The following is a 72,089-nucleotide window of genomic DNA, read 5'->3' as shown; positions in this document are numbered from 1 at the left end:
CATAGCCGTGCGCCCAGGGTGCATGCCCATGCTGGGCCGTGCCGTGCGCTTCAGGAACGAATAGCGGAACGCTCCCTGACATAATGTCTGTAGCCTACATTTCCACGCACCACCTGCCAAATGTTTACTTCAGCTGTTATCAGCCAACTACAGACAGATCATTTGGGTTGAGTCTGTGAAACATTTGGCGCGCCTCTGTACATTTCCAAATGCCTGCGCTGCTGCGCAGTTGAGTAGGCCTAACTTGAGGCTCACAATCTCATATTTTTTGTACATACGGAAGCCAAAATGATAATGAATAACATCTGAGGCTTAATAATGTGTAGACTTTTATTTCATAAAAAGAGCAGTGACATCATAACTGGGAGATATGTCTGTAAATTCAAGTAAAATGCAGACTTTGCTTATCCAGTGCGAATGTGCCATAACGAAATGCAGACGTCAGAGGATAATTTCTAAATCACCGAGGTCCCCAGGTAATACTAGTCCCGTGCGAATAGGGCTTAAGTTAGCCTCATGCTCCCGCGCAAGCTTTAGTTTGCTTACTAGCTAGCTAAATGCTGCGTCGAAGCTAGCTAGCTAACATTTTATGCATGGCCACTTAATATTGCGGCAACGCAGTAGCTAAACATAATATTAATGAAATGTTGATTTCATGTCTTAGGTTGCCCTGCTGCCATACGCCCTTGTGTTGTGGTCCGAGTATTGAGCCAGTTTTGGCTAACCAAGACATTCCAGTGTCCTTTGTCGTCCGTCTAGTATTATATTATATATTAAAGTAGTATAGCTGCTACCTTTCCAGCGCCACCACACAATACATAACATTTGGAATTTATATTGTGAAAAAATATTGTAAAAAGACTTTCATAATGGTAAAAACATTTTCAGGTGATTGCATTACAAAATGTGCTTTTATTAGTCCAGGTATCGAAAAAGGTATCGTTTTGGTATCGGTATCGAACGCAAGGTATCGAAAAAGGTATCGTATCGAAAAATTTTGAACGATACACAGCCCTAATCACAGAGCAAAGTAGAAATGTTGTCAGGACATGAACAAGCACCACTGTGATAGATAGTACTCTTATACATTCTTATTTCTGAGGATGGCAGTCATTCTCCTTTGGAGGAAGACTGCGGTAAAGGGAATATGTGACATGAGGCTGTGTGATAAGATTTGGGTGTGGGATTAGCTCAGCCAAGTTCTTTTAAATGCCTGTCATCAGTAGGCTGATTCAAAATAGCTGTGCCTTAAGGCTATGCTGCGGGGATTACAGTCCAATCTCTGTGTCAGCCCACCAGAAACAAGCAAACAGTTACGTTTAATATCCTATTGAGCTTGTTAGAGCATTGTTGAGAGCTACCGTTGCAAAGGAGGATTAGAGAGTGGAAGCTTAACCTCAGAAACATTAACTTCAGTTGCCATTTCTGTAACTACTCAAAAAGTATCTACTGCATACTGTACAAACACCTGTCTTGAGTTTTCATTTTGGTAACTGACAGAGTTTATGTCCAATGTCTTCAAACAGGGGACTTTTGTCTCCTTCTGAGAACACAAGGAGAGACATGGAAAATGAAGTGCTACTCTTAGACAGTTATTGAACCCTTAAAATGAGATGAGGTCCTTGTAGCTGCCTGTAAATGAATAAAGGATTTAGTTGGTAGGCAAATAGCCCTGGAACAACAAAGCATTGTGGATATTGTTTTTTAGAAGAAACCAATTATTTGTGAATACTGAATGAGTTTTTGAGATAGTGCTACAAACAATAACCCTTGGAAAGATGGAAATGTATCCACAGGAGAAGTTCTAGAGAATGTAAAGTAATTTTGTTAGCTCTGAACTAGGATCTCACCTTAAGTGTCTCATCAGATAGCTTCAGGAGTGATGCAAATCAGCTGGGTCAGAAGAGGGGTCCAAATGTTTGTGCCCAAGGTTTTGAGACTGTTACTAAACCATACTTGTGTGACCTTTTTTTTTTTTATAAGGGAAGGTTTAAATACCGTATAAAAGATTGTATCTTTGAGGAAATGCTTGGCCTTGTTTTCCTGAAAGTATTCCCAGAGGAATGGCACTGCTGGATATGTGTATCCATCTCATTTAAATGTGGATGTTTAGGTAGAAATTGTTCTACCGTACAGTATCTGTGCCTTTTTGTGTTCACATAGAGAAAACATGAAGACCAATGGCCTGGCTATATGCTGCATGAAAAGTGTTCCTTGCTGGAAATGTTGCAAAAAGACACATCTACACACACACACACACACACACACACGTCGGCCTATACAGTCAACTCTTCTGTCAACTCTACTGCCCCTCTGCGCCCCATCTGTGGGAACCTGATGACAAACCTCAAATTGAATCATCCACAGGCAAACATGGCAATGATGTACGAGCCTCCATCTCGGACACTTATGTTGCCATCTCACATTGTGATGAATTACCCCGGTGTGATATCCGCAGTCCAGTCATCCGGCTGGGGCAATAAAGATGGGTATACAAAAATACAGGCACTGTGACGCTCCGCAGAGAGAGAGAGAGGAAGATAGAAATAGTCTATTGTTGCAGTGGAAGGAACCTGGCCTCAGGCAGTGATGTATGAGAGTACATCTCCAGTAGCCTACTCTTCTCAAGGTTTGGGTATTAGTCCTCCTCAGCTGTATGCTGCACTTGTTTGGTCTGCCAGCAAACATTCTTTGTTCTTTGGAAGTGGTGAACACAAAAGACCAGACCATGCCATAGATTGATGTCATTTGATGTTTCATTTTACCTTGTACATTTCCCACTGTCATCACAAGGATTGAGTCCAAAAGTTTTGTCAGAAAGTACTTGAATATAAGCCTATTCTCAATTTTTGGAAACGGGCATGACATAATACTGTATGTCTGCATTTCTCTGCATTGTTGTTTAATGGGTGTCATGTTTGTCAGCATTGTGTGTAATAGAACAACAAAATGCAATGGAGGATGGCAAAAACTGCTCGGCTTATAATTATTGGGTTCAATGTTAGAAACGTGTTAAGTGGAATCCCTTTTATTAATGCATTTTCTTGTACTGCACTAGCCATAACCTCAACATTACTATCCTCATGTATGTCTTAAAGCTTATGCAAATTGTGCAAATAGGTAAATGTTTTATTTTGGTAATGCACCGGTAATCTATGTAGTTAATACCTTTTTTTCTTTTGCATAGGTAAACAATCTTACTAAGAGAAAACTGTGCAGTCTCTTAACACATTGGAATGAGAATGTGTTCTTGGTGTATGGATGTAAATCTAGGCATCAGGACTACTGTACATTAAGGCTTGGATTCAATTCAATGAGCATAACCGAATTATCAGCCATGAGCCACAATAAATGGGTGGGAGCCAGGAGGAATATGGTAGACTGTGTGTGAAGTGTCTTCAATGGTGACATCACAGCCTTCATTATAATAGCATCATTCTTTGATGTCAACTCTCTTCCTCCCTAAAAGAAGAAGAAAATGCAGTAATTTCACGCTGTCTCTTCATGCCTAGTTTGCAGCCCAAGTGATTAAAAACCACTTCTATGTGCTAATAAACCAGACTGCTCTTTGTTGATCAATATTTGGACATTCCACTCCTCATGTAATTGTGAGGGCTGTTTGTGTCAGTTACTGTATATTATATCATTAGACTATTTCAGTGGCGATGAAATCTGTGGTGATGACTATACAAAGATTGTGCTGCTCAGTGAGTTGCAAAGGCTAATCCATTAGAACAGAGATCTGACTGTATATAACATGTATTATCCCTGAAATACACTGATCAGAGACTATTTTACAGTGATAGATAAATAATAATGCTATTTGTCATCCAGATAAATCTACAGCAGCTATGTTTGGTCCATTTCTCTCACTTAATCATCATGATACACTCTCCTGTGGCTCCCATCAAGTATATGTCTAAACATTTTCAAGCTTAAAAATGGGGAAATAGTATGTTTTTGGACAAACCAAAAATGACAAATTGTTTACGTTACACAATGTATCATTCTAAGCACTTCATTCTAATACATTTTGATCAAATTCAGTAGGCAGGTACTCTAACCATGAATTAATGTAGGGAGGTACTCTAGAATGATTCACAACAGAAAACACTTGTGTCTTGTTCCCTTGGACTTGGATGCTGTTCAGAGCCCATAGGGCTGTTACTTGTCTAAACATTGCATTTGTGCAACATAATAACACTCTAAAACTGAGTCATGTCAGACAGACTTACTTTTCCCCAAAACACTCCAGGAATATACCTGAGCCAGGAAAGCATCTGATTGAAGAGCTAAGCCCTCCATCAGGCTCAGTCAGGGAGGTCACTGAGGGGGGCATCTCTAAGCTAACCATAGACATTCGGGACTCAACAGCAGCTGGGTACTTCTCTTGATTAATTGCAGATTCACCTATTCTTAATGAAGCATGTTTTACACAAAACTATGGCACATGGAAGCGAGGGGTGAGTAGTGCTTTTAAAGAATTGATAATGGAGGGTGTCTGTCGGTCATACACTAATTTCATGGTCCACATCTGTCCTCGAACTGCCAGCACATTCCCCTCAGTAAAGTTTTTTTTTACTTTGACTGTTATTTTGGAGTGTGACATCTCACCCCACTGTCAATGTACCACACGGCATGGTCTGTTTTGATGAAATGGAAAAAGCTGTAATTACACACTTCCGAGATTGACCTAAAATACCATTGAGCCGTCAAAGTGTAGGTTTTTATGCCACAATTTCCATGCAATGAACAGAGCACTCTTTCACAAACCACAACTAGACATGTCTTCCACACCCCTGCCAGGCCTGTCTCCTGCATTGTCAGAGAAGCTAGAGTGAGAGAAAACTGCAGTTCGATACTTTCTGATTTGATTTATCTGTGTATGACATGTTTCAAAGGGAGACACTGAGACAGAGAAGAATGCTGGCAGCCTGGAGCAGGAAATGTGCATCCTTCTTTTTTAATGGGGGAGTCGAGATCGACAGTCCACAGTGTCACTGCTCGTCAGAATGGGGAGTGAAAGAACAGAGTGGAAGTAGAGTTGTTCTGAAAGTTGTACATGCTACTATCTGCTAGCTGTCGACAGGATACCTGGAGAGAGCATGGAATGAAGAAGGTATGACCATAGCAGCTGGAGAGAGGGGGGGGTAGGAGTTGGACCTGCTTGAGGCAAAGCATGGATGTCACTGGGAGATGCAATTGTCCATGTAATGATGTGGGCTATGGCCATTAATCAGTAATTGCAGCTACGATAAGATGATGCAACGTTATCTGCTTTCTTCTCATGCCTGTCCTGGCAGAGGGCAAGGATGCACAGCAAGAAAAATAGAGGCCCTGACATGGTGGACACTGGGTCAACAGGGAGATTTGACATGAAACATTACTCTCATGCCCTTCAGCAAAGTTACTTCAACTAAGTCTCATATCATCGCTAACTAAACGGTTTTGTTGAAGTGAGGTGTCGAATTATCAGTCCTTTAAAGTAAATGTACAGCATTTCTGCTCAAGCGTGAATAGTGATCAATTATATGTACTGTAATATTGCTTAGGATTGATTATGTTGCATCATTCAACAGGAAATGTATGTTGCTCCAACAAGTCAGTACCTTCCAAAGTAAACATTGTTTATGCAGTATACCTGTCTCTGGCCATATTGTCTCAGATTGTACTTTTAATGTGACCATAAATAATGAGGGAAACTACAGTATATCAAATATATGTCTCCCCTGTACTGTAATAAGGTAATAAGATTGTTAGCTCTAGCATTATGTCCATATCGTTATGGGTCCTTGCTGCCAATTATTATTTTCTAGATGAATGTGTTTCTAAACAGGTCAGTGCGTTGTGTACAGTATATTATTGTAGTTGGAATGCATTGTGTTGCTAGACAATAAAGGCATATGGTGGTTGGTTGGGGATGAAGGAGGACATCACAACACTGGTCTTAACAGATTCAAAACCAGCTAAGGGTAGTGCTGTGTTTACAGATAACTTAAAAAAGAATAATTTGTGGACTTTCTCACCCACACTCATGCATCTTAAAGGATGTGATTAGTGTAAGCATGACCTTGGGGAACTGTCCACCATATTTGATGCACCAGTCCATTCTTTTTTAATCTGCAAGGGGGAATGGACAAGTGCACACTTCCTGCTGAAGGGTAACGAATCAGAGTGCAGTGAGAGGGAAATATCATGGAGCAAGACCATTGGTCAGGGCTGACATTCCCTTAGTCACACTAGATTCATCTGGACTGTGAGTCACTTCGTCTTAGAAAGAGACATATGGAGTAATCTCTCTAAAGTTACTAACGACGACTGATTAATGTTGGTCTAGAAATGAATAGTTAGTTTTCAGCATAGGTAATCCAGCTTTAAACACTGAAACCACCACTTTCATATGGAAGTATGGAAAGGATACCAGTTTTGTGTTATGACAAGTTATATCAGTTGCATAGAGTTATGTGGCATGTGTTCAGTACAACTTGTTACAGTTATTTGCGCGCACACACTGTAGTCAATATCATGAAAACAAAGTCTAAGGGATTGACTGCACCCTTACAAGAGGGTGTTTATGGCAATGTAATACATATACTGGACATCAATCCTATGCACACTCCTTTCTACCTGATCAATACCCATGTCTGCATACAGGGGTAAAAGTCATTCAATTCACAGTGTTGTTGCTTGACATTTAATGCCATCAAGGATATGGGAAGACTTCCTCTGCATATCCCTAGGTCTCTGTCAGGAGTGTTGGTTAATCAGCTCCTTGGTTATGGGGATTTACAAATTAATTAGAAAATTAATTAGCAGAGGGCGAAAAAATGGTTTGCTTTGTGTTCCTGTCAGAGACCAAGACGCTTAGTTGTTCTTTAATGGATTTGTGGGTAGCCACAAAAAGAAAGGCACCTTCATGTTGCTTAACATTACATTCAGCAGTTTGGTTTAGTACACCTCATCAAGATGGACAATTAGGAATACAGATTGAAGGTTTATTCAGCTAAAAAAGATGTCAATGCTATTGCCATTTACAGTATCATTTCAATTCAGTTCCATTTACTAAGCAGTAGTGTAACGACATAGCTTTGCTATGCTTTCATCTCTCAAATTATACCTCTCAGCATAAGCATATGCACATACATATATTGATTGTTATAGGTATGATAATGATGATAATCCATGTAATTTGAAATGCAGTGTTTTCTTTGGCTGCTATGCATTTTTAGCATATGATCACCAATAATGAATGCCAAGTGTTCATCTGTAGGAAGTTCCATAATTCTAAGTATTTTCGCTCATTATATTACCCCCCACTAGTTATAGCATATTGATCTACCTTTTCATCCATGTATTTGCTGCATCAAAGGGAGCTTTGGCGAAGAAAAACCACTACAGATTGCTGCATCCGTAGTGTGATGCATGTTAATGATCAACCAGACAACTGTGTCCTGTGGAGTTCCAACACTGTATTATTCCCAAGCATTAGGACTAGAAGATTCACCATTTGAAAAAGACTTTTCCACTGTTAACGTTTTGTCAATAGGGTTTTTTCCTATACAAATAAACTGAACCGTTAACTACAGTACATGCTTATAAATGCATTACCAAGTGTGCTAAGGTCCAACGACTTGGACTTAGGCAGTGCACATCTTTATATGAAAGTGTTCAATAAAATTAAAAGAAAATGGAATGTGAGTGGTGTCAGGCCTCTTTGAAATGAAATGTTAAATGAAATTAGAATGTTGGTTTTCTATGCAAGTTTTTTCTTTAAAACAGTATTTCCCCAATTTTTTTTCATCTTTCCCACCCTTATTTGTCACTGAATTCACTGAACATCACTCAATTATTACTGTAGAATATAGTGTTGTAAGTGGACCGTAGTACTGTAAACAAAGCATGTTCTACAGTATGTACTGCACATATGATGAGATTGGGAACCGCATTCCTACTTTATCTACTGTATCTGTATCTTTTGCAGGAATGAAAGATGACCACACGGTGGTGGGAGGGGACGTCCACTGACAGCCCAGCAGGAGACTGCAATTGTTGACATGGTCTTGGAGAATGCCATAACCCTGAGACAAATACAGCAGAGGATTATTGAAGACCAAGATGTCTTCAACAACATCAATGCAGTCAGCCTGGCCACAGTGGACCGTGCCCTGCGACGCAATTCTGTGCGAATGATGCAGGTGTTCCATTCGACAGAAATTCAGATCTGGTCAAAGCACTGCGCCACGATTATGTGCAAGTAAGTCCTATATTCAGCACCTGTAATATGATGCAGTTACATTATTTCTTCACATTGTATCACAATGGCATACTGTATTGTCTGCTCCAGGTCCATGTCTGACACTGTCATGCTGTCTATTTCAGAGAGTTCTGGAGCTAGATGCGGCCGCTGAGCTGCATATACATCGATGAGGCTGGCTTCAACTTCAACATAACAATGTGTGCTGCCATGAACCACCTCCATCACCATGCCACGGCATCCTCCATCACCATGCCACCATTGGGCCCTACAATACCGCTCTTCTTCTGACATTCCTGGACACTCTTCACGATCACCTCATTCCACCAGACCAGTTCTTTGGGCCACAGCAGCTCAACTACGGTGTCCTCTGGGACAACGTGAGTTTCCACCGGTCTGCTGTGGTCCGAGACTTCACCGACCACCCAAACTTTTCAGTTGTGTTTCTCCCTCCATACTCCCCTTTCCTCAACCCCATTGAGTTCTTCTCTGTGTGGAGATGGAAGATGTATGATATAAATCCATAACAACGTGTCCCACTGTCCCATGGAGGAGGCCTGTGAGGACATCACGGCGGAGGTCTGACAAGGGTTAATGCGGAATTCCAGGCGCTACCTCCCCCGTTGCCTAGCCAGGGAGAACATTGCCTGCATTGTTGATGAGGTCCTTTGGCCAGACAGGCACCAAAGGCAGGATGTGGCCTAACTCTGTTTTCTTTGTTGTTGTGTCTTTACTTTTCAGTGTGGAATAAAATATGTTTTTCTGTTACCTCATGTGTTTTATATTTGAGTATACCATACGTAAAGCATTATACTGTAATATGTATGCATTATACTGTAATATTACAAAAGAGGCAAGTGTTACTGCATGAACATGCAAAGGTATAATTCTGAGTGTTTTCCATTTTGTACACCAGTGTTAAATTGGTGCTAGAAGTGTCTACTCATATGATGGCTGTGATGATGGCTGATGGCTGAACACAAAGTTACATTTTTGAGAAGAGTTTAAACTTGTGTTGAGGGCAAAGTGCTATTTTGCAGGAGAAGTGTAGAGTTTAGCATTTTGTGTGAGTGTCTTTGTGGTTTGTGTGTAGAGTTTGGAGAAAAGTAGGTCTTCATTCGAAAAACGTGTTTAAGCAATTGAGAAAAACTGTAAAAGGCTGTTTCATTGTAATTTGTCGAGAAATTGCACACCCTTCCTACCAATCAGAATCGAGTATTCACCCAGGCCATGGTATAACAGAATATAATCTAGATAGTGAATAGGGCTTCTGTTTTGTTTACAAATCCTCAATTTACCCTTGACCATCTCGCGCACCATCACCTATTTATAATGTGAATAGATGTCCACAGAGAAAGCGCCCTATCAATCCAGGTAAATTTGCCCCTATTAGGATGTCAACAGAAAGTGGGCTGTACGTTGCTGGAGGTCTGACAATAGTATGCAAGGATATGCAAGCTTACCTTTTTGTGTAATCAAGCTACTTTTATAAATCACATATTATTTGACTGTGCTCAACCCAGAAAGTCGTGATTATAAGGATTCCATCAAGGTTCATGATAAAATCTTGCAAAGCTAGAAGTATAAATATAATTGTTGTCCTTTTGTCACGCGGGCGGGATGCGCATCCTGAGGGGGTTAAAGTCGCACTGAAATGAAAAAAGCATTCTGTCCCATTTTGGTTCACATAATTGGTCATAGTGTTCACCTATTCAATGATGTATGCCAGAACATTTACAAAATTCTACTTTTGTTGTAATCTTATATCAAAGTATATAATTTCTTACTTCCTGGAAAACGGTAGGTCACGTGCAATGACGACAACAGGTAGCCAACCTTAGATTTTAGGCCAATAATCTCAAGACATCCACGCGTAAATCAACACTATCCTACTATCGAATCTGTTCTAAAGTTCTTAAAACCCGTCCACTTGTCAAAGTTCCAATCAAATTCCTCTAAACGCATGTCCCACCCTTATAGCTTGTTTTTGTTGGAAATACGTCAAACTACGGAAGTTAGATGATCTCAAACGTCCGTTTCTGTGAGACTTTAAACCTGGAACCAGTCTGGACCATACGGGTGTGAAATCCGCTGAATGTGTTTATCAAGTGCAGGACGATACTGCAGTCAGAAACCAACTTTTCCAAAATTAGCACTAGAAATCATGCAGTGGAGAGAGTGAAATCATGTAATGTATAGAGGTAGTTGTTGCTGCCCTCTAGTCGTCAGTCAGAATTATTAATTACTCCTATACATTCACAACTAGACTGCACTCAGGCGAGGTGCCAACTTACATGGCATCTCTCCATAGCATGGTACCTGGTCAACTTGATTTGACTTTGCTTTACTTTTTTCACTGCGCTTTGTAATGCATAATAGTATTCCCCTAAATGTAGTTGGCCATTCATGCTGTCATGCCAAATCACTTCTTTGTTATTTTAAAACTGGTCAGTTTAAGAATAGATTTTAACATTATTTTATTAGTTTATAAAGTTCTCCATAGTCATGCACCTGAATACATGTCAGGCATGCTTTTACGGTATACACCAAGTAGGTCCTTGAGATCCTCTGGCACTGAACTTTTAACAGTTCCTGGAGCCAGGACCAAGAGACATGGGGAGGCAGCCTTTGGTTTTTACGCCCCCAGCTTCTGGAATACATTTCCAAGAAAACCTAAGAATGGCTGAGTCTGTGGGAACTTTTAAGCAAGATCTTAAGACATACCTTTTTAATCTCACTTTTATCATGTAGTTTTACCTGTTTTAATTAAAATATATATATATATATATATATATATATATATAATCACTTTACATTTTTTACTGTTTCCTCTCTTACCATGCAGTATATAAAATGTCTGTTTTATTTCATTTTTATATATTATTATAACTGTTTTTATTTATTGTGTACAGCACTGTGTGCTACATTTACTTGTATGAACAGCGCTATGTAAATAAAGTTCACTTTGACTTTGACGTGTTGAGTGCTGCTTAGAGCGGTCACTGGAATCTCCAAAACAGAATAAATACCACACATATCAACAAAAAAACCTTTTCCTAGATCAATCTTGTATCAAATAGGATATCCGCTGGAAAAAATAATTGTTCTCATGGATAGAAATACGAGGATGACGAGTTATATTTTGGATGAATTTGCATGCAATGTAGAGAGATAGTCGTTGCTGCCCTGTAGTGGTGGGTTGGAAGTATAACTCTTATACTTTCGCAACAAAAGAGATAAATAATTTGTGGATCCGCCCTGTGATTCATATCCGCTCCAAAATCGAATCAAGTCCAGGGTACCTTTGGCGGAACATATGTACGTCATAGGGTTATTTGTTTTCGAGCTATGGTGTGAACAAAATGCCCATCCAGCCACCCGCATACCCTTAGACCTACAGACCCCCACATACACACACACGCAGGCATACACACAAACACACAGAGCAGTGAACGCCCTACTTGCGTGCCTCGGCAGTACAAATAACTGAAGAGAAAAATAATTACTGGAACCACCCAGTAATTTGGATCCACTTCAAAATCAAATCAAGTCCAGGGTACCTTGGGCGGAATATATATACAAGTATGAACCTCATAGGGTTATTTTTTTTCAAGCTATGGTGCACACAGGATGCCCATCCATTCAGCCACCCACCAACATACATCCCCCCCACACACACACACAGCAGTGAACACCCTACTTGTGCAAGTAATTGTAATCAATAATACAACCCAAAGCATTACTCCATTTTAGTAATGTAATCTGATTGTTTTCAATTACTTGTGTCAATTTTCATTTAAAGGCATACATTTAAATAGTAATTGAATAAAATACAATGAAACAACTTTAAAGTTTAGCAAAACAGTTGGTAAGGCAACAGGAATAACCATGGATCATGTGAAATTGTAGCATGGTAATACAAATCCTTGCCCCGTGCACTGAAATACTGTAACCCTCAGAATAATAAGCACACACTAGATTTTTTTTTATTTTGCTGTGAAATTCTCATCACCCACTATTCAAAGTGTGTAGGGGGCACTGTCTTTTATTGTTGTTATGTTATTCACGGTCAATTCAATAGATTATTAAGATTAAGAACCATCATAATATCAAGATGATGATAATTTATGCAATTTCCCTACAGCATCAATAAAGTACCTACCTACCATACCAAGTGGTGGAAATGGCCAGGTTGTACTGGGGGAACAATACTTGGGAGCGGTAGGTGTGCCCCGCACGGCAAACGCAGACCTGCGTCCCTGTATCTCGTTTTGGACCTGGGAAAGGGGGGGGTGTACTGAAATGCTAGGGGGCTAAAAACCACATTTAAGTCATCAAACTCATTTCTGTTGACTTTTGAGAACAAAGCAAAATATAATATGAGATTAGAAAAAGTGGACAAAACCTAGATTATGAAATGTGAGGGGGACATGTCTTGACTAGATTTTCAAAATCTGAGAGGGAACCCAGTTCCCTCCTGACTTTTACTCCTGGACCTGGTTTCCCTGGGCCCCCCCCCCCCACACACACACACACATAATTTCCACCACCATACCTTATCTCCCCCCACTGCACCAATACCAGCATGTACTGACAGAGGAAGAGAGAGAGAGACAGAGAAAGGGACAGGAAGAGAGAGGGATATACAGAGAGAGAGAGGGTGTGTATATGTGTGTCTGTGTGTTTGTTTATGTGTGTGTGTGTGAGAGAGAGAGAGACAGACAGAGAGACAGGAAGAGAGAGGACGATACAGAGAGAGAGGGTGTGTATGTATATGTGTGTGCATGTGTGTGTGTGTGAGAGAGAGAGAGAGAGAGAGAGAGAGAGCAAATCCCAGGGAAAGCCTCCCGGGAACTGAAAGGTGTTGGCCGAGATCGGTGACTCAACGGCGTCACTCAGATAACAATACTGTTAGTCACCTCAGCCGCTGCTGGCTGATTGATGATCAGGCACTGCAGGGCATCTCTGTGGCTTCCGAGAGGATAGGGCTAGACTAGTCTGGACCTGAATCAGAGATCAGGCATGGGACACGTGGATTAATATGTTACATTTGTATGGAAAGGAACAGAGAAAAGTTGGCAGCGTTAAGGTTTCTTGTTTGTATAAAGCTGATGCATCTCCCTCTTTGTTTGTTCTGTGTTCTGGTGTTGATAACAAAAAGAGAGACGATGAAATCAAATACAACACTATAGGGGTTATTAAATTTCAAGTCGCATTGCTACAATATTTGGAGTAGTGTTTCTTAAATTGTAAGTGGCAGTAATGTTATGATTAAGGCTTATCCTAGATTAAGTCAATAAAACAGGAGAGGTGACTGACTGAACACCTGAACACAAGTGAGTGAGTGAGGTCTCATCACTTTGGCTGGAGCATCGGTGTCCCCGGGCCCTTTTCCTCATAAAATATCATGAAGTACTTCTTCCTGCTCTCCACCTCAGTCCACTCAAATGTCACCGTTCATTTGCTGGGATTTGTGCCAGTGTGAGGAAACAGGACTTTTTCCCCATATACTGCAGTATAATATACAGTATATATAGCAGCTTAAGTGTAAACTCAGCAATTAGATGTTATGAAGTTAGAGGGTTATTCCCCTTGGTGGGGAATATTATATATACTGCTGTATATATCCTACTCTCATTTCTGGACTTTTAATATATACAAAGTGAAGCCTTAGGTCACAAACACTATAGCTCTGATATATATACTGTATATCTGATGTGTAAAGTGTATTTCTTTACCGTGCTGGTAAAGTTGTTGGGCTAGAGGCAATGTTCTACCAAGATTCAAAAGATTTTCTTTTATTGTCACTGTAACATTGCTGGTACAATGAAATTAAAACACACAACCTAACGGGGCTCCAATAATAAAATAGAAAGATACAGATGTGGGAAGTTAGAAATTTTCGATCCTGCAGCATTTCACCTTTGCGGTATTTGGCAGGGAAATCCTGTTGGAAATCTCATTGGATTTCAGACGGGTGTTATTTAGTTTTAGTGATGCACCACCGCCAGGTGGCATCTTTGAGCAGATTTAGCAGGCTGGGCTCAGTGTTTTTCTCCTATATAGTCTACAAATTAAGACAAGCCTGATCATTGCATCATTAAATTTCAAATTCTTTAATTTAAATTATCTGTTGTAAAGCACTTTGAGCTGAATTTATCTGTATGAAAGGTGCTATACAAATAACGTTTTATTGTTCTTATTACCTTGTTCTCAAACACATTTTTCTCCATCTGGATGTAATTTAATTATTACAAACACATATCTACAGTATATATCTCAGTAACTGACGTCGGGTCAAGACGTGGCGTCTGTAAAGTCAAATGTGCAAAATAATAGTATTAGTAATAGTAATATAGGCCCTATTTACATGACAATGAATTCTCCAAAACAGGAAAGTTTTTCTTTTGCGTTTTACTAAACTTCCGTGTTCACACAACAGTATTGTGATAAGGATCCGCATTCACACGGATCCGCAAAAATGATTGAAAACACTGTAGTAGGCTATACATGCCAGGCCAGCAGGCAATAGGCTTTGGACATGGCCTAAGGACGTTTTCCTAAATCCCCCTTATTTGACATTACTGTTAAAGAAATCTAATTCATTCACATCCTTTATGAACACCGCTTCCGCCAGGTTTTCACACACCTGTCAGACCACTGTGTAAAATATAGGCCTGTCGTTATTTCACAATAGTAGCCTAAGCACAGTCTTAACAAATGTATATGTTGTTATATTATATAAAAAAGGATCCTTAACAGCACACAGATATGATGTAGGTCTAAAACTAAAAATGATGTGTCTTTTAGCCATATCGACTGCCTTGGACTTCAGAGTCTATCTGATTTGTTAGACTTTGTTAGACAAATTGCTCATGCTTGATGAAGGTTGCATCTTGAACACATCTGTAATCCGCAGACTCTGACACTGACACAGCTTCAGAAGAGCCAGACCATGTGTAGTTGCTGTAGTTCTCTCTGCACATCAGTCTAAGTTTGCTGCGCTCGCCAGCTCTCCCAAAGTGTATTGTTTGTTTTATCCAGTTTTTTCCACTTGTATACCATATCTCCGCGTTTAAAATCGCGCACTAACATTGGCGGTATCCAATAATTCGATCTTTGGATCCGACGTTTGGACCTCGAGCCCCAAGTCTAGATCGAACAGCTACGTTGCTGCGGCTAGCTAGCCCTAGCCAGCTCCCGAGTGGGATAGCCCATTAGCCAACAGGGGACGGCCGTCCCCTCCCTTTCCAGTACAAACCCAACACACCGGAGGCCTTGCCTTGCTCCCAGTAGATCACGTATTACCAGCACTACTATGTAAGTAGCCCCCACTCTCCCGGCTAGCACTGCTAGGTAAGCAGCCCCCACTCTCCCTGCTAGCACTGCTAAGTAAGTAGCCCTACCTCCCCGTTAGCATTACTACGTAAATAGCACTCCCTCTCCCCGCTAGCATCGCAGGTTCATTGCTCTTTTCCAGTTGTATCCACCTGCATACCATACCACCGTGATCAAAGTCGCGCATTAACATTGGTGGTACCTGAGAGTCCGGATCTCGAGGTCTGTTGTCTTTGGTCTTCATTTGTTTTACAGTTTGCTGAGCAGGATTTACAAGCCAGCAGCTGAGCCTTGCTTTTAGCAAGTAGACTAAGGTTGTTGTCCTCTGGTTTTTCGTTTGATTTGCAGTTTGCTGAGCGGGATTTACAAGCCAGCAGCTGAGCCTTGCTTTTAGCAAGTAGATTGGGTTGGTTGTCATCTGGTTTTTGTTTGTCTTACAGCTTGCTGAGCGTTGTTTTGCTCAAGCCAGCAGCTGAGCCTTGCTTTTAGCAAATAGATTGGTGGTTCTTATCCTCTTATTTTAATTCCGCAATTATTTTAACGACTCTTGCGATGGCTCCACACCCTGCCGCCCCTAACTGCTCGGGTTGCCTCCAGCGCAGCCAAATAATCTCAGAGTCGGAAGGTAGGATCTCTACTCTACACTCTATACACCAAGCCGAAAATTTCTTGGACTCACTGGTACCCGACCCAGACGTCGGCGGCCTGCCTCCCACTGCTCCACCGTCGGCTCATCCGGGGGTGGGGATGTGGATTTTGGTTTCCTCCTGGTTGAGGAGTCCTGGCCCACACTCGGAGCCAGACCCAAGCATTTAAGCTCCACTCCTTGGACCACTGTTAGGAGGAAACGAGGAAGGGAAACCTCCAGGGTCCTCTCCCAACCCTCCGACGACGACACCCTCCAGCTGAGGAATAGCTTTGCTCCGCTGGCCGAGCCTTTATCCAAGAGGTCCAAGGATACTAGCAGCATCAGCTCCTTGGTCTGGCTCCATGCTGCTGGGGTTCATTTCACACCCTGCTCTACTCAGTACCATACCCGTCCTCCGCAGCCCACCCACACCTCTCTGGTTGGCGAGCGGCATAATAGCCAGGCTAATCAGCCTCCTCCCCGGCCTGAGCACAGTCCAGTCCACCAAGACCCCCGGCCCCCACCCTCTGCCACTTGGCCTTCAGGTGTGAGGCAGCCAAGGAGGCCCCCTAAGCCCAGTGGGCCCGCCACTGATCCCGCCCCCCCATCTGTGCTCGTCATCGGATCATCCATGGTGCCCCATGTAGTGGTCCCGAAAGCCCGGACCTGCTGCTTCCCAGGAGCTAAGGTCTCGGACATCAGGACTGTTGTCCCATCACTCCTCGCAGATTATCCCCTGGCCTCATCCATCGTCATCCATGTCGGAACAAATGACATCAAGCTCCAGCAGTCTGAGCGGCTGAAGGAGGATTTCAAGGCCCTGATCTCCACTGCTCAGGCGTCAGGAAAGACTTGCATCATCTCTGGCCCGTTCTCCTCTCCCCGGTATGGTGATGCCAAATATAGTAGGATCCGTCAGCTCCACATCTGGCTGAAAGGCTACTGCTGCCAGTTGAAGCATCCCTTCATAGATAACTTCACCACTTTCTTGAACCGCTCGGACCTCTTCGCCAGGGACGGCCTTCATCCTAGCAGGTCAGGTGCCCGTCTGCTCAGTATGAATATGGACCTGACGCTGAGATCATCCAGCGTCTGATGTGGGGTTAGCCCGACCCGTCTCAACCACCCTACTGCCAAACATAAACCTCCTGTACCCACGGGTCGGGCTACACCAGCTCCATCTCATCAGCGCCCCATCACCATAGACCTGGATTCCCTGCCCCTCACTGAGACCTGGCATAGCGACCTTTATATTTCTATAAACAAATTTTGCCCACCTGAATATGCCATTCAGCGAATTATCTCCTACCGCACCCCTATTACCATAAGGAAACAGTCAGGTGGATCTAATATGAAAAACCTGATATCCGTTCCAGTGAATATACCATCCAGGCCTACTAGTCAGGCGAGCCAGCCCTTTTCTCCGGAAGCTATTTCAATGGCGATCCTGAATGTCAGGTACCTACCAAGCAAAACTTTTCTCATTAATGATCTTATATGTGAACGTAAATTAGACTGTATGTTTCTAACTGAAACCTGGCTAAATATAAATGGACATGCAGCCCTCATCGAAGCCTCTCCTCCTACTACAGCTTTTTTCAATCTATCAGAAGTGGCAAAAAAGATGGAGGAACAGCCACCATAGCTACAGATGCCCTCAGCTGCAGGACCATCTCCTTCGATGATTTTGCCTCTTTTGAATACCCCGCTATTGTCTTAAAACGCCAGCCCCCAGTTCTGGCAGTAACCGTGTATAGGCCTGCCAAACAATGCCCTGCCTTCTCTACAGAATTTTCAGAACTCCTGTCCATCATCCATACAAATTATGATAAGATTATCATCATTGGAGATAATACACGTGGACACTGAGGCGGACTCGAAAGCCAGGGACTTTATCAACCTCCTAAACTCCATGGATTTTACCCAACATATCACTGAGCCAACCCACAACCGCGGCCACACCCTTGATCAAGTGATTACTAAGGGCCTGACTATCACTGTCTCCTCTATTAGTGACCTCGCTCTCTCAATCGCACTCCGGCTCAAAAAACAGCCGGAGTGCTCAGAAAAAGACGCTGGGTGCTGCGCTTTTCTATACGTGGTAGCCAACGCTCTCTCCTATTTGGAAGACAATTGAAAAACACAATTTTTCAATAATATGAAAATAGGCTAAAATTAAATTTCCACATATTCTGATTCCTTCTATATAAAAAAAACAGAATATTATTTTTTTAGGTGTAGGCTATAAAGGCTCAATAAACAGTTTTATGCAATGGTATAGATCCGGTCTATACCGTTAGAAAATAGAAAATTCACATTGCTGTCATTAGTCCCAAACAAACAGACTTGCGTAATGTGGAGCATGGGGGGAAAGTGCCCCCCGTGATTGGCCAGCCCAACTCTGCTTAAATTCTTTAAAAAATGTTTTTACTAATTATCACAATTATTAAACACAGAACTGTGGTTTGTACCAGTTTGTGTTAGGTCATCATTCATTTTAAAAGTGTATTTATTACTTAAAGGAGTAGTAAAGGGAAAATGCATGTTGAGCCATGTTTTAAGGTTACTTATGATCATATACATTGGTTCAGATCAAAACATTGACAAAACTAGCACTTCTGAGAAAGTCTGATAATTGCTCTACCACTGTTTTGGTCATACAATGGATGTGGGTGGGCACCATGAAAAATCATTCACCGTACAGTAGATCAGCCTGTGTCCACATAGTTGTTAGCTAACTGGTACAGTAGTTACTGTAGCTAGCTATCTGACCCATGATCCCTGACGTCTGACCCCTGTGTCACGTGGATGGTGTTTGTGTACATTATAGCCTAAAATAGTTTCTCACACCGTTCACTACCATTCCATTTTTTTTTTCTGATTTAAGGTCCCATGACGGTTTTCTCTCCCTGCTTCCGCCTAGGCACTCCACAATACCACAATACAACGGTGTCATGTTTTACCGAAGGAGAAGTGAAGAAGACGGTAGCTATCAGTGGCTAAAGCAGTTAGCTTACGTTAAGATCATTCCTGTAGCTGTTTTGCTGCTAATGCGAGTTTGTCTCCGTTCCTGTCCGAGAAGCAGAAGTTGAACCAATAGTATCAAAATAGCTACAGGAATCATCATTGTAAAGTTAGCTATCTGCTTTTTAGCCACTGATAGATACTGTTAATATTATGGAAGCTGCTGTCGTGAGCTAACTTGCTATCACAGTCTTATCGTGCAGCTTCACAGCCTGCTAGCAGACAGCACTAAAGTTGACAAAACCACACTTGCACATCATTAGAATTCCAACCATTTATATGGGATTCATCATTCAACTCAACATGGAACCTGAATACTACCTGGTATTTCAACCTGCTCCCATCAGTGATCGGGTTGTTTACTGTACATGATTTTGGGCGCATCTGCTACTTGCGCATCTGCTATTTGCCATGAATATCCGATGCAATGACGTTCAATGTAGTCTCCGAAAACTGTTAAATCATCCCCTATGTAGTTCACTATGGGTAACACTACATAGGGAATAGGGAGTGAGTGAACCATTTTGAAGACATCTCTAGTCATCTCCGTTAGCTAGCTCGTCCTGATGCCATGATGTTCAATATGAGAACACTCCACTAGCTAGCTAGCTGATGCTAGCTAGTTAGCAAGCCTACTGTATTAAACCTCTACTTGTCCCAATACCTTGTTCCATATGAGTTAACAGATATAGACCCAACGTTAGTTACAGAGATATATACTATAGATAGATAGGCTTTTTTGTAATGATTAAATTACAACCAGACAGAGAACAAGGAGTTTGAGAACAAGGTACGCTCATCTAATGTGAAAGATGAGCTACAGCAATGGGTCAATGAGTAGTATTACTTCTCCCTCTATGGGCATGCGAGCGGTGGTGCGTAATGCCGTAAACCGTCCGTTGGAATAACACGGGTCAGGTGACCATTCTTATGTTCTCACATCTGTATTGAAAGTAAACTGTCACATACACACTCACACCACTATATAATGTATAAATAGTGTAAATAGCTAAACCGCACACACTCACTTCCACACACACTCGCTACATATTGGACAGGTAGGTAGGTACAGTATGCACTAATGTGTTATACAGTATATTGCATGTGATGTAATAACAACAGCATGGATTTTAGGATCTTTTTTTCAGTGCAGAGCTCAGTGTGGTGATGGCCCTTGGATAAAAACTGTACCAGATCAAATCAATGATTTCCAAATTAATTCAAAGTTACAATTAAAACATGTTTTTATTTCTTACACTGTAAAACTAATAAGTTACATCTACTTATCATGGGCGTATTATGGGTTATTGAGTAGGCCTACTTACACGAGCAAGGGGTTCTGCGGTGCCAGGAGGTTCAACAACGGAGACAACACCACCAGTGACTGTTGTGAGACATGGAAAACCCACATAACCTCCACCATAACATCATTAATTAATATAAAAACACAAATAAATACACACACACACACACAAATCTTATGTAGGCACTTGTGTCCTGGGGGGTGATTGGCTCAGATGAGCTCCCTCCTGGGATGCCTTCTGCCACTGGTCACCCAGCGTTGTGGCTCAGGGCCAGCTCTTCTGCCTCTGTCAGAGGAAGGGGTGGTGGCCCTCCAACCGTTTTTTCGGGCATCTGCCTTCTTTCTGTTAGCTGAATAGAATTGATGCAATGTTATGTCAAATATGATTATACAATGAGACTATGGCTAAGCAACATATGCCTTACCTGTTTGGACTATGTTTTTATATTTATTTTTCAACTGCTGCCAAGTGTGCTTAGCTCCCGTATTGCACCTATAAGAATAGGCGACACAACATTCAATGATATTCGACCACTTTTTCACCTGTAGCCTAATCAAATAGTGTGATTACATGTACACTGAATAAACTACAACTTACTCTTGCAGCAATTTTCTCCCACGCCGACTGCAGTCTTTCCTTAGCTACCGCAACTGTGTTCCCCTTCTTGCGGATTTGGTGCTCGTATTCACCATATGCACGAGTTAATACTTCTAATTCCGCAGGGGTGAGGTAAGCCGATCTTTTTTTGTCTGTTGCCATGGTGAATCATTGTATCGGAGCTCTACTGATGACGGCTTTTGATAGTTCGTGTGCACGTGCTTAACTCAAGCGGTACCTATTCAAGGTTGATTTTGCCAGCGCGAATAAGCTGGGAACCGTGTTTTTGGAACCGAAAATTTGGGGTTGCCGATGTCAGGATGTATCAATTCAAACCTCAGGGTAAGACACAGGCATTATTGAGCCCGCTTTCTCGAATACCCTCCAGGAAGCGTACATGCATTTACAAAGTCCTTAATATAAGAAATGTAAGATGTCACACTACCTTTTAACCCCCAAACGTTATAAAGATACACGCTACCTAACAGGCCATATCCTCGAATTCGCATTATTTGGAAAAAGTACGATAAGGTATAACGATGGCGCGTCTCCCCCGCGACACTGAGAAAAAGCACCCTGCAGTCGGCCATGCAAGCTTGGAGGCTTGGGCTTTTAGATTAACGTTAGGCTATAGCTTTCAGCCAGCTACTGATTATTAGTCAGATCAACATTTCATATACAAAGGCAACACAATACGCTTTACAGAAAGGGGGAGAGGATGTAGCCTACTTACCCTACCCGTAATTATGTGGCAGACTGCACACGTAGCGCAGCGATTCAACTTAATCGACAGAGGGCCGTGCACCAAGACTCGGTGAGCGCACAGCGGACATGGGGTAGACGTCTCCGGAGTTGTAACAGGTCATGCAGTCAATAGATCTCGTTTTGAATCTTATTGTAATTGTAATATCGCTACTGGAGCTGTTTAATCCAAAAATGTGCAAAATGCTTCCTGCAGTTGGGTCGGATCGAGGTGCTGGGATGATCAACATTCTGTGGAGCAGATGCCACTGCAGTGATGATTAGGCTTACACAACTTTCAGAATGTTTTGCAGAATTTCAATTCTTTGGTGTTGTAAATTACGAAAGGAAAATAATAACTTGACTTAATATCTTCACCTCCACCCACCCCAAAATGTAGTCATCATTTTATCACAATAGCCTCTATACGTGCAGCACAACGCTGCAATACAAGGCCTTAGGACAAACGATTCAGTACGCATGTGTGTTTGATCAAGTGAAGATCTCATTGTGAGAATAGGCTATGTTTTCTAGAATAAATACATGACAAAAAAACTATAGGTACTGTAGGCCTACATCTTTATTTTCCGAGGTAATTGTTGCACATACAATATGACATAAAATGAAAACATAGGCTACTTTCTCATAAAACAGGGGGGGTGTTTGTGTGTAACATATTTATAATAATATCATTAGGTGACATTGCCTGCAATCTGCCCTCCAGGACCTGCACACCTCCAGAGCCCTGAAGCGCGGGACCTGGACCTCCCGAGTCTCAGTATTGGAAATGTAGTTAGTGATCGGGCTACAGGAAAAGGGGACAAATTATAAAAGCGATTAGTAATAGCATATGTAGTGGCATTCCTTTGAATGACCGCTTCTTATGAGGTAGGGCTAGTAGCTTTTGCTCAACGCATGTTCCATAATCCGTGATTGCAAGAATGAGGGAATCCGAGGTAAAAAGTAAACCAAATAATGGCGATTTATTGAACTCAAAAGTAGGCGATGGTACAGGTAGTAAATTTGGAACTTGGCAAAGAAAATAACAGCAGCAGTAACTTGAACGGAAAATTTAACAGAGGTAATCTAGCAGGTTGAAAAACGGTTGGCTTGCTAGCCTCATACCTGGCTTGTTCCTAGCTGCCACGCCCCCTTTATACACCTGTCTTCCCATTCTCGCAAATTGCCAATGGCCACACCCAAACCATTATTGTGACCACACCCTTATCAACATTGATATAAATATTTAATCCATCAATCATAATCAGCAACCACAGTTAATCAGAAATTATCTTAAAGGGCTCCTACACCTACAGCATAGTTATTTTGCATATACAAAACAGCATTAATTACAACAATAGGCTATTCATCAGTAAGTCTACACTATATCAAATGTAGCTTGAGCGAGAGATAACAATCGGGAGATTCTTGGGGAGACAAATTGACTTCTAACCAATGTTGACTGCGTAATGTTGCCTATTGGCCTATACAACACAGCACACTCACAACAGTTCTGGTAGGCTATCGCTTCGGAAACCTTACAGCACAGTCTGCACCTGATTAATTGTGTGTTTAATGCCCGGGAACGGTAGATTATGGTCGAATTGAGTGCGCTTTGCATGCCATAGTGCGGGACAGTTACAAAATTGCAGATGCAATGCATAATAGGGCTGTCAAAAGTGCCAGGAAATTGAGTTCGAATATATTCGAATTTATTTATTAGGGTTCGAATAATATTCGAATATTATAGGTCCTACTATAAAAAATAAAAAAAATCTAAAAAAAAAAATTTACAATTTATATATAATATTAATTATTAATAATATTCAAATTCTCAAATTTAGGTTCGAACTTATTTTTTAAAAATAAATTCGAATATATTTCGAACTTCGATTTTTTTTTTACAGCCCTAATGCATAATGTTATCAGGGCTATTCACGGCTAATAGGATCAGAGCTAACGCTGCGGTAGCTAACAGCTAGACGGCTTAAATCAGATATAACTAAAGTTTGTCCACTAAACATTTAGGGCAAAAGTAAATTAGCTTCAGACTATAACGTTCTACTAACAACTGAACTACGGCATCGTTGCTCAATGAGCGAAAGCTTAGCTGTCGACATTCAATGTTAAGTGAGCCATCAAAACAGCACGCTGTCAATGACATTGCTGGCTGTCGCTCGGCAGTGGAGCCATAGCATAGCTTACATTAGATATTGTGCTAGCTAGCTAACTTTTTGAGCGGGCGATGTGTCCACACCACCTCTAACGTTAGACACTTTTTTATTTCATTACATTAATGGTATCAAACTAGGTATTTAGAGATATGTTATCAAATCATTTTCATGGTACAAAGTCCTCAGCTAGCTAGCTACCGGTTGCTGGCTATGGTTGGCATAATGTTAATTCTATAACGTTACCCTTCTGTCTTGAGCTTACCAATTGTATTATCATAACAGTCATTATTTTAAAAAGTTGGTAACTTTTATCTAGGCTAGCTATTGATAATTGGTATAATGTTAATGAATCAGGCTCTTTGTGAAAGCTGTAACAAGGCTGTGTACTTACCGATGGGTGAATCAGTTAGCAATGGCGCAAAATTCAAGTTCACGTCTTTTTTCTTTTGTGGGTGTCGATGGGGGAGTGCTCCGAGAGACACATCATGTGTTGGTACGTCACAAACAAAATGAGCTGAAAATGTGACAAAAAATACATTGTCTAGCTCTCCAAAACTAAAGAAAACACTCATTTGATAGTTTGATGGTGTTCACACAGTGCCCCAACGTACCAATATCATACAAAACACCAGAAAGTAAGGTTTTGGACTGAAATATCCCTTTAAGCGTTTTTGGAGTTTGAGGGCATCACTTGTAGATCTCCCTCTCCTCCATTCATATTGTTCTGGGTCAAGATGCTATTCAATGTCCTGCCATATCCAGTCAGTCACATAACCTTCGGCAAGTTTGGAGAGCTGGGGTGTGAGGGAGATTGGTCTTAGTTCCTCAAATGCGGGGTGCTGGGATTTAGGCACAAGGACTACTATAGCCTCTTTTCAACTGATGCTTCCTGGAAGGAGGAATTCAGGATATCTGTCACAGTGGAACAAAACTCCACAGCAAATTCTTCAAGGATCTTGGGTGGGATACTGTCTGGGCCAGGGGCCTTACTAGTGTTAATAGCCTGTAGTCTGTGCAGCACATCCGAGACATACTGTAGATAGTAGGACGTTTGCTGGGAGATGGAAGGAAGGCAATCATTTTGTCTACCAAATTATTGCTGCGGACAATTCAGTAGTCTCTGAATATTGATGGGGACATGTCCCCAGAGTCCCCCCTAAATGCTATGCCCATGTCATCACTCATCTGTGTATCGAGTCAAATACCTTTTTGAAAGATAAAACAGTAACGCAGTCAGGGTATTCTTTTTCACCTCCTCGATGATTCTCCTTAAGGCCAAGATCTGGGCCACGGTGGTCTTCTCCTCTAGAAAACCATTGTGGTTCTCCCTCAGGTGAGTGTCGATGACACACCATATCCAGTTCAGTATCATGCGACTGTACATCTTTGCAATGGTGCATGTCAGACTTATGCCACAGTACTGTAGTTGTCTGGTTTTGAGAGGTCTCCAGATTTAGGCACTGGGATGATGTTAGAAAGAGACCACATATCAGGCTGGTTGTTTTTCATCAGAACAAGGTTGCAAAACTCCAGGATGATGTCATCAAGATCATAGTTCTTAAAGACTTCTGGGGCAATGCCGTCAGGCCCAGCACTTTTTCTCTGCTTCAGCGTGGATGTCACTCTGGCCATAATCAATATTGAGAGAACCGAATGCTGATATATCTTCCACAGCTCCAGCCCAAACATGAAAGAGTTGAAAGTTAAAGGATAAACACTGGTGTTGATCAGGAATACTGTACTAATAGCTATGTACTACTATCATGTTTATTGCAAGCCCTTAAAAGGCTGAGCAATTGTTACACAAAAAGGCTATAAAGCAGTAGGTAACGATCCCATAAGATCACAAGAGAGAATATAGGGCCCGACTTGCATGGTCTGTTCCTTCATGTCCATACCTATCAACAGCAACAGATCTGATGCGGGCCCAACAACGACGTTGTGTTTTAGTGCTGTATTAAGTGCTGCCCCTGGGAGAGATGGGAGATCAGAGAGGTTCTAAGGGGTAGTGAGCACTGTGGGGGTGAATGGAAGTGCAGTGAGCCGGTGACGATGATAGGAGCAGACACTCAGAATTGGGATACGTTTAACAGACACTCTTACCTGAACAAGTTGTTGCCTCACCCCGGAAAACTTTGATTTAATGCAGCAAGTCCTTGTTGGGAAGGGGAGTAAAGGAAGGCTTGGAGTGGGGGTTGTGGGGGGTAGCAATCTTGTACTAAGGTGCTGTTGTACTTAGACCTGTAACTGTTGGACCTGGGGCTGCATGCCAGGACAAGATTTGTGTGAGGTGTTTGCGAGGCTCAACACTGAGAGAACATGCTCCTATAAGCCAGATTCAGGCACTATGCTTGTTTTTCTCTGAGTTGTTTGGCATCTGCACCAACAACGTAATGAGCGTCCCAGGGGTGTAAATAGCAAGTAAATTAATAATAATTCTATGCAGAGTACAGGTGTAAAAAAAAAAGAAGAAAAATAAACACTGGTTGTTGTTTTTTTCTAGTGGCTTGTTAGTTTGCGACACCAAACATAATCACACACACACACACAGCCACACAAGCAGGCAATACACACACACACGCACCTAATTCTCTCACTGATGAAAACATAAACGGAACTATACACTGTAAATAATGAAAGATGTGGACTTGGCTTTGTATTAGAGGGAGGGTACATCAGCACTCGTCCAGATGTTAATTAGTCCGGCTTGTTTGCAGTTTCATTTATTTATTTCCACAGCAGAGTCAGAGTGTTTGAGTTGATCATCTATTCACACTGATATCGGTGGATAAAACTTGCACCGGGGTGAGATTTGGTGAGTAGTTCTGCTGCTTTCTTTAAATTATTCATTGAGATTTCAGCCCTGAGTGGCATCCCATGCATTTCAAAGTCACTCCGTGCCCCTGTTTATCAGCTTAGGCTACACGTACAGTATGTGCATTGGTGTTTGATGCCTTATCACACTCTCTCTCTCTCTCTCTCTCTCTGTCTCTCTCCCCTCAGCATCAAACAGCCTTGTGATATATCGCCTCTCTCCACCCCCCACCCCCACCCCTCTCTGAATTAAAATGCTATATCACTTTCAAATGGCCCGTTTGTACGGAGATATATTGATATGCACCCAGGACAGAGCACGTAATGAAAAGATATGACAGAGTACCAGGGATGACTGCACGCCCGCCACACCGCCCGCACACACATACGCAGCCAGGTCGTGGCGGCAGAGATGCAGGTGGTAGACAAGCGCGGATGATTTACAAGTTATGGCCTTTTTCTCCTTCATATCTGCCGTCATTGAAAAAGGATTAGATAGAGAAGGCGGATTGCATTAGACATCAAACATCACAGAGTCAATCAGTCAAAGCTTTTAGTCCAGCCTCTTATACAGTTCTCTCTCTCTCTCTCTCTGCATGCTCTCCTAAGGAAATCTCTGTGTGCCTTATAGAGTCCAGCCCTCTGCAGCCTCTAACCTCCCCCGTTTTCCAGTCCACAGCTCAGTCGACTGACGCTCGCCGGGATGTAAGGGCACTCTTTTTTTTTTACCTTATCGTCTCCCTTCCTTTTCCCTTCCTCTGCCCCCCTCCGCTTTACCCCCTCTGCCTTTCTTTATCGCCAACTTGTGAATGGCAGCCAATCAGGAGCTCAGTCCCCTCTGCCGTAGCTTCTCTGACATCCACAGCGAGAAGTGATGCACTGCCAGGGAGAGAGAGAGAGGAGGGGGGATGGGGGGCTAGATGGAGGGAGAGAAAAAGAGGGAGAGAGAGAAAGAGAGAGAGAAGATGATAGCAGGTGGGAGGGGGGAGAGGAGCAGGAGGGAGGGTGGAGATCGGAGCTAGAGAGGAAGAGAGAGAGGGAGACAGACGCACAGTGAGAGAGAGGGAGGGAGGCAGGCAGTGAGCTTGCACACACGCACGCACACACACACACGCTCCCAGAAACACTAGCACCGACAGTACTGTTGTCAGTCTCGGAATGTAAGCACCGCTGCGAGGAGACAGAATCACCACCACTAAGCACTACTAAGGAGCGGGGTTACGCAGTGCTGCGCACTCAACATCACAGATGGAGACTAAACTGTGAATACCAAAGGTAAGGGTTCATGACGCCTGCCCTCTCGGCATTAAGATTAGTAGCAGTGTTAGTATTTAATTTCTGTCTTCTGGACTCTGGGGACCGACACCATACACAGAGCCACGGTGCCACACCATTGCAATATGAATATATGAAAGGAAGTGTTTTGTTCAACTTTACTGTCATTTATTAAAAACACTCTACATGTGACATACAACAGGATGATTTGATTCCTGTCTATTCATCTTGAAAAACATTCATATCCACTGTAAAATACTTATAACAATATATGCATGATGTCTGGGGATTAAATAAATTCAGATTAGCATTGAAGGGAATCAGATTTCTATATTTGTGAGATTGGGATTGGGATTGGGATTCCGTTAAAATGTCTGTGAATGATAAAATGAAACTGAGGTTGATAAATCTTATGCACTATGTGTTTTAAACATGCAGTTTTTAATTTATTTCATTTTGTAAACACCTCATTAGAAATGAGGTGATACCCAGAATTCCTGGGGAATGGTAAATTTTCTCCTGAGTTCATCATCATTCTCGGGATTAGCTGTTCAATATCACTGATTGATGACCATCTGCTTTAAACATGTAGGAAAAGGGCACGCTCTTGAGGAAGTATACTGTAATTTAATAGTCTTAGTACAGATTTTAAATGTAACAACAGTATATTCTTTTAATTTGTATAGTGTATCATTCTTCTTCAATTTCTCATTATGTATGGCACAAACCTTCCAATAAGATATGAGATATTCAGACTTTTATGTCACCTGGCAGGTGTGTGTGTGTGTGTCTGTGTGAGAGAGAGAGGGAGAGAGAGAGAGAGAGGTGGGGGGGTACTGATAGCAAATCTTACCTGTTGTGATGTAGGGTGAGCAGATTTGATGGAGAGCCACAGTACGGCTCATATCTCACAAACCCACAGGGTTGTTTATCATAGTCTACGAGGATTGCCAAGAGATGAACCTGGAGGTTTTTTAGGATGCGTGAATCTTTCTTACTCTGTCTCTCTTTTTCTCTTACTTGGTGTCTCTCTCCTTCTCTCTCTCTCTCTCTCTCTCTCTCTCTCTCTCTCTCTCTCTCTAAACAGCCCAGCTGCTGTGTTGCTCGTATGTACAGACGTTTTTATAGTCGCTCTGGTGATTTATATGGGAGTTGTTTGCATTGGGTCATTTGTGTAATGCCATTATTATTTATACAAATTATCTACTAACATGTTCCCTGAATTATTGGAATCGCGTTCAGTATTAACAGTGCAATTTCCCGCTTGGAGATTAATAAAGTACCTACCTACAGTACCCACCTACCTGTACCTACCTACAATATCCCTCCCAGCCCTCCCAACGACACACACACACACACACACACACACGGTCTCTCATTACCACTCTTAATAGAATCGAAAGGAATATCATGTTTCTAAATATTGGGTAATGATGGAATTGTAATTATAGTGTGTCAATGTTGTCAACGCTTGTCATGGCTTGAAACTGAATAGATCAGACGGCATATCTCCATGTCTGACAGTCTGTCTCATGACTATGCATAGTGAATGCCCTTTCTTAGAATATATTTTGAACACAAACTAAGTCTACTGACTTATTCGTTTAAAATGGACAGAAAAATAAATAGTGCACTTTCCTATATGGTTTCTTTCATGGTCAACATTATCAGAAATGATGATATCACATCATTACCTTCTTTTTTCTTGATCTGCAGAGATAGACAATGTATCTTCTTGCAGACCACTTCTCGCAGTTTGTGAGAACAGTCATACAAAATTGCTCAGTGAATTTCTGAAATCTGTGAGGGTTGTTGAGGTTTGCCAAAGACCGACCAACGCTAGCGATGTTAGAAAGGTCTAGGGCTCCACCAAGTGGAGGCTTTTACAGGTGTCGTCTTTCTCACCGCTGCAGCACTGCTCCTGTGTTGCATTTAGACTCTGTGGTGGTCTGTTAATTTTAACAGGCAATCACTCAAGCTATTCAACCTGTTAATCACAATACGGCCACCTACCTGTTCCTGCTGTAGGCTACTCTCAGGTAAAACGTTTGGGTGTGCAACACAGTGTCCTCAAGCCTTGCAATTTGGTCTGAATTTGCATCTTACCCTGATTTGAACTACAATCAGTTCTAAATTATTATTGGACTACATGATTGTGTCACCCCCAACTCTCTTTCTGTCCCTGTGTGTGCATGGACCAACCACATAAGGCGTTACGAGTTACAGGAGGCATTACTCAGAGAGTGTGTGTGATTATGGTCATTCTACAGGATATGGAGTTTATTAGTGATTATACAACGAGTGCTTGGTTAAAAGCCGTTGTATTTGCAGTTCTGTTTGAAATATTACGTAAGGGATAATCAACTCGGAGCTGTATATTATACGGTTTGGATGCACGGCGCAGAGACGTGAAGCGGAGGGTTGTTGCCTCTGCGAAGTGCATCCTAACCCTATAATGCACAGCTCCGAGTTGATTATCCCGCTTATACCATAGTCATTTTGCAAAAAACAACATGTGCCATTTCCTCACATTTTCTACATTAAAATATAGAGAAATACACAGTTTATGCCTCAGTTTGTTGCCACAGTTTGTCCCTCGATCTGAACTAGAACGCGTTGCTATGGACGCCTTGGATGAATCTGCACCTTCCTAGGTTGCATTGCGAACTAGCCATGAACTAATGCTAACGGTAGTAAATGTGATTGGACAGTAGGCCTATGTTTGGCAAAAAGCTGTTTTGTAAACCAGGCACCTCAATCCCAGAATCAATAACCTCCATTTCCATGTTATATACATTGTAACGTTAGCTGGTTCATCATTGCCACTTGCCAGACAGCCCGAAGTTAATAACGTTAGTCGGCAGTTGATAGCTTATAATCAATCACATCAAAGAGCTCAGCAATCAAAGCCATTTACTATAGATACAGCGGTGGATGAATCTAGTTCCGCTACTACATCTGAGACACTATAGGGAATCGACAAAGCTATGACATATTTTCAAACAGGCTTTATTTTGATAAACAGACCACATGTTGGGAATCTACATGTTTACTTTGGCAGGTGAAAAAAGATCATAAAGACTTAAAAGAATTAAGACAGATAAACTGACGGACAGTCCTAAAATTGACATTAAAAGACTGTTACATTGGAATGTTGAAACAGTGGAACAGCGAAACATGTTACTGTATGTAACATCCCATAGTTAACATGGGTTTAATGGTGCAATGATTTATGGATAAGGCTGGCAATCATAAACAGTTTGTTGCCAATTAGTTTTGACAACTGGGCAATTGATATGTTGCACAGTAAATATGCATGGACCACACTTAGATCGTGGCAAGCTAGCAAGATCAGGGGTGCCTTACAGAAGCTACGTCATTAGTCTAGGTTGTCAAGCTAGGTGTTTGGTTGCTAGGTCATATCCAGGACTCAGACACATTTCTGAAAGGAAGGGTATAGATACTTTCCATTTCAGTTACAGTTCCAAACCCATGTTAACTATGGGATGTCATCACTGTTCCTCCAGGAATGTTGAACCTCATTTGAAACTCCATAGCAACATGATAGTTTTGGGAACAATTTTTCTGGGCGCAGTTTACTAAAATCGGTATTAAGACACTGAAATACTAGGTTTTGATTCTATAAATATTTCCCGACAGTGTAACCCGTTGTATAAAAGCTAGGCTGCGCCTCGTGCCTATGGCCACAGCACAAGTCGTGGTATATAGGCCATATACCACACCCTCTCATGAGTTATTGCTTTAGTAACACACACCTGGGACCGCATATCATTCCATTTTCAGTATTAATGCGTCTCCCATTTGATCCAATGCATTGTGGGCATAGCATTGTGTTTTTTCAAAACAACTGAACATTCCATCCAATGCATCTGTTGCTTGGCAACCCTTTTGTTAGAGGAACTATTTTGCTCGGCGGAATTGAGGAAATGATGCTTCATTTTGCATAAATGTTAAAGGACGAATAAAGTGGTTGAACGTGACACATGCCAGTTATCTTTAGGTGACATAGAACGGAATATGCCCATCAATTTTGTTATTCAGTCATTTTTAAGTACCATAATACTGCTTTTTATATGTCCAAATGTCGCCTTCTCCAAGCTCACGTTGTTTTAGTGGGCGTGTCAAAGAGGGCGTGTCAGTCAGAAATGATTGACAGGCCGCGGCCCCAACTTCCACACATTTGTTGTTTGTAACCATAGTTACCTCGACACCAAGAAGTGTGCAGGCATTTACAAAGTCATTAATATAAGAAACGCAAGATGTCACACTACCTTTTAACCCCCAAACATTATAAAGATACACGCTACCTAACAGGCCATATCCTCGAATTTGCATTATTTGGAAAAAGTATGATAAAGTTATAACGATGGTGCGTCTCCCCCGCGCAGGATTGGAGGCTTGGGCTATAGACTAATGTTATAGCTTTCAGACAGCTACGAACAGCAGACATAGTTAGTCAAATAATTGCAACTGTGGGTCTTACCAGAAGATAGATCATTTGCACTGTGAAACCGACATAAAATCTGCATTGTTCACCATTCTACCGTTATTTATCTTAGGCCTAGTAGGTGTCCAACAAAGCCAGTTGAACACGGAAACGTTACTGTTCTGCGAACATCTGTCAGTTGTGGTGGTGATATAAAGGAATCGAGCGGAATACCACTGTAATAACTGATTATTAGTCAGATCAATTACATCATTATAGCTCATTTCATATTCAAAGGCAACACAATGTACGCTTTACAGAAAGGGGGAGAGGATGTACTGTAGCCTACTTATCCTACCCCTAATTATGTGGGAGACTGCACGCGTAGTGCAGCTATTCAGCATAGTCGATGAGTTTGGAGAGACAGAGGGCCGTGCACCAAGACTCCATGAGCGCACAGTGAACAAGGGGTAGCCTACTCTGGAGTCCAGAGACGTAACAGGTCATGCAGTCAATAGATCTCGTTTTGAATGTTATTGTAATGCCCTCTGGTTATAATAGAATATCGCTACTAGAGTTGTTTAATCCCAAAATGCGCAATGCTTCCTGCAGTTGGGTGCTGGATCAACATTATGTGGAGCAGATGTCACTGCAGTGATGATTAGGCTTACATAACTTTCAGAATGTTTTGCAGAATTACAATTCTTTGGTGTTGTAAACTACGAAAGGAAAATAATAACTTGACTTAATATCTTCCCCTCCACCCACCCCGAAATGTAGTCATAATTTTATCACAATAGACTATAGGCGCAGCACATCACTGCAATAAAAGGCCTTAGGACAAACGATTTAGTACACAGGTGTGTTTGATCAAGTGAAGATCTCATTTTGAGAATAGGCTGTTTTCTAGAATACATGACAAAAAACTGCACGGGTACTGTATGCCTACGTTTTTATTTTCCGAGGTAATTGTTGCGCATACAACATGACATAAAATGAAGACATAGGCTACTTTCTCATAAAACGGGGGTGTTGTAACAGTTTGATGCGAGGGGGAGTGCCAATTTTGTAAGTCTGACGTAAGTCTGACGTCAGACTTACATGGGAGGTGAAAATGGCAGTTTAAAATTATATAATCTAGTTCTCTAAAACTAAAAAACACACTTCCAGAGTGTTCCGTTTCGCGTCATGCCTTACAACGCCCCCTAGCTGTTATAAAATACACGGCCTCGAGTGGTTTATTGCTTAATTTTATAAGAGGTACAAGCCAGAGTATGCCTCAAAATAATCATCAGAATACGGGTCGTTCCGACCGTGCATTTTGATTGGCCGAGAGGCATTCTGAACCGTGCTAAGATTCATGATATACTGTAAGTATCACTGCACAACAGGATATCACAGCTACATTACATTACATTACAGTCATTTAGCAGACGCTTTTATCCAAAGCGACTAACAATAATTGCATTTAACGTAGGAAGAGCCAATGTAGACTAATGTTACTGTGTACCCAATAAAAATCTTCTAATTACAACTTGAGTTAGTTGTTTGTTTGTTTATTTTTTGTGTGAAAGAAGCTAGCTTTCTATCCATGTTCAATAATGCGGCTGGGCTTTCTAGAGAGCAGCAGCATCTCCACAAACTCATCTGATTTTGTGTTGCTATTCCAGGATGCCCCTTTGTTACAGTGTTTCCAAAGAAACTTTCTGAACATAGCATCAGTGCATGATGCATTAGTAGTTTCTGTGGTCTCTGCCTGCATGCTGCCAAAGTGCTGTCTCTTGCGCTTTGCTTGTTGTGCATCATAACCCTAACCCTAGAGCTCTGTAGAATATCTAGCTAACAGTACTGTCATTCACAGTAGGCAAGTTAGTGCTAGCTGAGTCTGTCACTCCTGACTCGGTGATTGACTATAAGGCAAACCAATATAACGTACCAAACAAGTGTCACATTTATTTGGTTTGGTTTGTTTTGACAAAATGACAGTTTATTACCTCCACCCCAGAGAAAGCGCAGGGCGAGAGGTACTGTTTTCAGTGACATGTCTTGGTTTGTTTATTTATTTATTGGTTTGCTGACCCGAGGACGGCACCACAGAGCCACCCCAGCACAGCCGCCAATTCATCGCCATTCATTTTTGGGACTTCATTGCCCAACAGCAGTGAAGTGGCCATATCTCAACATGGGAAAGTCACAGAGACACAAGGTTTGAATTGCTCTAAAGCTCTCGGCTTTGCAGCAATACCTAATATATCCTGCTCGCACGCACGGGTGTGCACACAGAGCCATGAAATGCATTCATGGCTCCGAGCACCATTTTTACATGTATTTTTCAGGGACCATATACAAAAACATTAATCTCGCACAAGGAGAAGAGATGCATTGCACCACATTTAGCTACAAGCTAATTTCCATCTGCAGTCCCTGGGCAGGTCAACACAAACACAACTAATACAAATACAGGTTCAAAATACAATACTACTACTACTACTACTACTACTAATAATAATAATAATAATATTAAAACATTTGTAGTTTAAAATATACATTCATCATTATACCCAACAAAACAACAAAAATATGCAGTCAGCACCTTCCCACCCCGCAACTCCCTCCCCCACTATGTACTTAATGTAAACAGTTGATGTTGCACAGCAAATATGCAGTAGACCTACAGTACACTTTGGTTGTCAAAATCAGGTCTGGTACTAGCTTTGCCAGGGCTTGTTGAGTGTCGCTATAATAACAGGTCGTATCCAGGGGTGGGAATGTGCTGAAAGAAAATGTAACGGTCACTTTCCGTTTCACTTACAGTTCCAAAACTATTGGATGGCAGCACTGTTCCTCCAGGGAATATATATAGTACTACCATTTGAAATTCCATAGCAACATGATAGATTTGGGAACTGTTTTTCTTGGTGAAGTAGAGGCTATACTAAAATTAATATGAAAGATACTGAAATAGACTTTATCATTTAATCTTCCCCGATGATGTAACCTTTGTATTAAAGCAATAACACACTGCTGTTCTAATATTCATGACATAGCATGGCTTATCATGTGTTATTGCTTAAATATTCATACTAATCCATATCCTGATCAAAGTCTCGCAATCATCAGTCTACTAAAATGTCTAATACTAGACATGGATATGGGTACTGCACAGGAAGAACATGTCTTTGCTGGGATTATCAAAAACTCAGCTCAAAAGATAAACTTAAGAGAGCATATATTTAACAACTTTTCCCCTTCACATCTGTCCTATTCTGCATGCCAAGCCTCTCAAGCTGATCTAATCATAAACAACTTTGTAATACACTACAGGCATTTAAGGACTAAATACACTGAGATAATTCAGAGTGGGTCTATAATATCTGGCAGGAATTCAGCTCACTCACTCATCTTTTAATGGACTCTGTTTGGAATAATTCTAAAAGACACACTAGCCTAATGCTTAATAGGCATGCTGCATCAAAGATTAATATCCAGAATGCTATTAAAACTCAAGGACAGCCTTGAATGATAATTAGGAAATGCAATCATAAGAATCACCCCAGATTAATTGCAGGCAGCGTTTGCCGATTTCCGGGATGTGCTTGTCACACTCACGGCAAACACAGGAATGCCTCACAGTGATAACGGCTCATCATCAGCTTATGGCTTATTGGCACCCAGTAAGTTCCCCCTCCCCAGTCTCCCCTGTACATCCTCTTCTTCATCTGAGATGGTCATTGGTTTACAGCGTGTTTTAAAGCAGCATTCAGCAGCTACACTAGTCTTGGTCCATTCAGTGATAATGACATGCAATAATCATATCACTCATTGTTCCCTTGTAGAGGGAATAAGTATTCTCAAATCACAACTGTGTCTTCATACTGATAATTACTTCAACTGCTTGGAAACATACTAGAAGAAGTCTTAATGAGTCCAGGAAGGTTGTTTGTGTTGACTTCTTTGGTCTCCTATGCCTAGTGCTTTTTCCTAATGATTGAAAACATATCTACTCTGCAGCAAGTGATGGGAATCACTAATGAGGGCTACAATGTTTAGATCGTAATAGCACAAATATTTGATTAACTTTAATATTTGTGGGATAATAATAATTTACATACAGCCCTTCAATCCCATCAATGGAACCATACTACTAATTTGTTCACAGACAAAGCAGGTCCTTTGTTCAATCAAATGCCTCCATTTACATTACGACTGAAAAAAAGCAGATAAATTATTACAATAGTAAGGTCTGTTCTTGTGCAAGGTTCCCCTATGAGATACACGATGAATGCTTGTCAGAGAGGCTCTGGGACTATGGTCTTTACACAAGGCACTAACCAAATAGGCTCCTTTAGAAAGGAAAGAAAGATTTATTAGGATTAACTTCAAGAGTCCCATCAATTATGCATGCATCCTAAATTACCTATCAGGCGTAGCCTTCGAGCTTTGAGACACTACTTCGACACACAGAAGCAAGAGAACTGCCAATAGGGAAAAAAAAAAAAGACAATCCATCAGCAATTGAGATCAGTCAGCAAGAGCTTACACAACTGAAGGAACTTGTCATCTTGCTAAAACGGTAAAGCAGTTCAAGCATACAAACATACATCTGAACTCTCTCTTGAGATTTGTTCACTATTCACCTAGTAACAGACTGGATGACTTTTGGAATCTCTTGGGGAAAGATCCCCCTTTCAGCCTTGGGGATACTACGCAAATGTTCTGTGCTCATCATACCAATATCTACTGTTTTTTTGTGTCTGATTTATTTCTGCTTTTATTCTTCACAGGGATCAATAAACAATCAAGGGTTGGACTACAATGCCTGAGTTGGTGACGTTGCATTCCAGTGTTCATCCAAGCTCATTACCTTAACTCATTAGTCATTCAGAACAATCCCTGAGTGATTGGATACCATGATAACCAATCAGCTCTTGCTTCTCCTAATGCTCTCCTTCCTCTGGCCAAGTTCGGCCCTGTCTTTTGCACCTGGAAATACTGGGAATGTGTTTGGAACAACCCCGGAGGATGATGGGAGGATACTCCACCGTTCCAAACGAGGATGGATGTGGAATCAGTTTTTTCTTCTGGAGGAGTACACAGGAAACGACCATCAGTATGTTGGCAAGGTAATGTTTCAATTAACTGCTTTTTGATTGTATGTATGTGGTACTGTACATTACTGGCGCACAAGAACTGCAGACCTGGGCCTACACTGGGGATTGAAATGGGTTTGCGGATAGTTTTAAAATTGCCATTCATCATTCATCTAACTCATGTGTAAGACAGGGTTCTTGTCCCCATCCTTGTGTGTGTGGGGGGGGGGGGGCTTCTTCTGACAAAGAGAGCTGACTGTCTGAATCAAGTAAGCAAAACTACAGCAATGTACTCATACAGACAGACATTTCTTTCAGAAAAAGTTGTTCTGCAGGTGGGTCATAGAAGAACTGGCCCCTTTCATTAATTTTTTCAGGGATTGCTGGTCTGGCTCTAGCTCTGGAGTAGATCATATTAAAAAAAAAAAATATTCCATTGTGTCATGCAGAAGCCTGGAAATGTTGCCCATGTACATAATGTTGATGAACCATGGTGTTTCCATATGGGCCACTGTGCTAATAAGAATTGTGAATTTCACAGGGCAACATCTGGTATATAGGTACTGTAGTGAATGCCAAAATGTATTTAACACATTATACATGCTAGAAAGTAATTGCTGAAAACATCTTGGAAGTCTGTGAACTACCCATGGTATCCATGGTTTCAGCTCCTTCATGCCCCCAGTGTTTACAGGAAGATAACACTACTCATTTGCATACAATTTTGATTATTTGACCTAATTTGATATATCGGCTGGGTGGTTTCTGGTGTGTGAGAAACTCAGAACACATTTATCAGTCACGTTAAGCCATAGCGTGGTACTTACTCAACTCATCTATAAAATGACTTCCTTATCCACACAAGTTAGCAAAAGCAACGTAATCACTGATCCAGTCAGTGCTTATACTTCTGCTCTTTAACGACCAAGCTCCTCCTCACTGAAGCTTGTGTTCTTCAATGTCCTGATAAGAATCACAAAAGAGGAAATCTTTTTCCAGGGCTTTAAACCCTCCGGATCATAGGAGCTCCTATCAAGTCGCCAGTGCTACAACAACACACAGAGAACGCAGAGGTTATCCTGAGGGGGGAGGGGGGGGGGGTGAGGTGACTGCCGACAGACAATTTACTCTGAGGAAGCTGCCTTTCATCTCACACCTCCTTGGGAGTAAACAAGTGTCATGTGCAGAGTTGAGTAGGGAGATATGACAACTAGCTTGGCAGGAAGCATCATGCTGAGGTATTGAAGAGAATACAACACCTTTAAGAGATGAGTGAGCGAGATGGGATGGGGGCAATAAATCAATCAAACAGGTGAAATCCCCCTCATTGTCTTGCACAATGAGGCAACAAAGCAACCCTGACTATACACTCAGTGGCTACTGCATGCTGGCTTTCTTCCTGGCTCTATGATGGTCTCTGGCACACAAGTTCTCTGGCATGACAGCAATCACATTCACTGGCTCTCTACACACCCTGTGTCCAATATTGCTCACTATTAAAGTGCCAGAAAGACATGAGGCCGCAATAAATAACAGAAGTGGGGGGTGGTGGTGAAAGGGTTCCCACGTGGTGCTTTATAGAGGAAGCAGTGGCGATCCGTATCACCCATTCCATCAGTTTCACTCTGGAGTTCTTTGTGTGACGAGTGCTGAAAAGCCCGGGCCGTCAGAGAGGCACTTACAGGCCCAGCACGAAGCCATCAAAGACCTTGATGGTCTTCCTCGTAAAGAACCTTTAATGGCTTTCGTGGGAGCGCTGTGGGCGGGTCTGTTTATTTCACGTTCAATCAAGGCTCCCTACAACCCACATGCAATGTCGCTCTCTGACATGAACTTTATGTCTGAATCACAGTCCCCAATAGATGGTTGAGGACTGTGATCCACTTGTACGCTATTGTTTTTTGGTTTGTTTCCATAGAAACGACAGTATACAGCTTTGATGTAAATAAAAAAACATATACTGTATATATATAAATAATAATAATAATAATAAAAAATTTGAGCACCAGCATCTATTAAAGCAAATTAAATGAATAAAAAAACATTCCGTGGACCCTAACATACCTGCTTAATAATTTCAGGTTGCTGGAGGTCTTTAGTACAGTATCTGAGGTGCTGCTTACTGTACATGTGGCAATCTAACCAACCCTGAAGGCCAGCAGTTGCTGATTCATTATCACCATTAAAGTGCCATTAATAAATGTAAGTATTCATTAAGCCAGAGCCTTGTGGAGCCCTTCTTTGGTCACAATGCAATGCAAAGAGAACTCGTTGGAGTCTGGGGTTTCTTTAACAGAGAACTGGCTTTCATAGTGTTCCATTCAAGGTACTGAAATGAAGAAAATCCCATTAACCTCTTGGTAGCCTGTGATACAATTCAGTGCTTCTGTAAACAAAACATGCCACCATGGCATTTACTGACGTGACCTAACAAATCTATTCCATCGGCACAAACCTGATAAGAAATACGTGTGACTTGCATGTGGCGATTCATTGGTGCTTAGAAACTGGTCATTCATAAATCATCAAATAAATCTAGTCATGTGTCCATACGGTTCTTGGTTCAATCCTCTAAATGTCAGCAGTTGCATTGCCATTGATAGTTTGTTCTGTAGCAACTTTTGTCTTGCATGCAAAACAGTGTTAATTTTGACAGCAAATTATGATTTTGTTTTAGTCATAGTCTTTTGACTAAAATGCCATTTAGTTTTAGTCATATTTTAGTCATCTGACTTGTTTAAGTTTTAGTCTAGTTTTAGTTGACTAAATATCCTTACGATTTTAGTCGACAAAATCTACCATTTAGACAACTCAAATTTAACAGGCTAGTTCAATCAATCAATCAAGTTGGATTTATATAGCGCCCTTCATGAAACCCAGAGCGCTTTACAGAGTCCAGTATTCATTCAGACAGTCATACCGGTGGTGGTAAGATACATCTGTAGCCACAGCTGCCCTGGGGCAGACTGACAGAAGCGTGGCTGCTTCTGTCAGACAGTTTCATAATGAAGCATTCCTCTCCCCCAGTCTGATGCTAACTGTGTTTGTGCCTGATATATCAAGCTATAACATTATCATGTCAGCACTAGTTGGCTAGTCAGACTAGCTAACATCAGGCACAGGCTAGCTAACGTCACACCAGAGGAGAGGGGCTATGGCGGCGCCAGGTAGCTAACTGTTCATGTCTTATCCATCTAGCTAGTCTAACATTAGACAGCAGCAGTAGTTGCTTAGCTAGCTTACCCAGACTAGCTAACGCTAGATACCCCCGCCAGCCGCCACAACCATAGCCCCACTTGTTGCTACACAGTGTAACGTTAGCTAACTTGTGCCTAACATTAGCTAGCCACTAACGTTAGCGTTGCAATAATCAGACACTTACGTTCTCCCCCGCCACAAACCTACGTGAAACACTGGTTTCTTTTAGCTTGTATTGTATTTGAAGTATTTCAGAAACACACCAGCTTGGGTTAAGCTAATACAGTAACGTTAGCCGGGGGTGGGGGGGTGCTTACCTTCTCGTGAATTTCGGGATGACTGTTCTCCAAATGTCGCTTTAAGTTTGTTGTATTTTTGCCAGTCATTTTCACCCCACAAGGTTTACAAATGGTTTTGTTTTCCTTTGCATCAAATATGAAGTTTATCCAGATGTCTGCTCTCCTCTTTCTCCCGGTGTGTGCGAACGTTGACAAAGACATTTCTGAACTGTGGTCATTTACTGAACAGTTCAGGCGCAGCAGTCGTATGCTGTTAGTTGACTTCCCGCCGGCCGGTGTAGCAACGGTACTATTCAAATGTAGGCTACACACAACAGGCTACCTGTAGGTTGCATCCAACTCGTTCTATTAATACATCCATGATCCAACTGCGCACATCCCGAACCTCGATATTCTGATTTGAACTTTTCCCATACGTCCCTCCATAACCATTTTAGTCTAGTTTTTATTTGTTGACGAAAATGTGAATAAATATAGTCATAGTTTTTGTCATCATACATTCATTTTTATTTAGTTATCGTCTCGTGACGATAACCCCCAAAATGTCGTTGACGAATAGTTTTCGTCATAGTTCTCGTCAACGAAATTAACACTGATGCAAAATAGCAAACAACACAGAGGCATATGACAACCTGTACAATAGCATTGGTTGTTGGTAAGATGGTTCCATCCATGCCAAGTGTGCGTGTCCTCTTGTGTAGGCTACACATTCTGTCTTCACTATTAAATAGAAGACAGAAGACAGAAAGTGAAACAGAACAGGAGGAAGAGAGTCAGACAGAGAGAGAGAGAGAGAGAGAGAAAGAGAGACCATAATTATTCTGCTCAATTTTCCTATCTCTTCTCTGCAGCACTAAGCAATGCTCACCACAGACCTGACAAGAATTAGCAATTATTTTGTTGCTTTACTGACTATTCCTCTGTTTGTGCAAGGGGATTTGACTCGCTAAAGACTCCTCTGTCAAAGGCTGCATTTGTGCTGCAAGATCTTAAAAAAGAAGAGTCACCAAACCGTTAAGAGACACTGTTTCACAGGCCAACTCATGCTCATGCATGCTCAATACAAATGTATTTCATTTTGGAGATAACATATTATAACAGGGCGGCTGTGGCTCAGTGATAGAGCGGGTCGTCCAATGATCGTAGGGTTGCCGGTTTGAATCCCGCCTCCTCCTGTCCATATGTCGAAGTGTCCTTGGGCATGACACTGAACCCCAAATTGCTCCCAATGAGCAGGTTAGCCTTGCATAGCATGTGCCGCCATTGGTGTGTGAATGTGTGTGTGAATGGGTGAATGAGACGCCATTGTAAAGCGCTTTGGATAAAAGCGCTATATAAAAGTGTCATCCTTTTACCATTTATAAAGACAACAATAATAAACAATGGGACTCATTCACCAATATCTTCGTAATTTCTGTTCTTAAATTTCTTCCTAAGAACATTTCTAAAGAAAGCTAAACGGTTGTGCGCAGATGTCACTTGAATTAATGAATACCGGTCATCCACACCCTTGACTCACCAACTTTTCAATAGCATAATGGTTAAGGCAGGCGGTGTTGTGTCAGGTGCATTGGCAAGTCAGAGGACTTCAGGTCGAATCCAAGTAGGCTTCCTCCTACGAGGAATTTGTCTTTGTGCATGACAATAAACATAGTGAGACAGGACAATGCAAAATAGATTGATGAAGTGATATAATAAAATACACGATATAGCCTACAGTCTATAAAAATGTAGGCTATAAAATACACAGAAAGTCTGTCAAGCATGCCCAAACTAAAATCTAGGGTGGAGCACTGGACTCCCATTGTTATAGTGTCAGAATGAGATGATAGCCTACTGCAGGGGTTCTCAACCTTTCGTAACTTAAGGCCCACTTTTGATTGTTAACACAATTCTGAGGATCACCTTCCCAAATACATGAGTTAAAACAATGGTGGTCCGTCACTTTTCTCATCTGAGGGCGGGAGAAAGTTTGCATCCGAGGGAACGTTCGCTAGCAAGCTATGTTAGCTGAACACATTCAGATGTGATTGGCGTGGTGATATTCAAACATAACTGGTCATTGAAATTATGCATTTTAATGTGAAATGTTGTGAATATTAACATTTTAACATATGTGAATGCTTGAGTACATTTAGATAGAACAATGACTAGCTTTGTAAATTACCAAACATTATTTCTTTTTTTATAACCATTTGGCAGTAGGCTACCACTGGCTCCGCGGCCCACGTGATGGCGCTCTGCGGACCACCAGTGGGCCACGGACCACAAGTGGGCCATGGTTTAGAATGGCTTGGACCAGGCACATTGGATATTTTAGGCGGAAATTGGAAAGAAATTGATTGGAAAGACAGCAATCTTTCTTTTGTAATGAAAACAATTATTAAATGTTTTTAGAAATGATACAAATAGTATTGCATTGCAATCCTATAATGTTATACAACTGTAGATTTGAAGTAAACACAATCACAAATGATTTTAAATGATCATGCCTTTCGCATGAATATGTCTATACTCCTGTAGACAACTTAAGACTGCCCTTCCGTGTTCTGTTCTTAGTTCCCACATGTGAGAACATTGGTGAATGCCAGAATCTTCTTGGAAAAGGTGTAAGGGGAGTTTAAGAAGAAATGCTTCTTAGGAAATTCTTAAATTTATTCGTGAATGAGACCCAATATTCCTGCCAGTTTCAGACATAAACAAAAATTGTTTATAATGTTCCTAGATCATTTGAATGTTTATGTGGATCTCTGTAAGCTGTGTTCCTGCGTGTGATGCGGACACCGTAATGAGTCTAGCTATAACTGTCTTTGCTTAAAACAATTGCAGCTTCTCTTAAATTCATGGAGCCAAGGGAACAGACTGTTTACCCAATAGATTGTGAGCTGACCATAAGCAACCCCCCCCCCCCCCAATTATTAACACTGGTATTTAATGCCGGTTTATGTGTGTTTATTTCTTAATTCAATAATTCAACTATTTAAATCCCATTCCCCGGTGTTCTCTGAGGACTGTCAAACTCTAATTAGTCAGAGAACCTGTCAGTATGGACAAACGTATGGAGTTGCCCTCAACAGCTTGTCTTTGTGTTTTATGCTGTCAGTTCAGTCTTTACGGGATTAACAACCAAGCAGTAATCAGAGGACCCTGTTGTGCTAATGGAGAAACGCTTCAAGGAAAACAATGTGTAGGCTGGCTCTATAATAAATATATTCAATTACATTTGCCTAGTGGTCATCCGTAGTCAGCATGAAAATATGGGTTTTGAGGCGTATTTATGGCATATCAGGCTCAAGACTCAAGCTCTGTTTATTGCCATGTACGTGGTTCACACTACTAGGAATTCGACTAGGGTTAAGTACTTTCTGCTTTATCAAATGGCTAACTCTTGCATCATCTGGCCAATGATATTACAGAATGTGTGAATTGTAGGAATTGCATAGTGACCAATTCATGGGGGGGGGGGACTTGATTTTGTCAAAACATACTGTAGTTTGAGCCAGCAGGGTGTCAGTTTGAACTCTAGGCTATACATATTTTCTTTCCAAGTTGTGGATCTCAGTTTTTTAAATTATGGAAAATAATTACTTTTCTCTCAGCACTACATTGACATAAGCAAGTATTCGGCATACTCTTATACACATTATGTCTGTAACTCCCTATCATTTAAAGGAGTAGTAAAGGGAAAATGCATGTTTAGCCCTGTTTTAAGGTTACTTATGATCATATACAATGGTTCAGATCAAAACGTTGACAAAACTAGCACTTTTGAGAAAGTCTGATAATTGCTCTACCACCGTTTTGGTCATACAATGGATGTGGATGGGCACCTTGAAAAATCTTTCAAAAACATGTTAAACTCTCGATTTCAAAGACAATAAGCTCACCGAGGGGGTAATTGGTGTCCGTCCTGACATCGAATTTGCCGCAAAGTATGAATCCTGTAGGGTTTTATTGATCATTTTATGAAATCCATTGACTTGTATTGACGTGACCGTTGTAGATGTGTAGATCAATCCGCAGAGGGGATTCAGGAAGCAGAACTACTTACGGTAGCTATTGTTATTGTTTATGTTGCTTAGGCTACCTAGTTTAGAAGTTTACAAGTTTACACAAGTATGTGCTGCGATTAAATAGTTCTATGCTAAATATTTAAAAAAAGCCCTTCCAGATGAACTAGAATCTTAGCCTACTTAATGGCAAATTATATGTCAGAACGCCAACTAACACCTCGGTGAGTTTCTTGTCTTTGAAATCGAGAGTTTAACATGTTTTTGAAAGATTTTTCAAGATGGCCACCCACATCTATTGTATGACCAAAACGGTGATAGAGCAATTATCAGACTTTCACAAAAGTGCTAGTTTTGTCAACGTTTTGATCTGAACCATTGTATATGATCATAAGTAACCTTAAAACAGGGATAAACATGCATTTTCCCTTTACTACTCCTTTAAAAAGAGAGAGCATGAGATGTGAATCTAAATAAATCACCTGACTGACACCCACTTCCAGTACAATAATTAACTCAAAGCAATTATCTGTCTGGGTAGGTATCTGTGCTCCCTTTGTTCTCATGCAAATGCCTGATAGAAAGAAAAAAGTTGAGACAAATGAGACGACGGAAAGGTAAAAGTCATCCATATGTCATTGGAATTTGACGAATTGGGGGTGGCAAGAATGCGCTGTGTATGCAATTTACAGTGCTGTATGTGACCCAGGTTCAAGCTGGTGGTTCCCAGAGTGGATATCACCAAAGTAGAGTTGTTGTCTTCTTTTTTTCTTTTTTTTCTCACTAAACCTAACCCTAACAACTCAGAAGTGCATGCCTTACCCTAACCCCAGTGGTGTAATGGTGACTGAAGAAGTAGGCTACAGGAGGTATACTTCAATAGTGAATCTGTTGAAATTGCAGGTTCTAGATTGAAGGGGGGAAAAAGATGTATACTGTACCTCCATTGACTACCCTACTGCCTAACACTCACTCTCGCCTGTCTAAGCTCGGACAGAAAGAAATGTGCATATGGGAATTGCATTTCCAATTGTACCATTATATATGTCATCCTGTATCACCCTGTCACCCTGTTATATCTCACTTTGACCATGCTACAGAGAGCACTGTTTAGCAGTGCGATCTTCAGAACATATCCCAATAAAAACAACACCAGCTACTACTTGTGATGACAAATAAAGCATAACTCAGTAAGTTTACAGTCCATCTGTGATGGGCTGTAAAGAGAATGGCTGATCTTTTGTTTTCATATTGAGCTGTGAGAGATGCTGAAGGTTTCAATTTATGTGACTGTATTTCATTGTACACAGGCCTGCATTCAATTGCATAAAAGTGAATGAGTCAGATAATTAAAACCTCTGTTATACAAATGGGCATAGCCACCCATACAGAAGACCTGATGTTGACTGTACAATGGTAACGTCATCAGTGGTAACATCATGCATAATGCACCATGAGCATAATGGCCATGCAGGTTTATACCAAGACAGCAGAGATAGAGATAGTCTTCCTACCGTGTTATCTGATGCTTGATAGTGGTATTTTGAAAATAGCCATGGCACTTTGACCTGTTCATACCCACTGCTTCACTACAGCTATAACAAATCCAAGAATTATTATGTGTTATCCTTCAGAAATTCTTCACCCTATGTAATTATTTTGATTAGACAGGACACATCTTGCTGAAATAATAGACACTTAAGCTTTAACAATCAGTGGGAGAAGCATTGCAATCAGTTTGGGGGAAGGACTTGCTTTTTGAAGCCCATTCACGGTTCATGTTGCTAAGAAACAGGTGGAATTAAATAATGCAGGTTTTGTGTAAAATGGTAATATGGGCATAGGCGCATGCAGCTGAGGGTAGCTACAACTGCACCCAATAACATCACACAGCCACAATATCCTTCTATTTTGTTTCCTTGTTCTGTTACACAAACCAATCACGGTGATGGAATGACAGTTTTAAATAAATTATTGTCTATTGACCGTTTGGAGATTTAAAGACCTAAGATTTGTATAAAAAAAGCATGCCCTTAGCTTTGACTCACCTAACCTACATTATGGTGTGTCAGTTTGCCTGTTGGTAGATCCATTACTAATAAAGTCTCTCCAATCCACAGCTTCACTCTAACATGGACAAAGGGGATGGGAGTGTGAAGTACATTCTCACTGGAGACGGGGCAGGTTCCCTATTTCTGATTGACGAGAAGTCAGGGGACATCCACGCCACCAAGAAGCTGGACAGGGAGGAGAAGGCCATGTACACACTTAATGCCAAGGTCGTGGACAGAATCACAAACACTGAACTGGAGCCCGATACTGAATTTAACATAAAAATTCACGACATCAATGACAATGAGCCAAAGTTTGCAAAGGAAATCTACTTTGCCAGTGTTCCTGAAATGTCTGATGTTGGTGAGTAGAAGCTGTTTTAACCTCCACCCCGTCAGTGTTTTTCGGTGCCTTCTGTTTGTTTATTTGTTTGTTTGTTTGTTCATTAATTAGTTCATCAGCAGGATTACACAAAAAAACTACCAGACCGATTTCCATGAAACTCGGTGGAGGGGTGTTGCATGAGCCAAGGAAAAAAACATTATGGATCCCAATCACATTTTTTTTTAAACTTTTGTCATTAATATAGAAATTGTAGTGATATGAGTTTTTAATACTTCTGACCGAGCACCATAGGTCAAGAATACCTCTCCTGAAAGCTACACGTTTAATTTCAAATTAGTAATTGGATGATTTTAATAGAAGACACCACCATACGCTGAAATCACTGAGTTGCTACAGTACAAATAGTCATACTTGATGAACCCACATTTCTTCAGTTTAGATTAGAAACATCAACAAGATAGGGTATTTGGCCCTGTTATATTATGCACCAAAGTGCCATCTGGTGTTTATTGATATTGTGAGATAGGCCATTTGGTGGATCCGCAAATATTTTTTCACTTTCGTCAACATCGAGATTGAGAGATGTCCTTCTCTGGACTAGAAAAGCCCACTTCACAACAACCGTACATGCTGACGACATGCATCATGTGTGGTGGGCTGCACTCACCATGTGCCCTTTTCTAGTTCTATATCTGGATCCAAACGAGAAGAAGACATTTACTTATCAACATACTGTATAATGCTGTTTGTAAAGTGGTTGTCTCGTCAGACAAACTAGATTGAAGCAAATCAAAGTATGTAAAGGTTTAAATTTGTATCCCTTTCTGCTTTGCCCATTTCAATAGCACAAGGACTATGGATTTAACAATAGGCTTGAAATCAGGCAACTTGAAATGAATCAATAATTATGCACTCACTAATGGATTAAATGATTAATTAATTAATATGTATCACAATGATTAACCAACATAACATCACAATCCCATACTTATCATATCACACGATGCTAATGGGTAAAATTGGTCTATGCACACATTCAGCATGCGCATTGAGCAATTCCACTGCATCTGTACCTGCACAGGGGTATGGCGATATGCGGAGGGTGCCCACTCAGTGCCATCCGAGTTATTTCACTCCTGGGTCCGACCTTGTGAATCTACTTGATTCCTGTGTCCACGTGGATGGTGCTTGTCTACACGGTGAATAGCTAGCTAGCTACAATAGTAAGAACAGCTAGTTAGCTAGTAAGAATGCTAGAGAGCTAGCTTGTTTTGCTCTATGTTGTGTCCCACATCTGGGTTTTCCCACCCTCGAAAGTACTTAAAGCCTATATACCGTTTTCGCACGAGACTATACCCTTCTTGAATCACGTGACTATCTCAGCGCAAATCAAGTGACATACTGTACGTATGAATGCACACCATACACTGCTGAATGAAAACGTGTCATTTTACACGTATCCACTGTGTGACTAGTCTGAATTAACAAAGGCATCAACGGTAATTTTGGCATCATAACAAATAGCATATTTCATATTTTCTCCAAGAATCTCAGTGCACAATGCAGAAAGAAATATTCATAGTGTCAATGGTATTGTTGCTAACCTCAACAAGTCATCTATTATTGTTAAATAATCCTACATTATACAATGGGATTGATTTCCGCCTACTTTGTATTTTGTGCACACCAGCTCACCATCATTACAATGTAAAGAACAGTAGTCCATTCCACAAACTGCTATGCAATATGTGCCTGTATGCCTAACTTGTCATGTAGAAACTGCAGTATGTGCTGCCTTGCATATTTAAATAGCTCATTCATTTATTAATCCATCCATCTAACTGCTCAAGTTTTACAGTCAAAAGTGGGTTTTCTCATGTGTGAGGGTAGCAGCTGCAGATGTAAATCGGCTAAATAGTCACTGCCAAAAGACAGGCCATGGTCACCAATACTTTTTAACGCACGAGTAACAAACTGCCCATGTGTTCGTAACGTGCAAATTGTCTAATCAAAGCATTCAACCGTGAAGGGTCAGCAGCTCCTTTTTATGTTATCATTGCAGGGAGTAACCGTGACAGATGTTCTGGCTCTCATTAGTATGCTTGAAGACAGTCAGACCTGGGCAGGACACTGCCAAGGTCTCCAGAATGCCAAGGACACTTATTGGGTAGCTGCACAGGCAGTATCTGGCTAAAGCACACCAGACACAACTCAATTCCATTAAATTCCATTTACAATACTAGTAACAGACCCCTCAGTTATGGAAATTATATATGTATGTATATGTATTTGTATCCACAGCCTGTCCCCCATATCATTAGTTTTTTGTGTGTTTTTGTGGAGGACATTTTGACCTAGATGTGAGCTACTCCAGTGAAATTGTACATTATCCTATTGTACATTGTACAATTGGCTGTGTATCGAAATAAAACTGAATAGGCTAGCCCTAACCCTTATCTTTCTGAGTTGATGCAATCACATAATTTATTGTACAGATGGATCACTACTGGAGTTATCAGAAGAGCAGCTTCTGTTGAAATACTGCATGTGCTTTGTAAAGCATTGTTGCTTCTCCTGCTCCTCCACAGGTACATATGTTGTACAAGTCACTGCCACAGATGCTGATGATCAAACCTACGGAAACAGTGCCAAGCTGGTGTATAGCATTCTGCAAGGTCAACCTTATTTCTCTGTGGATTCTGACAATGGTAAGCTATCGCCAGCATTTAGGCATGCAAACACCTCCAAAGTACCACAAATCCACCCCATTCACTCCCCAAACAGAAGCCCAACAGTGCTGAGTATAGTGGGTTTGTTCAATAAATGAGTAAAATGAATGTTTGAAGAAAAAAAAATCTGTATTTCTGAGTTGGTGAGGGACACATGTTTGTCTTTTGGCTTAAATATTGATTTGAGATGTTCAAATGATTTGGTACCATTGACAGAATAAGACCACCTTTGTGATAGTTCACACTTCTTTCCCAGAAACCGCTGTTCTAACCATAAAATTGTATCTTTTATATTCAGGCACCATTCGGACAGCCCTACCTGGCATGGACAGGGAGGTGAAGGAGAACTACCAGGTTGTGATCCAGGCCAAAGATATGGCCGGCCAAATGGGTGGGCTGTCAGGGACCACCACAGTCAGCATCACTCTCTCTGATGTCAACGACAGCCCTCCACGCTTTGCTAACCGTGAGACTCGATTCTGATCTCTTTGAATGATAAGTACAGACAAAGTTGTGGGTCCAACTCCCACTTGGTTAGTTAACTTACATTCACTGACACTACTGTAAGTTGCTTTGGATAATGACCTATATCAGCATTATTTTACTGTACTATACAGCCAGTAACTAAAGCAGTGAGATGCGGCTTGAATTTCACCAGAGAAATAAACACATTGGTATGCATCAGGTAAGAGCATCAAGGCAACTGTACTGAGAGATAGTAGTAATCCTTTTGGGAACTCCCAAAATGAGTGTCAGAACAAATTGGAGGCCTTGTTTAAAAAATATCACGTAAAAACTGCACCAGCTCATTGAAGCAGAAATTTTCTCAAACAATACATCAGACAGCATAGCTTCCCCACGGAGGTGAATCAGCAGTTGAATAAAACAAGATACACTTAAAAACACTCAAATACAGCACCCCATGGTCCAAAAATCCCAGAATCAATTAAGTGTTGTCATTTATTCATTGTTATTGTTGTTGTTTTTTGTCCGTCTCCTCAGACACATTTCGTCTCACCACCCTGGAGTCGGTTGAAATCGGCGGAGCCATAGGTCGGATCAAAGCTGAAGATGCAGACATGGGTCAGAATGCTGAGATGGAATACAGCATCGTTGGCGGAGACGGGCACGACATGTTTCATATTATCACTGATCAAGCTACACAGGAGGGCATAATCATAGTTAAAAAGGTAGACATCTTTTTTGGCTCTCTAGATTCATCAGATTCCTTGCTTTGATCACTCCACCATGACTATCATCATATAATCCTACTGTTCTTGATGAACGGTTATTATATATCATTATACCACGTTTTGTATCATTATACCCGTAAAGTAAAAGTGTCTTAATTATTTTCAATGTCAAGAGCTCCTTATTACTTTGAGTTTCGGCAAAGTCTCAGAGACTATTGAAATCCAGGTTTAGCTTCTCTGCTCCATGCCAGGTTAGTCTTTTCAAAACCTGAGCCAATTATGCAAATATTGTAGCTGTTGTGAATAATGTACAGTTCAAGGGTGTTGTTAGGCCCGATGCACAGCGGAGGGCCGGGAAACCCTTGAACTGTACATTATTCACAACAAAGTACTGCCTCGAGTACCTTATTGCTTTTATAATACAGGTTGCCAGCGAAAGTATAAATAGTAAACAAAGACAATGACTGCCTTTCAGCACAAAACCGTTTTTAATGTTTTGTATCGCATTTCAGTAACGTCAGAGAAAATAGTCCCCGGTGTGGCTGTTGCTATGCAACAGACATAAACAAAGGGCGCGTCTCCTGTCTAAGTGATTTTAGCTACAGAACCTGCCGGGGCAGTCCGAAAACATCTTGACACATTTTCAAACAGGCTTTATTTTGATAAACAGATCACATATTCGGAATCTACATGGTAACTTTGTGTAGGAAGGAAATTATTACAAAGTTGATAAACTAACACTCAGTCCGAGAGATTGAATTAAAAGTCTGTTATATTTGGAATGCTGACAGTGTAACAGGCGCATTAATTTCTAACTGAGATGAGGCTCTAGCGAGATTCTACAGGACTTTATGCTATATACAGTACACCCTGTGACTCGCTCTCAACCAATCACAATGCTTGATTTAATCTACCTGTATTATAAAACCCGATAATGCAGCATTGGAAGTAGTCTGGAGCTCTCTTTAGTTCTCTCACAGAGGTTCTGAAGATATCAGGATCCTTCTTCCTTTGGCTTCTTCCTTTGGAACTATCTTGAAATTATACATATAAAGACTGAAAGTTGACTTGATCCTCCAAGAGCAGAACTCTTGCAACATATTGTAGTAAAGATTGTATATTAATATAAACTAATAGTTTATCTCCACATTTCCTTCACGCGTCAGCAACTGGATTACGAAACCAAGAGGATGTACGTGTTCAAGGTGGAGGTGAGGAACACCTATCTGGACTCTCGCTTCGTCCATGGTCTGCGCTTCAAAGACGACGCCACAGTGAGGCTGACGGTGGAGGATGTGGATGAACCGCCGGTGTTCAGCAGGACTCCTTACATCCTTGATGTGCACGAGGACACAGCGGCCGGCAGTGTCGTCGGCGTTGTGTCCGCCAGGGACCCGGATGCCGACAACAACCCTGTCAAGTGAGTAAGGACGTGTCCTCTTACACAATGTTTTTTTCAATATGGTCACTGGACGATGTATTGAAATAAGTTTGCTCAGAAACACAATTTTCAATGTACTGTATGGTTAGATATGCAGTTGAGTGAATAGCAACGGTTGGGGTAAGTGGAATAAAAAACACTACTTGGGTGGTTTCCATTTTGGCCCCCAACTCCTTTTGTACTCCTGACATGTCACAAGATATGTCACGGCATGTCACGACATGTGACGACGTGTCACGACATAATTCCAATATGTCACTTACGTACTGTAGATGACCTAAATATTTCTGTCCTTTCATCTGACATATCACTACAATTGTGAGAAGTGTGTATGATTCCTCCCTGGACTTGGGGGGGTGAAGTGTACCCTTTGTCTTGTGCTACAAAAAGAGTATGTGAGGCTAATACCACATTGACGCCCAGAGATAAGGAAGCAAATGAGAGACATTTATTTCTTGGCTAATTATTGAGAGACTTTCTCCTGGCGATGAAGGTGGATGCTATGTTGTGATCGGGGAAATTAGAATGTTTAATGATCTAAACCAATTGCTCCGGGACTAATCGTTATGATAAAGAAATCGGTGACAACAACAGGTTAGCTCTCAGTGGCACTGTCTATGTACATTCTGTGTATGTCTGTGTATCCACTTATCAAGGTTTTTGGGTGGAAATGTGTCCGCTTGGCTAAATCGAATCCATCAGTGTAGCAGTGTGTCAGTGCCAGGAAGGAAGAAAAGCAAATTATTCATGGTGTCCCTCTTTGTGATTTCCCAGTGGAAGATGGCGGCACTGTGAAGGGAATACAGACACTGTTTATTTCCCAGAATTATGTAAGCCTGGCGCGCTGCGGCAAGAAGTCAAAGTGAAAGGAGCCTAATTTGCTCTGTCAATTCACACAACTCTGCCCTGCGATTACACACATATGGCGCCTGTCTGTCTCCAGCATGGAGATATATCAGTCTCTGCCCATTCCGCTTGCAGTATTGTGTTACATAAATGTCAGTGGAATATGTAAGTTGACAATGATAAATGAGGGGACAGTAAGAAGGATGCATGACACAGAAAGCAAAGGAAAGATGCATGCTTTTAGAACCACTTTTGAGAGTAAACAAATGTAATTCTTCCTGTATTGTCTTCCATTTTAATGATATCAGCAACAGTTCCTGGAGACAGAACAGTAAGACATGGAGGGAAGACACTTGGTCTTTTCAAAAAAGTGCTGCCTGTATTGTTCCTTCGCTATGGTATTACAGATATGTAAAATGCTTCAAATTGATGATGACATGGTAACCTACACAATTATGTGCTTTATTTCACTTTGCAGATATTCTATAGACCGCCATACGGATCTGGAGAGACTATTCAACATTGATTCTGTTAATGGCACCATCACAACTTTGAAAGGACTGGATAGAGAAATGTCCAAATGGCATAATATCTCTGTTGTTGCCACTGAAATTAGTAAGTTAAGCACCCCTGGTTGTATTTCTGATTTTTTGATGTCTTTATGTATTTGGACATATCAACTAGATCATGTCTGTGTACCAACATGTGTTCAACATCTTTGTTCAGATAATCCTCGTCAGACCACGCGAGTACCAGTATTCATCAAGGTCCTAGACGTGAATGACAACGCACCTGAATTTGCTAAGTCTTTTGACACATTAATCTGTGAGAATATCAAGTCAGGACAGGTAAATCATATACCTATTAATTTACACAAATATCATTGAGACATGCAGTCTAATTCCATAGTATGATACTGGATGGTACATTTCTAGAGCACTTACAATGCTGTTACAGTATTATAAGTGTTAGTTCTCATTTTTAGATGCTATAGTCTATAGTATAATTTTAATATGCATATTTATGATGCTTGTTACCTACAGGTTATTCAGATGATAAGTGCCGTGGACTCTGATGAACCCCTTGTTGGACATAAGTTTGCTTTCAGTCTAAGCAGCCCTAACCCCAACTTTACAATTGTTGACAAAGAAGGTAAACCACCCCATATCACAGTATTTTTCCACTCATCTGAATTAGAATGAATAGTTAGAATTTGGAAAATATTCTCAATGCTGAGGAAAATAGTTTTGGTTTCATATGAAATTTGGAGTATTTCACAGAACACTTGCTTTCAGTAAACATGTTTTTTTATGTAACTTATTTAGATGTTCCGGTACCATTTTTACCTTCCTGATACGGATTCCGATCCCTGAACCTTGTGTATCGGCCAATACCGAATACCGACACAAGCGCATTACCTATATATATGTTTCTTAACTCTTACCCTTCTTTTGACCCAGAAATATGTGTGTTGCAAAGTATTAAATTAAAAATATAAATTGACACTATTGAGCTCTAAAGTGTCAAAATGTCATTCAGTAGAACTGTCCCGGTAAAAAAAAAAATGACAAAAGTAATATTAAAATGTAGAAATGCATCCTAAAAATATAAATGAACACAAATGGCATAATTGGGTTAGTATTTGCAATATATAGAAAAATGGGCTGCATACTGTATCTAAATCGTAGTCCCAACTTTTGCACTTCATCAATGGCATTCAGTATAACAAAGGTAAAAAGTTATTTTAAAGCATATCACATGATGGTAATCATGCGACAGTGTTTGATATCTCAAAGAAGAACCCTTGAAGACCCTCTATCAATGTCATGAGGTGAGAAAATCTCTCTAAAATATCTGATGATTTCACCTTTTCACCTTCTAGTAACCTTTGGAACAAAAATGCATGTCCTTCAGTACAACACAGAAAGCATACTTTTAATGTTAATATTTTATAAAAATCCATATTAAAAATGAAAGGTAAGGATAATTTTTATAGGTCAAGGTCATTACTTTATATAGGTGGCCCAGGAACTGCCTGTTAAATATGTTTACTTTACATAGGAAATCTGTCATTCAGTATCACGCTTTAGTCCTTCAGCACAAGAGTTTAATGTATGCTGAATGACAGTAGCTTTGTGATGCCACATTTTCACTAGTTTACAACATTTAATCATGCAATTCATATTTACTTGTTATATGAATACTATGATATCGTCATTTTAAACCATTTTACAGTATTTCAAGGCAAATTAAATGTATAGGGCTACTGTAGCTAGATAGCCACCATTGTCTCATAAGGAAAGGGCTGCATGGCAGATGCAGATTCAGTTTCTAGTGAGGAAAGACTAGATAGCCAGAAGAAAAGAAGGATTTTAAAAGTTTCAATCTTTTATTTAATGAATCAATGAAGGAATGAATAGTTAATTCATTCATTCAATGATTCATTCATTCATTTTTGGAAATCAGTATAGATACCCAGCCCTAGTATTGATGTGTTGCATAACTTAATTAACGTAATTAAGGTTACAGCAAAAAAAATAAAAATAAATTTGTAACATTATCCGAATTGATATTGAATCAAATCGAATCAAATTGAATCGTGATAATCAATTCTGCACCTTGTGAATCAGAATCGATTCTTGAAATCCGTATTGATACCCAGCCCTAATATATATATATATATATATATATATATATATATATATATATACATATATACACAAATATACATATATATACACACACACACACACACTATATTAAGTTTATTATTTTTAACAGCTGTATACTACTAACCCCATGTGATATGATTACTATCACTGTACAATGATCTATTGTCGCCATTTTACTGGTGGGATCTTCCGCTGGTGCCCCACGTGTTGTTGTATGCCTGTGGAGCATAATGACATTACGTGGTATCAGATTGGTCGTAGACTGTGCGCTTGCTGATGCCCAATCCAGCATTTTAGGCAGTATCAGAGGCATTTACAATACTGGTATCGGAACAATTCTACTTATTTGTACTAATAATTATTGTAACCTAGTTCTTATTAGAATAACATCAGTTGGCTAGGACAGTGACTGCAAGATGATGTCAGTGATTTATAGTATAGATGAAAAAGTTGTTTTCTTAGCAATGCAGATGCAATTTAGTCAATCAATCAATCAATCAATCAATCAATATCCTTTATTTAACCAAGTAAAAAACTAATTGAGATTAAAAACCTCTTTTCCAAGAGCGACCTGGCCAAAAATGTCAGCATAAAAACATGGTTACAACAAAACACACAAACAGTTAAACTACAGTCAGGCACACAATAGTAAGATTACATGACAGGGCAATCATGGGAGCCAAGAGAGCTCATTTCTCTGTCCTTTAAAACTGACTTGAATTTCCCCAAAGTTATGAGATCTGAGAGTTTTAAGTCCTTCTGCACATCGTTCCAGGTAGCGGGGGCAGAAAATGTAAAGGCCTTTTTACCCAGTCAACAGCATTTACCAACTCAATTACAATCTCCCTTTCTAAACTGTCTCAGACAACACGGCGGCCATCTTGACACGCAGGGGAGGGTTCCGGCGCCGTGAGATGAGTGAGTACTACCTGCCTGTGGTCATCTCTGACAGCCACTACCCCATCCAGAGCAGCACCAGCACATTGATCGTGAGCATTTGCGCCTGCGACAGCAAAGGCAACAAGCAGTCGTGCAACTCGGAGGTGCTACCATTCTCTGACGGCCTCACCACCGGAGCCCTGGTGGCCATCTTGCTCTGCGTCATCATCCTACTGAGTGAGTAGCAATTCTAAATGTAATGGTGATCCTGGGTCTCTGTAGATTCAGACAGCACAGCCGTCAAAACGCACCAGTTTGAGAGCCTACTGTATGTACTGTACTTTCAAGATATTATCATTATAAAGGCATTTCAACCAGTAACCAAAATACTTTGATCCAAATGGTAACAGTGAGTTATTGGATTGTGCAATATGCGGATATGACTCCAACATGCAACATCAGATTAGAATAGGTTAGAAAAGGTTTGTCAAGAGCCTCATCCGCCTGAGTGAAGATCATCAAAAGGATCATCATCATTGCACACACACACGCAAACACACACTATATTACGTTTATTATTTTTAACAGCTATACTACTATCATCATTGTCCTCCGTCTGTTGGAAGGTGACTGATAATCTACACCCCCCCCCCCCCCCTTCCCCACCGAGGGGGTGAGTTTGGGCTGAGCTGGTGGTGTAGAAGGGACAGGTGGTCAAAAAGACTCACAGGTCTTTTTAAATGGTCACCCATGCAACGGGTTAGCTAGGGTGAGTGATAGCATCGGGATCTCAATTGGTGGTTGAACTAGTGTGAACTCCCATTACAATTTTCCGGACTGGTTAGAGCTAAGATGTATTGAGCTGTTCTGGACGCTTTAGTGAATGCGACTGGAGTGGCAAAGATTCCAAATCACCATGCATCAGAAATGTCCTCCGCCTTGAACGGTCTTCACAAAATCACCATGAGCACGATCATTATGGCTGTTCTTTGTTCTATTCCTTTTATCATCCGAGTTCTTCAAGTATCAAAATGAGACCAAGATGAAAATAGGATCACTAGACATTACTTAAGGTCTTGCATGAATACCGTGTACCCCCCGCTCCCCTGAAAATGGTGCAGTGGATGAAAGCTGCTTTTATTAGTGGATAAATTCACTTGACAGAAAGGTCTTTGTGTGTTTCCCAGCTAAAGTAGGTCGAATGCTATTTCCTGACATTCTAAAGCACCACTTTAGCCCCCTTTGTGAGCTAATGCAGTGTGTAAAAGTGCACGGTGCAAAACAGCATGGGTGCATTTCATATTTCCCCATAAAAAGCTAAAAATATGTTAGTGCTTATGTTCAAGGAGGTATCAATAAGTAATGGTTTACATCAGTCGCTGAACCCTCCAGGCCCAAGCATGACATCACTCCCACCTGATCGTCCTCTAGAAGCTTATTTTGCATGGTGATGTATTCCATTATACTGTATTGCGGACGTCTAATATTCTACTAATGGTGATGGAGATGGACATTGTGTGTGTGTGTGTGTGTATGTGTGTGCATTCACACAATGTACAAACCTTACCACAGCATCCTGCAGTGTGTGTGCTCTCTCCCTGGCATGTGCATTTGTTTCTTGATTTCCATTTGGCTTGAATCATGCTCACACCCTATCTAAGACACTCATCCCTCACTGGTAAATTAAGTATTAACATCCTTACCCCCACTCCCTCCCCTCCAGCCAGCTAGTTCTTCTTCAAAGTCCCCTTTCAGTTGTCTGCCATGGGAGAGATCTGCTCGTACAGTTTGGAAGTACTGAAGGTTGAACCCCACGCTCGCCTCTTGAGCGAAATATCATGACATCTGCTCATTATCCCGACGCTTTTCTCGCTTGAACCCCTCTGACAGACTGTCTCATTCACCTCCGCTCGCCTCCGACAGGCGGGCGCTGAGCTGGAACGGCTCCACGCCGCTCCTCTCCTCCTCCCTCCTCCTTCTCCTCGCAGCGGTGCTCCGCGCCATGCCTTAACTACGGTACCGGTCGGTCAAATAACGGTGGCGCCAAGCTCCTTTTTAAAGAGTCTCTGCAGAGAACTATGTAATTAACACCTGTGTGGGAGGCAGGTTGAGCAGTACATCAGCTCCTGCTGACAGGGGGGGGGGGGGGGGGATAGCCACTACCCTTACCCAGTCACACCGCAGGCACTCTCTGGATGTGAACTGATTAAAAAGACAAAAAGACAAGTCTGGACCAAAAAGAAAATCAAGATGATGAGATATTTAATCATGTTGTACAAGGGTGTGTAGTGGAACTTTAAAACTGGCATTTTCAAATGGTGTCGATTTTTGTGCAGTGAATGTGACGTTAAATAGAATGAAGTTTTTTTTGTTCTTCCCTTTTTCTCTCAGCTGAGTCTTTAATAAGTGATGGATGCCTGAGGCAGTGCCGAGGTCTTATCACTGACATCAAGTCTGTCTCGTCACTTTTCTTTCCCTCCCCTGTGCTCCTTAATGCATGACACATGTTTCAGACCGTACTTCTATCTTGCCTTATAGTGAGCCCAGCCTCCTTTCTCTCTACCCTACCCCCCCCCCCCCCCTCCCCTTCTCTCTCTCTCTCTCTCTGCTTGTCTCTGTAGTGATCGTGGTGCTGTTCGCCTCCCTGAGGAGGCAGAGGAAGAAGGGGCCTCTGATCATCTCCAAAGAGGACGTGAGAGACAACGTTGTCAGCTACAACGACGAGGGGGGCGGAGAGGAGGACACCCAGGCCTTCGACATCGGCACGCTGCGCAACCCAGAGGTGATAGACGCTAACAAGCTGCGCAGGGACATCATCCCCGAGATGCTTTTTCCCTTTCGGAGGACGTCACCTATAAAAGATAACACGGACGTGAGAGATTTCATTAACGGGAGGCTCCAGGAGAACGACTCGGATCCCACAGCGCCCCCTTACGACTCCCTGGCCACGTACGCGTACGAAGGCAGCGGGTCACTGGCCGAGTCCCTCAGCTCCCTGGAGTCGTCAGCCACCGAGGGTGACCAGGAGTACGATTACCTCAGCAACTGGGGGCCGCCGTTCAAAAAATTGGCTGAGATGTACATAGGCAAGGACTCGTTGAGAGAGACTTAGGTCAATGGTTACCATATCGCGCCATAGACCTCTCTCTCATACACACACACTCCTGCCACCCATCCACGTGGATGGTGAAAAACATATATAGACTTATTGACATTTCTCAGTTTTACTGTTATTCATCATCAGTAAAGATGCCTTTGAAGTTTAGGAAATTTTGTGACAATGGTGTGGATAATGTGTTTTGTAACTGAGGAGACCGATAGTAGTATTGTATACTATCAATGTTTATTGAGGTGGTGGGGTTGTGGGGGGGGGGGGGGGGCAATCATAGCTTTTCCGGCAAACTACGTTTGAAATAGATATACCGTACATATATGAACTGTTTTTAATGATAGACTATCATTTATTCTACTCGCTATATTTGTTTGACAAGCAATGTTCATGTGAATGGTTGGTGAGGTTTATTTGTCAAACTGTGTATTCATTTCATTATATAAGTGTCAAATGTAATGAGTACGTGTACCTTGTAGGATAAATGTCATATACACTGAATTCATGCTGTTTGAATGCCGAGTCATATTGTTTTATATTTATATTTTTATACTTATTTTATTAATAAAATGTCAAAAGAGAGACAAGAAATCTGTGAATGAATGTGGGTATTAGTGCAATAATGTTACTCTTGCAGCCATAGCGCATACCGTGTGTGTGTGGGGGGGGGGCAGCCAAATCTTCTACGGTAACAGCATCATATCATCAGAACAGTACAGCATATGTTTTAACAAATCTAGATTCAGTAGACCTTATCCTCAAGATCATTTAAGTATCTTGCCTTTCATACAGTACCTTCTCAGTGGTATCTGCTGATGACTACGGGCAACTGTTAAGCAATCAGAACTAAAATAACACTTAGGCCTACATTCAAATCAAGGGGAATTTGGATTTTTAAAATGCACTTAAGATGAAACATGCAGACATTTCATAATGTAAATGAGGCCCCATAAACAATATGAGCTCAGTTTAGGAATCCGATTCCCTTTATTTACCTTACATTTACATGTCATTTAGCAGACACTTTTATCCAAAGTGACTTACAATATTTGCATTTAATGTAGGCGGTCAGTATACTACTATTTTTCAGAAGTGCATCTCCTTTCTAAATAAGTGACTAAGAGCATAAGCTAGTGCTAAAGCCAAAGTGCAAGAGTACCAAAATACAATAAAATACAGAATGAAAACAAAAATACAACTTTATGATTTATTAATAAAGAGAGAAATGAAGAGCATTCTGTGCTTGGCTGGTATCTATTCATGCATCAGCCTGGGGAATTGTGACAGTGATGATCAAGCTGTGACTATAGAGCTGTGAAATAGACAACCTGCCAGATTGACTCTGCAAAACAATGTTCCTTCAGAAATATGATCCTACAGTACAGTAGCGTAATATAGCCTATTACACGATAAATGAAATGCTTTGTTGCCAGGCTTGAGTTGTACAATAGCATTCGTGTTTGGATTCAGAGGGAAGTCTGCCACAGCATACAGGCTCATGGAACTAATGTAAGTCTTCAGGGTTATTCATCATGCAGAAAACAATCACTGAGACATCTCTACATCTCCGAATCTCTATGAAATACTAATGAGTGTATCAAAGGAATGAGCTAATGCAGCAGGTCTGCAATATCCTGCAGGTACATTGCAAATCTAATATGGGGCCGTTTGAACTATAAAAGAAAAGATAAGCAACAACCCCAACCTCAGTTTATTGTCAGTCACTGTGGTGCAATGTAAAGCTGCTACTTATCTGCCAGCAGCAAAATGGCTATTGCTAGGGAGGTTTTTCTTTTCATATGATCAATAGCCCTTGACTTTCCCTTTGTGGACATATTTTCTATCTTTATTATACCAGTAGGCTACTTCTTTTTTCTTTTTGGTCTTCCACCAATTCATTTAGCTACAGATGTCTCCTCCCTTTGAGCTTTTACACAACATTAACATCCAATCTTGCAGAGTCCAAGAACAATTATGGATAATATTGCTTTATGCATACTCTGTGAGATGAGTAGAATCAAAATCCAATCTCGCCGATGCAGAGCACTCTCATTGAAACGCATACATTATAGATGGAATTATGGAATACATCACATCCCTTTATAAAGGCCAGCCCAAACTTTGAAAATGGCCCGTGGCTTTGGATGTGATTAGTGTGGAAAGTTTGTTATCTGAAGTGATGACTGTTCATCAGACTTTTCAGAACAAGTACTTGAAGTAAACTAAACAAAGCATTATGCAAATTAAAGAAGAATATTACCTTAAATTGAACTATTCCTTTAAAAACTCAATCTGAGTTTTAGACAGGGGGCAGAGGCATTCGGTGAATGTGAGTCAGCTTGGAGATTGGACCAATGTTGCAAGTCCTCCTAAGAGAGCCAAGGTGACTGCAAAATATGACCCTGACACTACAATTTAATTACCTGCACACTCACACTATAGGAGAGAAAAATGAATTCTCCATGTCTGAAGCCAAACAATGTATTATTAAAATTCTAAGTCACAGGTAGCTGTATTTATGATGAGATATGAACCCAGAGGATCTTCATCATAGAAGTCAATGTATATTCCTTCACATACTGTATTGAAAACACTTAAAATGAATGAACCCAGGAGAGTCACCATCCACAAGTCTATCACATTTGCCCAAGGAGAATACTGCAGATGCCTTTTGATGTGAATTATATGACACCACATGATATGATACAATTTGCATGGCATGGTCATTCAAGATACTGTATTAGGGGAATACAGTGTACAATATCAGATATAAAACTGCTAAAAAGCTACAATCAAGATCATTACACAGGCCCTTCGAAGAGGAAAACAAGGTGCAGAATATATGAGAGGCCAAGACTTCATGGAGAGGTGGTAATCACTCAATCACTGAGCTAATGGCGCATCAAGCACGTTTCACATGGTGCACTCATCCGACTGCAATGAACCATGGGAAGCACTGGACTGTGGGGAAGGGTGCCTCTCCTCTGGGTCTTTGCAAGCCCTCAAAGACAGGAGATCCTCTCCCTCCCCATGTTCACCCCAGTCCCATGTCACCGGCAGTATGACGACTGCTCATACAGTCCATACCCTGCCTGATGTACCCAAAGCTTCTTTTTTATTGCATGTGGAAACATAACAAAGTATCTGTCTATGTTGAACCAATTGCGGGTGAACTCTCTGAGTGCACCTAGAGTGAAATCCAGAGAAGTGCTGATCTTTTCCTACATGAGACAAGCTCTTGGATAAAACAAATTACTCTGTTGCCTCTGGCTCTTGTGGACATCCTCCCGCATGGCTTGTCAAGTTACTATGCTCAGATTTGTGTGTGTTTTTTTTTTGTTGCTTGATCACACCATTTGATGCTTGTTGATCCTACTATTAACACGTGGGTGAGAGGGGTGTGTGTGTGTGTGTGTGTGTGTGTGTGTGTGTGTGTGTGTGTGTGTGTGTGTGCGTGCGCGCGTGCATGTGTGTGTAAGTGCGTGGGCTAACGCCCATCAATTCAGTATGGCTTTGATGTTTTTCATGTCTGGATAAGGAAACATCAGCAACCCTGTAAAACACTTCTTCGTTTCCCTTATGTAGTGCAAAGACTATACAGTACATGATAGAGTTATGGCCTCCCTCGCACAGACCCACTCCTTTCCCATCCACTTCTTGTCCTGTGTGTGCCTCTATGTCTCTACTCTACATACAGTACAGCATGTGACCCATGGTATCCAGGTTGATCCGTCGACTTTTTGATGTTAGTAGATGAGAAGCATTGTTACATGTCACCCTGTATAATACATGGTGTTTTTTACGCTTCGGGGGTTCCACAAAGGGAATAACCTACTTCAGAGAGGTTAGCCTGGCGATCAATAATGCAGGTGACATACAGTATTGGCATGTGGATCGGGTGCGACAAGGCAGGCAGACCACCTGAGGCATGACCAGGTCCGTCTGAAACTTACCCAACCCTGTTAAATGGTTGAAAACGCACTTCTGTAAGGCATAAAAGAAGCGAGACGCATCCGCGGGAGATTAATCAAGTGAATCATCTGGGATGAGTCCCCCAGCGGACTCACTTTCTTTTTGAAAGAAGGAAGAGAACAAAACAAACAAAGAGGCTGTTGTGCATTCCTGACAGCGGAGAGAGGAGCAATGAAGTTTTCTTTGGTTCGCTGGCCATCGCCGGGTCTCTTTTTTACCTTTCACAGAGGCTTTCAAGGAGAAAGGATTGGCTTGTGTTCGAATTCAAGGTGCAAGTAATTGTTGTCCGTTCTCTTTCACGTTTCACTTCTCTGTAGACCTGGAGCACCATCACCCGTTTTGAGCTGTACTGCGTGCATCCGTGAGTCATCAACTCTCATGCTTGATCAAGTCACATTTTGAAAATGAAATGCTAAAAAAGGCTGCCTTTTCCCAATAATGGTCCCCCACATAGTCCCTCTTTTCACTCATAAAAGTCATTCTCTGACATGGCAAAGCCAATTTTCCTAGACCCTTCAGGCCAATTTATACTTCGTCATACAGAAATTACGACGACAGAAATTGCATCACTGTCAAAACTTTTTTGTGCCGGACAGGGGTGTCTTCTTGCACCTACTAAACTTTCTAATGTACAGTAGCAGACGCCATCACTTTCGCCGCACAGCTGTGATTGGATAGCTAGATAGAAGGCACGTTCGTTGCTAAGGATGTAACGATAACCGGTATAACGATAAGCCGTGATAAATTTCGATTAAATTTATCGGGATAAAATTATCATTAAAACTGTGTTTGATTTCTGTGTTTTGAAAAACTCACTGTATACTGTCCAGCATCAACCAAAGTTAGCAGCGTCTCCAAGACGCACTATTTTAACGTTTATGCAAAAAGGTCTATAGTGCCTAGGGATGGGTACCGAAATTCGATTCCAAGTAGGAACCGAATAAAAAATGTTCGGTACCGGGTACCCATAAAAATAATTTAATTTCGGTTCTGCATATCGGTTCCTAGCCGCGCTAAACAAAGGCCAATCAGGATGAGATTATATATTTTCAAAGACGTACATGGCTATCTGCCAGGACCTGTCTAATGTACGTGATTACGTCATGCATTCACGCTGCACTGCTCACACCATCCATGGCTAACACACAACGCAGCGTGTTTACATCTGAGCGAACCGGCATGCTGTGAAATATGGACCGTGGCAAACGCTCTAAAGTGTGGCTTCACTATAAAAGAGAAACCGGTGAAATGGGAAAGTTAGTTAGTGCTAAGACAGGTTGCACGTCTAATATGGCGAAACATTTAAGACAGCATGGCATTGATGTGAAAGACTGCACGGTGTTTGATGTTTTGCGGTCTCCGGCCACTGCGACCAGTACGTCCATGTCTCAGACAGTGAGCCCCAGTGTGTCAACAGCAACACCAGCATGTGCTACTAGTAGCAACATTAGCACCTCGCCAGCAGCCCCGGTAGAGCCCGGCACAGAGAGACGTGAGACCCTGTTTATGTTGGCGAAAAAGAATAAGCTGACATAAGAAAAAACAGAGGAGTGTCACCGAACGGTCACAATGTTTGTGGTCAAAGGACTACATCCCTTTTCAGTTGTTGAATCTCCGTCATTCAGGTAGGTAAAAATAATGGGATTTAGGTTGGAAATGGGCGAGGTTTAAGTTGGTAAAAAAAATAAAACGTTTGATACAGAACGTTTTAACATTGTACAGTAACAGATACTTATGTAATGTTGAATCTTTATTTTCAGGGAGATGACCAAGGCCCTAAATCCCAGCTACACTCCTCCCTCCAGAGATATTTTATCAAATCATCTGATTCCTGCCTGGTACAAGGTGGAAAAGTCAAAGTCTGTTTTGCAGTGAATTCAGTTTACAGTAGATATAGTATTTGGCCCAATGCTGCTCAGACAGGCTTTTATCACACTACTGTCATTGTCAGTAGTAAGACGTACAATACTACTACCCTGGGTGAATACAGAATATATATATTTTTAATGTTTTTATTTTTTATATTTATTTTTATATAAAATAAAAACACAAGCAGCTCACTTTATTATCCACAAATTGATCAACTGTGTTGGAATAAAGGATAGGATGTTATTCTATCCATAAAAGGTCTTAAAGTGACTTAGGTTTAAAATAATAAAGTTACTTTTGTTAAATAAACATTTGACCTCTTATTTTTTACCATTTTTGGAATCGAAATAGGGAATCGTTAGGAACCGGAATCGATAAGCAGAACCGGAATCGGAATCGGATTCATAAAAATCCTAACGATACCCATCCCTAATAGTGCCGCTAATTTTATTTGTGGTTTTCAATATAAAACGTGGTGAAATGATTTCAGGGTGTCTGTTTTAGAAAATGTACAGCACATTTTACAATACCGTGATAATACTGATAACCATGATAATTTTGGTCACTATAATCGTGATATGAATTTTACACACCGTTACATCTCTATTCGTTGCCATGGATCTATCAACCAGGCGTTACCATGGAGATGATCAAACACTTCGCTGAAGTATAATTAAGCAATAAACCACGAGAGGCCATGTGTTCACTATAACACACAGCCTCGAGTGGTTTATTGCTTTTATACAATGGTTACTACAGCTATTAGTGTAAAATAAACACACAGCAATGTAAAATATTAACATTTATTCAAAACAAAGCATCATTCCCTCAATTCCGCCGAGCAAAATAGTTCCCCTAACAAAAGTGATGCCAAGCAACAGATGCATTGGATGGAATGTTCAGTTGTTTTGGAAAAACACAATGATAGGCCTACAATGCATTGGATCAAATGGGAGAGGCATTAATACTGAAAATGGAATGATATGCGGTCCCAGGTGTGTGTTATTTAAGCAATTGACCACGAGAGGCAGTGGGTTACACGGGATTTTACCACAGCTACAGGGTGTAGCTGTGGTAAAATCCTGTGTAACCCACTGCCTCGAGTTGTCAATTGCTTTTCTACAACAGTTACTACATATATATATATTCACAAAAACACTCAGCAGTAACAATCAATAATGTATTTACCGATCATTCTTATCATTTTAGTATTTACAAAATCTTCCGCGATAGGCTATAGTTCTGAATTAAATGGTTGCCAGGCAACATAGGCTATCTCGCCTATTTCGGTTGGTTGTTCACATAAGCCATAAGGCATAATTTGGGTGGTTCATGTTTATTTGAATATTTCCAGCTATGGTGCAGTTATTAAAACAGTTCTCCAGAGCACTCGTTTTTGCTGGTAGGGGTGTGGAAGTGTTGGAGTCGGACTGATGAGTGCGTTTTTGTAATAGGATACGAAAAAGGCGAGGGTGCTGCGAGTGGTTGCTACGCAAAGCATAGCCTACCGCTTGATTTTATCAATGGCCTCGTCAATGAGATTGACGGCGCATTAATACTAATTGTTATGCGGTCACAGCCGTGGGTTACAGAGTATTTTACCACGGCTGCTAGCCAATCAGAATCAAGTATCCAAACTCTCCGTTGTAGAAATTAAGATTTACACTGTCAGGACAGAGCACACTCAAAGCCAACTCCACCTGCCCCATGGTTGTCGGACTCAGTGCGTACTGATAGACGGAGCCTGAGAATAGCTGAGCGCAAATGGAGGAAAGGCAAGCTCCCAGAGGACCTTCTTAATTTCCAATCTCTTCTTTCCACATTCTCCTCCTCTCTGTCTGCTGCTAAAGCTGCTTTCTTCCGCTCTAAAATCTTAACCTCTGCTTCCAATCCTAAAAAACTCTTTGAAACCTTCTCTTCACTACTCCAGCCCCCACCTCCTACTCCCAACTCCTCCCTTCTCCCTGATGATTTCGCCAACTTCTTTGACAAGAAAGTTAACGATATCAGATCCTCTTTCCCCCCTCCCCCGGTCAACGCTCCATGCACGAAACTCACCCCCCCATCCCCACCCTCTCTCCACTCCCTGCTCCCCCCCTCCTCTCCACGCCCCACCTTATCCCACTTTTCTCCCCTCTCCCCCAACGAGGCCCTCAACCTTGTAACATCTAACCGCCCCACCACGTGCTCCCTAGACCCTGTTCCCTCGACTCTCCTTCAGTCTGTTGCACCCGAACTCCTTCCCTTCCTAACCCACCTCATCAACGCATCTCTTGTTTCAGGATGTTTTCCCTCTGCTTTCAAGACTGCCAGAGTCACCCCCCTCCTAAAGAAACCATCTCTCGACCCATCTGATGTCAAAAACTACAGACCGGTTTCCCTTCTATCCTTTCTATCCAAAACACTTGAACGTGCTATCTTTAACCAACTGTCTTCGTACCTCCACCAGAACGACCTCCTAGATCCCCACCAATCCGGGTTCAAGGCTGGCCACTCGACAGAGACCGCCCTCCTTGCAGTAACAGAGTCACTCCATGCCGCTAGAGCGAACTCTCTCTCCTCTGTCCTGATACTCCTAGACCTGTCAGCAGCATTTGATACGGTAGACCACCAGATCCTCCTCTCCACCCTCGAGGAGAAAGGCATCGATGGCTCTGCACACTCCCTGTTTGCATCCTACCTGACGGGCCGCTCCTACCAGGTGACATGGAGAGGGTCGACGTCGGAATCGCGTAGTCTGACTACGGGGGTTCCACAAGGGTCTGTCCTGGGTCCTCTCCTGTTTTCCCTCTACACTACATCTCTGGGCTCTGTCATTCGCTCGCATGGCTTCTCCTATCACTGCTATGCCGATGACACCCAACTGGTTCTGTCATTTCCCCCTTCTGATACAGAAGTGGAGACACGCATAGCTGGGTGCTTGGCTGACATTTCGGAGTGGATGACGACACATCACCTCAAGCTCAATCTGGACAAGACTGAGCTGTTGTTCCTCCCGGGGAAGGGCTGTCCGCACCGGGACCTGGCCATCACCATTGAAGACACAGTGGTGACCCCGACTCGGACTGCGAGGAATCTGGGTGTGACCCTGGATGACCAACTGTCATTTTCCTCACATGTCACATCCGTCACACGTTCCTGCAGATTCATGCTCTACAACATCAGGAGGATTCGCCCTTTCCTCACTAATGAAACGGCGCAGGTACTCATCCAGGCCCTGGTCATCTCCCGCCTGGACTACTGCAACTCCCTCCTCGCGGGGGCACCGGCGTCAGCCATTAAACCTCTGGAACTTGTCCAGAAAGCTGCTGCTCGCCTGGTGTTCAACCACCCCAAGTTCTCCCACACAACTTCCCTTCTCCGTTCCCTACACTGGCTCCCTGTAGCGGCTCGCATCCAGTTTAAAACTCTGGCGCTAACCTACAGGGCAATGAAAGGAACAGCCCCCTCCTACCTCCAGGCCATGGTCAAACCCTACATCCCCTCCCGACCACTACGCTCTGCTACCTCAGGGCGACTGGTTGCCCCGTCACTCCGAGGCTCCTGCGGTCGATCGACACGGTCACGGCTCTTCTCTGTCCTGGCCCCGCAGTGGTGGAATGAGCTGCCCACTGATGTCAGGACAGCAGAGTCGCTGCCCATCTTTCGTCGCAGGCTCAAAACTCATCTCTTCAAGAAGTACTACAACAATCCTCCCACCTAAGCACTTATTATATTATATTGCACTGTACTTTAGATTGTGATTCTTGCACTTTGCTTCAGCACTAGATTATGCTCTTAGTCACTTGTTTGTTTTAGAAAGAAGATGCACTTGTGAGTTCTGGCAAGTAGTAGTACATTGGCTCTTCCTACGTTAAATGCAATTATTGTTAGTCGCTTTGGATAAAAGCGTCTGCTAAATGACTGTAATGTAATGTAATGTAATGTGTCCTGTGATGAGAAACTGAAAAAAAAAGGCTGGTGCCAGTGTACTGTCGCTTATGTTGTCACGATACCAACATTTGACCTGCGATACTATACCAGCCAAAGTATCACGATACCAAGTAGTATCACGATACCGCAGCATTTAAATTTTTATTTTATTTTTATGAACGTGCAATGTATTTTCAGTACATTACAGTACAGTGTAATCACTTTATACGAGTTGTGCATGAATAACATGCATTTCATGCATTACATTGTAGCAGTCCCTCCAGAAAAACACGGGCAAAAATCCTTGATTATGCGGGCAAAATCCTTGATTATGCAGGCAAAAATCATTGATTATGCAGGCAAAAATCATTGATTATGCAATGGAATATGGGTTTTTATGTGATTTTATGCGTTGAAAATGCAGGGATTTTCTGAAGTTGCGGGAACTTGCGAATATTGCGAGAATATGTGAAAAATGCAAGAACCTGTCCTGTATTTTCCTGCACACCCCCACTCTAATGCATATAGCCTACACTACGTCTTCACATGCTTGGGATGATACGAGAAATAACAAAACCATAGCCTATGCGAGAGCGCCTAGACCAGGTACGGTATAGACCGGCGTCATGATTGAAGGCAGCCTTAAAAGACATAAACAACCCCCGATGTCTGGTCTCTGTGGTCGTCCAGGTCATTTGCTATTGCCAAGTTTATCAGACCAAACATTTTGCCCATGTCTATGATCTGACGTTTATTGATTTGATCTTAATATAATCGATGCAGCTGTGCTTCAGCCTACTCTTATTGGCTATTTATTTCCTTCATTCATGATGAGAATAGCAGAGAACTTGATGCATTAAACATAAATTGGTGCAATTCACTAGTATGCAGGAAATGAGATGTCTGACACTCATAATCTCATGGGGGAGGACCACCAGACCCCTGCTTGATTTGTGTTCCGTGAGCATGGGACTGCTGGCAAGGTGTCCCTTATTTTTCCCCATTGAAGGTGGCAACCCTACAAACGAGGTGAAAAACATTAAAACCTGAAGCAGAAAAATGCGGGAAGTATGAAATCAAGTGAGCCCCGCATATTCCACATTTTTTGCGCGGAGTTCAGTGATTATCACGGTGAAAATGCACTCTTTCTAAAATTATGTGACCCTTGCATAATCTGCGCCTTTTGCCTGATTGTGCAATGAATTATGCGATCGCATAATCGCGTTTTTCGGGAGGGACTGGCTCTACAGGTAAGAAAAGAGATATTATGCATATTATTAATTATTAATATTAAATACATAAAACATATCTAAAACAACTACTGAATCAGTCATACACACAAGTGTAGTATCACCAACCACCAGTAAAGGTCAGCGGAGGGCCACTGAGTTTTGGTTGATGGCAGTGACATCAACATGCTTTATCTAGCTTTCACTTTTGTGAAAGTCAAAACCAGATCAAATGACCAAGTCAAGAGGTGGATATCATTGGACTATCATTGGATTCGTCTCAGCCTACATAACCTAGCTCACATTATTTTAAGGAGTTTGGAGTTGGAATGAGAGGACGATTCAACAGCTGTGCATGACGACATTACAGCAGGTAGGCTAATGTTACTTTATTAGCTAGCCAACTGGCTAGCTTTGGCTGGCTAGCTAGAAACAGCAGCACAAGCTTTAGCTTATATGTTTATTCATTCATTTTTGTAATATTAGATAATGGCAAGAACACTGCTAAAGTCATACTTACCTCATTAGCTCGTCTGTATTCCAGTGCAAGGTCTGGGTGACGAGATTGTAGATGCTTTATTAAGTTTGATGTGTTGCCTCCTTTTGCCTGTACGGCATTGCTGCATCGCCTGCACAATGGACAGACAT

At 41.5% G+C, this 72,089-nt stretch overlaps 1 protein-coding gene across 2 annotated transcripts; it reads left to right on the top strand.

The window, feature by feature from the left end:
- Positions 1 to 37,506: 37,506 nt before the first annotated feature.
- On the top strand, positions 37,507 to 60,462 carry LOC311324015 (cadherin-10-like; the record flags this gene model as incomplete). Of its 2 annotated transcripts, XM_084456377.1 has the most annotated exons (11): positions 37,507 to 37,719; positions 47,314 to 47,608; positions 50,179 to 50,298; positions 50,618 to 50,785; positions 51,322 to 51,509; positions 52,679 to 52,932; positions 54,278 to 54,414; positions 54,526 to 54,647; positions 54,843 to 54,951; positions 57,336 to 57,587; positions 59,972 to 60,462. In XM_084456377.1, the coding sequence occupies 11 exons, from the start codon at positions 37,507 to 37,509 to the stop codon at positions 60,460 to 60,462; spliced, it is 2,349 nt and encodes a 782-aa protein (XP_084312503.1). The 2 variants fall into 2 exon arrangements, with proteins under 2 accessions (XP_084312503.1, XP_084312502.1); XM_084456376.1 differs by having other exon boundaries at positions 54,278 to 54,647.
- Positions 60,463 to 72,089: the final 11,627 nt, after the last annotated feature.

The sequence above is a fragment of the Borostomias antarcticus genome, assembly GCF_949987555.1.
Source record: "Borostomias antarcticus genome assembly, chromosome: 2".
Classification (NCBI taxonomy): Eukaryota; Metazoa; Chordata; class Actinopteri; order Stomiiformes; family Stomiidae; genus Borostomias; species Borostomias antarcticus.
The sequence above is the reverse complement of the archived record's forward strand: the minus strand, read 5'-3'. Positions and strand labels throughout refer to the sequence as shown.